Consider the following 64,080-nt stretch of genomic DNA (forward strand, 5'->3'; position numbering starts at 1 on the left):
TATTGTTATTAAACACACTCTGCTTTATTTGTGTTGCAGACTGAAAAGGGGGCATCGCCAGCTCTGGATGGCCCAAACTTCGTGGAAGGACAAGACGAGATGAGCGGGATTCCCCATCTACATTTCTCCTTCGCCATTCATTCTTTTATCCCACGTCGTTTCCTAGAAGTTCAATTCGCTATAAAGACAGCGACGGTATTCGGCTGTTTTGGGGAAGGCATGCGACTGCCGTCCATCGTCCACCAGAGAAATGATGGGATCTTCGTCAAAAAGAAGTTCTGCAAAGACCCGGATGTTTTGTTTTATCATACTAAGGATGTTGTACTGGGATTTCCCGGATCCATCGAACCAGACAATAGTAACTATGTGATATCGACGGAGAGCGTCCATATAGGTTACTGTCTACTCAAGGTCCTAGATAATGGCAATAATGTAGCACACTTAGACTTGCAAGTAAATAAGAAGGGAGTTACCTACCTCAGTAGTGCCAAGTCAAAGAAGAAGTTCGAGCAGAGACTAAAAGTAAATAAAAAAGCAATAGAATCTATGTTAGACATGCTGATGAATCAAGGAAGTAATAGACTTGACATGAAATTCAGTGACGTGTTTTCCGGCGTTCCGGAAAAATCGTTAGACCTAGGCAACCGTCCCCATACAACAATGGGACTGCGCGGGATGTTAGCCAGTACGAGACAGGACCGAGATAGTCAGAAAAAGGCAGAACAGGAGAGTGGCCTTATCAATGAGGTGGAGTCTGATGAGGTCGGGCACGAACTTGCATTTCCGTTTCCAGAATGGCCCCCGATGGCTGGAGAATTTGTTACCCGGAAACGTCCTAATAACTGGCCTTCAAAGGGCACGGTGGATAAAGTGCTTGCAATGGGAATCCATATTGTTCCCATGGCCAACGGAGCCTCTACTGATGCCGACATCGAGTGGCGAATGTCGTTCATAGCGGCAGAAAAGAAACTTATTCTGGAGGAGTTGGACGATTCGCAAAGACAGTGCTATCTACTCACGTATCTTCTTTGTCTACACACATTCTCGGAGGGACTCATCCTGCCGTGTCACTTGAAGGCTGCATTTCTCTACACGTGCGAAGAAATCGACCCCCGGATGTGGCACAGAAATCCTGCGCACAGTTGCTTTCTCGTCTTTGATAGGATTATTGAGGGTGTACGGCAGAAAAATCTTCCTTGCTATTTCATCAAAAAGAATAATATGATCGACCACCTAACTGATCTTCAGTTTTCTCAATTAGAACGCCGATTAATGACCATACGCAAGAAACCAGTTGTTGAGCTACTGTCATTGGCGGATAACTACACGCTCCTTGATGTGTTTCCCTATAACCTTGACGTAAAGCGCGTATTTGCTCCGGTCATGGGGGACGCCAAGAAGTACGAGGGCAAGTCACAAGCACTGGAAGCGGTAGAAGTGTTCATTAAGACCTCAAACACGATAAGTAATGGATTCTACCATGAGTTTGGATATGATCACTGTGCATCCATTCTAGACGATGTAGTTGACTACATTGTCGAACCCGTGCTTGGACATAAAGAGGCGGAAAAACAACGCGAGTACATTCCTCACCTCCTCAACCAGAGGAACATCGAATTTAGCAACGACATTTCTCCCAGCGAGATATGGAAACCCATTACCTTCAGTCGATACCTGATCCGTAGGTACGTGGAGGGAGATACCGGTTCGGGGCTATTCGAACATCTTGCATGCTTGTATCATGCCGCTGCTAACATATTTAAAGAAAACAGAGTCCCGCTTCTTCGCGAAGCTGATGAAATGTTTCAACAAGCACTTAATCGCAAAGGTGAAGGTCACGGGCCTGGAATGTTTGTTGAATATGCACAGTTTCTGTGTTCTTCTGGGCGACACGAGGAAGCCGTTCCTCATCTGATGACAGTATTATCGAGTGAGTGCGAAAACCCAACGTGCGCGAATTACTATGGACAGATGGAAATATACGTCGTAGACGACTTTGTCAGGAAGGAGATTGAGGTCAGAGGCTACGTGGAGGTACTTTCAATCGTGTACGCCTACTATCTGCTCGTCGACTGCTTTGTTCAGTTGAAGAAGCAGAAAGGCATGTCCGGTTTAGTCAATGACTTTGAACAACTTTGTGAGCGACTGAAGGACTCCATGGCATTTTCCTTATTTGGGTATGCTATGAAGAAGGCGGGTGACAACAGTCGTGCAGGGAAGGCCTTCAGGAAAGCGGTTGATCTGGAGCCCTCAAACAAACTGGCCAAAGTTCAGATCTCAGAAAAACCGGAAGCAACAGGAAGTGACGTCGTTAAGAAAACTGGAAACGGTGTAAAATTAGTTAAAGCCAGTGCAAACGGCGGAGACAAAACAGAAAGCGGTAGCGGAGGTAGTTCTAAAAAGAGTTCAGGAAGTGACGAAGGCAAATCAAAAGCTGGCTCATTGAAAAAAGGAGGAAGTCGAAAAGGCAAACAAAAATGACGTAATTAATGAGAGTTGAGGTCCTGTTCTAACGTGATAAATGTTAGAATTGTTCCCTGCCTGCAGTTTAGATAAAACGCCAATACTCTCCTATACCTCATACAGTCCAATGTTTTATTTGTAGCTACAAATGAAATACAATTTTTCGTATAGGACAACAATTGAATTTTAGAATTTTGACTGTAAGTGTCATTAAATAAAATAAAAAAGCACAACTTTTGAATGGCACAGTAAAACGTTGGCCATTAAAACGTTGTGCCAAAAATAAATATTTAATGAACTTTTTTAGTCCTAAAGTCTGTTAAAATAACTGGAGGTGTGAGAGTGTATAAAAGGACTGATGTGGTTATTTGAATGTTTGATTTTGCCAAAGGAAAATGCTGATTTGCTGAAAGTTGGAAAAGAAGAACATCAAAGTGAAAGAATATGTAATTCCAAAAATCGATTAGCTGTGATGAATTCAATGGTCATATACGCCAAAGTAGCACGCGTAAAAACTGCGTCACGAAAGAAACCAATGACTTCTCAATAAGAGGAACTTTCTGTTTGGAAGCAATGCTCTCATAGACATGGGCGATAAACATGTACTTCGGCTGAGTCTGTGGCGTTGTCGTTGTGACATCTCGGGAGATAGTATTACATGGTTATGTACTAACATTAACAGGAAGAAATGATGTATTTGTACATAATATTTCTCTAAACCGCCTGTACTTACAACGGCTATTTTGTTTATAAACAATCCGTGATTACGTCACGTGGTGAACTAAAACATGGTAAGAGAAAGGCTTGCAGTTAGGTTATAGTGGTATAGATTTTATAACACATGTATTATAACCCATTAGGTCAGGGTGAATTTATCGCTTGTAAGCTTAGGTATTTATTGACACTGTTGATCATATGAGACGTGTTATCCTCCCTGATTCCAGGATACCTGTCCCACTGCAGGTAAAACACTACGGTTCTACTGTGGTTTTACGCATTAACAGTTACCTCCCCTTAGATTCGTATTGGCAAAGGCTGTACCGTAATTTGGCAAAGGCACATCTGTTGAACATGTATCTTAGTTGCTTACAGTGACAGTATAGCACTTTGTGGTCCAGGGTTCGAAACCCTCTGCATTTTTACACTCAGAACACTGTTATGGATTTTCTTCTGTCTGTTTCATCTTAAACAGGATTTTCTTCATAAAAGTCCCCGTAACGTATAGATGTCTGTCCAGAATTGAATTATTAAAAACGTAAAGTTACAGTTATTGGCAGTGATGCTGGTATACTATACGGTATACCCCTTTTCACATTAAGTATTTCAGTTCGTCAGTCTAAATTGAAAACGAAGTTATGTACATTGCATTTATATTAACATATATATAATATTATAACATATAGCAATGTCATTATGCAAAATGTGTTAATTATTATTAACAAGTGCAATGCTCATATATCCTTAATACGTTGTAGTTTCATATCACGTGACGAATTGAAGAGGACCATTGTCTACATTGACCTTGCTCATACAGAAATCAATTTAAACTTCCTATGTAAGGCTACACTGAAAATATGGAGGGAAAGTGTATTGTCAAGATTATAATCGTCATTTTTTTTTCTCCCCGGACAGAAGACTTTAATGTTTAACTTGATTTCCATAATAAAAAAAAATGCTTAAAATTAGCAAAAAGGGAAAAATCCTGTATGATTTTATACAAACTATCCTGTCGATTTATCATGCCACTTAACCTTGGAACAACTGTTAAATTCTTAGTCGAGACCTACGTTTCCTAAAGTTTAACACATGATTAACAATTACTGAGTTTTATGATAAATAATTGAATTAACGCAAATCCTTTCAATAAAAAATCTAAGTATCTGGATGGGTATTATTTTCTTGCTAAAAAACATCACATGCAAACCAATCTGTTAAAACCATCTAATACAAGGCTTTCTGTACTACGCACCATGCTTGTTACGTAGTTAACAAAGCCAGGATGATTTTAATCAGATTTCATGCAAATTATCATGTTTTGACAATAATTGCCAGATTGTAATAGTTTTGTTGCAATTCATTTTTATATTTTATGCGTGTGTTTTGCGTGAGCTGGAAGTTGCGTTCGCTTTTTTGTTAATATTTAATTTATTCTGAGATGTTTCATCCACATTAAAATTTTCAAATATCGAAGCTGACTTTTTGTCTATTTTGTAATTTCAGCCTGTATGTTAACATAACTAAATATCATCAACCTCTTTTGAAACAATTCACTGTTTTCAATTAGTATTTCATATTAGATCGTACCTCATGTCCTCCTGATACTGCATTTATTAAACCATATTTTTGAAAAACAAATAATCAATAAATAAACTCTAATTCTAGTCTAACACTAGAAATCCTTCTTGCATCTAACTTATATGGAGCTACACCTTGAAGAACTATACATACACTAATACAGCAAATATAAGTCAAGGTGACTTCCAGTTTTCGCTTCGTCCAATTTGGTGACATTTTACTTAAACATATTTTGTAAAAGGAAGTTTGAATTCCATTGCCACTAAATCAGAGCCAGTACAATGTACAGTCGGGACAGGAATTAATGCGCCTTTGTGATCAACGTTGAACGATTAAAACATTATTCGCATAAAAAATCAATAGTCTATAAAGATTATAAAGATCTTGAGGTACGGTAGTCTAATGGTAGGACGCCGGGCTCGTGACCCAAGGGTTACGGGTTCGAGTCACGGTACGGCACTGTGTTGTATCTTTGAGCAAGATACTTTACTCAGCTTGTTCCAGTCAACTCAGATGTAAATGAGTACGTGGTTGCAGCTCTTAGACAACTTTATATCCCAAATTATTATTATGTCAACCCAACTTATATCAAAATGAAAGGAATGTTCTCAATATGTAACACGGTACTTTTAACAAATGTAAGTAAATTTATACAAAGAAGCTACTTAATATCTAAAATAAGTTAGCTAAAAGAATTATTGAAATGGGTTGTTGTTGTATAAATTGTATCATGTGTCATATTATGTGTGTACTATGTCCATCAATGTATACTATGTAATATGTGACCTCTTGTTACGCACGTATACGTGTTGCGTGAATGCGAAAATAGAACTTGAAAAAAACTTGCTAGAATTGTTGAATGCTAGCTGTGAGCGCCGAAATGGCAGCTCCGGCTTTAAGCTCCCAAGGGAGTTGAAAAAGATATTGGCTAGTTGCAAAGGCCCTATAACCACGGATAATAATTTGTGAACCGCTTTGGGACGACCTACGAACTAGGTTGTGATAAAGCGGTATATAAGAACCTCGAATTATTATTATTATTATTATAACCTAAATGGGGATTTCAAGGGAGGTAAGTCATTTGCCCCCGCATCTTTGATTTTAAAGTGTTTGCTTTTGAATCACTGAATCACTGGTTGACATCGAGTTAAGAACTCTATGACGCTAGGGGTTTATTGACCAACATGCATATAACATTAATTACGTTTATCAGAAGAAGGAGAAAGTGGAAATTGGTTCAGTTTAAATATATATTTTTTTCATAAATTAAAACTCGATTTGGCAAACCTTTATAAAACCCTATCCAGGTCCATTCCTTATCCATGTACATGTAACAACACACAACATATATAGAAACTGATGAACTGGTATTATTTATATCGGAAAGGACGAGCTGGGGAGAATAGAACAATCCGGCCGACGAGTGAATAGAACATAACGGGAAAAGCATGTTAAAGAACTATTATCAAAGAGACAAACCTTGGCTTCAGGTAGAGTTAAAATAGCATCTGTAAACAAATTTTTTAACTAATTTTCATAAAAACTGCATCATTCAACCGCAACTTTAGCTTTGTTCATCACAAACGAAGATTAAACCATGATAATCGACTAATTATGTGTGCTTCCTAAATGTACGTACATGTATGCAATACGGTTACCACATGATCAAACACAGACTTAATCATCAGTTACCGCAAATGTGATAATCCGCCATCGTCATCTTGGTCAAATGTACTGACAGGAACAGAGTTTTAGCACATTTCCTAAAAGCTTGTGTCTTTCCAAAAAACTTTTTTTTTATTCTATTGCATCACATTAAATATACGTCATAAAAAATATTGATTATTTTGTGAGCTACACATTCGAAAAAAACCGCTGTCGGAATCAGACGGTAGAAGTGGTATATACAGTATTATTACAGACAAAACCCTAACCAAGAATAAAGAAAAAATATGTTTGCCCTGGCAAGGGGATGTATGGTAAACACTAAACATATATATAGCTATGTCGATAACGAACTTCGTTATGTATTATATCTCTACGGGGTTGTTATAGCCTTGGTCAGAATTAAACTTTTGTTTGACTCGTCGGGATAAAATTGTTAAAGAATAAAACAAACGCAATACCCAATCCCATGTTTTATTCGTAGTGTTTATACAGCAATATAAGCTAGACGTTTGATAGAGGATATGACATTAAGCAGGAATGTTCCACTTGTCTCCTCGTGTATCTGAAAAAACACTCAACAACTTTTTTTCCTTGTAAAATGTAAGAAGTAAGATGGTCAATCACAATTTTGAGAGAAAAAGATTTTTCTCTCTTCGGGTCAAAGTTGCCATGTTTTTTTACAATAAACATCAGACAGAGCAATGTCACTTTAAAACGTATTCCTTAATCATTTACGATTGACATGTTCACATAAAAAGTGTTTGTTTCCAAACCTATTGACACAGGATCTACAAGAATTTTTTCGTCATTTATAAAGCACCGAAACAGTTTGGTTTCTTGCAGTTATGTGAGTTTTCTCGACACGACACGAGAACAATAAACCTTTGCAATACATTTTGATGTAATGAACGATGTAGCTCCTTTGTCTAACATTTTGTCGATGAAATTGTTCATTGACAGGTCAGACAGCAGTAAGCCTTTACGTATGGGTTAGAACACATGGACCCTCCATTGACGTTGTTCTTGATGTAGTAAGCCTTAATGTCCACACAGGGCACACTGAATACACCTCTGTCCAGACAATCTTCGAAAACGGGTACCTCCTCATCTGTCTGCTCAAAGTTTTCGACTACAAAACAGAAAGAATAATATTTTACTATGACAGTAAAAGGTGTTGAAAGCAATATAATTAATTTTATTAATAAATCAATAACGATTCAAGCATCATTCGATCAACGACTACAAGGACGGTGATCGAGACGTATGAAGTGGGATCCGAGAATAAGGTTCAATAAGGAGATAATCTATAAAAAGAAACTGTCCAATATTTTGTTAAGTTAAGATTAAGGATTATCAACCAGTTACCCCTGTGTGATGTTGACAGAAAGAACCGTTCATTCAAACATATTTTATTTACACAAAATAGTGAAAGGGATTGGGCACACTTTCTTACAACTTACTAGACCTTCTCCTAAGAAAAACCCTTCACCCACGTGTACAACATTTGGAGGTTTAGCACTACACTTCTCCTGTGGGTTTTAATTTCTCTATTGACACACAGGAGTGCTTGTTTAGTTCTTCAGCACCTATCTATCGTTATAAATACTCCAAGTTGTAATAGTAAACCCGTGGTACAGCGCAATCATCAATAGCGCATGAAATATGTAACAGAATTGATGATGCAATTTTATTGTGATTTATTTAAAACTATAAAAGATGTGGTGAAATTTCATGATAAAAATCACTTGTCAGTGGTCTTTCGCTATGTACGTACATGTAAGATACATAATACAAGGGAGTCCACATCACATCAAATAAGTTGATAAAATTTGAAAACAAGATCATGCTATTAAAATCGTCCATAAAGTGTAAAGTACTTGGCCTAAATTCGCATTAAGAATTTATCTCAAATTCACAATTTACGCAAAACCTTAATCTAAGACTAGCAAAACACATTTTTGAAACATTTTTGACGAAAAAACCCATTTGAGTACATATCTTATAATGAGCAGTAAGTAAAAAAGAATATTGAAATCCGGCTCTATATGCATTATTTGAACAAATAGACGATCCTTGCCCTTACATTGGTATCATTATCAGATAAAGTATTGTATCTAGTGCGATTCGATTTCAATATTACCCATAAGACAACAAAGTGTGCTAAGTCAAAAGGATGGGTAAAATTTTGTACTTATTCCATTTTGCCAACATCCAAAGCAGAGGCTTCCATAATAATATTAAAGGAATATTGATAGAGTAAAGAAAAAGCCTCAACTTAACTACAACATTTTGTTCCAATAGGTATAACGGAAAATCAAAACAAAGAACGTACACTTTTGAGATCACTATACTTTTGTTTAGTTCGTGATGAAAGGATAGGTCAATGGAAAGTAAATACTGCTGTAATCTCGAAAAACGTTTCGTGAATATGGATACTTATTCATTAAACGACGCATTAAAGAGAATGCTGAAGAGTTAGTTTCAGAACAATCAAGTAAATACCACAAGTTTATTGTAGAAAGAATGAATTGCGTTTTTAATAATCTCATTTTTATCTATTTACAATGCACTATATATCGATGATATTCTTTGCGTTTACGATACGTAAATTATAAAATTGTAAGACTTACTTTGATAGGACATACTGATGACGGACACCGCTATCAGGACGAGGAGGAGGGTAGCACGGACAGTGGCCATTTTGCTGTCGTGGACTGGCTAGCCTGTACGTTACTGGGACTCACTATAAATCACCTTTGTTTATTGAACTGTTGGTCAGTTCTAAATGACGTATAATGATTTACACAGCTAACTGAAAATACAATCAACTAAAAATCTATATTTGAAGTACTTAGTATTTAGATATCTAACTAAAATTAATTTGCAAAAATGACATAATAATTGTTCTAATACTTTGATTCTGGCTGCAAACGTAGAAAATATTTTTGTAGTTAAAGGAAATTTGTTAAATGTATTTTTGATATCATAAGTAAAGCATCGTTAAGCTTACATAGCCTTGAGGAGTCTTGTCATAGGAATTACCGATTAGTATACGTACAGACCATGAGCTGTTTAGTCTTAAACTAAGGGCGATTACCGTTAGTGTTTAAGCCTTCCAATGTGGACAATGGTCAACTCAAGATTAATTGATTGACTGTGGTATGTAGAAACATACAAACAGTTAGTTTTTTCTTGTCTCTGTCGTTAATACGAAGCAGTGTAATTACCTACAGGCAAACGGATAGATTCTACACTGTACAGGGTAAATATTCTCAGCTAAGCCTTACTATAACACGCCTATGTATAAATGTTTCTTATTGTACCGGGTACACGTGTTTACGCGTACGTTTGTTCTCAGCTAAGCACCCATGTATAAATGTTTCTTATTGTACCGGGTACACGTGTTTACGCGTTCGTTTGTTCTCAGCTATATTTTCAATTGTACCTTTTATGAGATCACATTTCACAGATGATTCTAAATAAACGTTAGATTTAAAGGTTTAAAATAATTAAAAAAAGAGAAGGAACAGGTTTCAAAATTGTGTGGGTATTTTTCATTACAATTGATACATTTTGTTCTCAAACTGACGAGAGATGAAACGAGTTTTGTGTCCAAAATTGCAACTTCCTTTGACTGGGATTCCGTATATATTTTGTGTATAATCGCCATAGACTATTGGAATATAATAGAACATTCATTGAGTATTTCTATCATTTTTTTCCTAGATTACCATTTGTATTATTTTATGTGCGAATTACCAATCAGAATAATTATGTCATACAGGTCAGCAAAGAAGTAAAATAAAATGTTAACGGACGTTGTGTCAAGTTATTCCAGTATTTTGAAGTCACATTTATAGAAATGCCTACACATATGCTTAAATAGAACAACACGTATTTATAGTCCCTAGTCCACAAAATGAAACTAGACACTTGACAAATATCAGAACGCTTTTACGTGTGGGGAACCTGTTCATGTAATGAACATCATACATTTTCTATGCCGGCAGAGAAATAACGTCTTCATTAGTGGATGCTTTCAGAGTTGCAGTCTTTGAGCCTTGGTTTACAATAGCAGCGGTCCTCACACAATAGATTCCACTAACCACATTCAATTCATGTTAAGATTATTTTTTAGAGAAACGATACATATACCGCTAGCATGTTTCTCTTTCTAACGGTATACTGCGTCAAATTTGAACCAAGACAAAAAGCTATAACATACATGTAAATCTCTGTATCACATATATTTTGTATCTCCAACGATACTAGTACCATGGTGCGGCATGATGCGGCATGAAGGCTTTGTTGTTGTTTTTCGGCAACATTAATGCGTATGTTGGGAGAACCACTCGTTTAAAAGAAGAATCAGTCGATTCTACGCAAAATGCACGAAGGTTTTGTTAGTTTTTCGACAATTTCGTGAAAGAAGACTCTAAAAACCTTGCAAAATGTAGCACGCAGCTTGGCTAAACGAAAAATCATCCGATTCTAAGAGAAATTGTAGTCATAGCAGACAGGTCGAGTTATCTCCCATGTGGCGTACGTCATAGATATCGCCACATATATATATATTCGGTTCCTGATTCGATGATTTATTATATATCATATGTTGTATATTGATAAGTTGTTGAAGGTAGCCTCGCGATCGGTTTCAGAATAAAGGCATACTTATTGAACATATATCGTTGAGTCTGCTTATGACGCAGGTTTCAAGAAAGCCATAGATCTTGTAAAACATTTAAGTAAGTGTCAGAAAGATGGAAAATAAGACATCTTACTTAATGAACATTACTGCTGATGACGATTTTGTTTATTTGTTTAATTTTGTTTAACGTCCTATTAACAGCTAAGGTCATTTAAGGACGGCCTCCCCAGTGTGCAAGATGCATGCGTGTAGTGTATGTGTGTGTATTTTGGGAGGCTGCGATATGTTCGTGTTGTCTCCTTGTGATAGCGCGGGACTGATGCCGACTTTATAGTGCTACCTCACTGAAACATATACTGCCGAAGACACCCAGCAGGACGCTCCACCCGGTCACATTATACTGACGAAGGGTGAACCAATCGTCCCACTCCTAATCTGCTGAGCGTCAAGCAGGAGTAGAAACTACCATTTTTAAAGACTTTGGTATGTCTCGGCCAGGGGACAGAACCCAAAGCCTTCCTCACATGGGCGAACGCTCAAAATATGGCCGAAAGTGAGGCATTGTCAAGGCAGACATTAAGAAGAAGAAAGTTATTTAGAAAGGAGACAAGAGATAAGGTCCCAAATTTAGTCGCCTCTTACGATCATGCAATTGGGGGCAGCAGGTACAATTTTTACGCCCTACCTGCAGGGAAATCCTGATGACGAACACATAGTGACAAGTCATTTTCTAGCATGTACAGATGAGGTCATGGATGCCCTTTGAAATGTTCATATAGGAGCACGGGTAATAACCGGACATGTGTGAAATATATGCTAAAGATGTATATAATAATATACAATAAGAAATGGATGATTTTTGTTTTTGTCCACAGAAAAAGAAGATGATTTATTTTAAAAAGCACAACGAGAAAATCTTTAACAAAATTTTAATCATATTTAAACAAACAAAAAAGAAAACACCAAAGTGTCAATAAAGTTTACCAGAAATAAATAAATAAAATAAATAAATAAATATACAACATTTGATATAGCGCCCTATCTAGCTAACATAAGCCACTCTAAAGCGCTTTACAGTACATACATATACAATTTAATACAATGAATACAATTATCATGTACATTAGTCAATAAAATTTTGAGGAAATGCGAGATATTGTTTACGTTATATCATTTAATTAATGTATTTTCCACACGCAAACGTACAATGCGTGCTTGTAGCAGGTAATAAAGTGTTCCATTGAGTTAAATTAGGAGTGGTGCACACCTTAGGGCGTAAACTCCTATGACTGCAGCAAACCTATTGAACAAATTCTGTATACGTCTGCACTACACGTTTTTGAGTTGTAGGTCTTATCTAAGAAAGGATTACTAATGTAAGAAAAAACACGGATTTTTGAAAAAATAAACGAACTGACATGTGTTGTGGTGTTAATGGTTGGACGTGTCCACCCATGTTCACCCATTAAAAGCTACAGAGATGTAAACAAAAAGCTATTTTAAAAGATTATGTCTTAATAAAACTAATTCCATAACTTGTTTCGTTAAGGTGAATATAAACCTCAATGTTGAACCGGTCTGAAGACAATTTCAGATGATTTTTTGAGAATTGTTAAAAATAATCAACTTAATAGTATTCAAACGAGTGCATTCTCTTAAAGGCAATAGAAAATAATAGAGAAAAACATCTGTGCTTTTAAAAGAGGACCATGCGTGGAAAAAAACCCGCAGATAATAGTATAGAGTGTATATGCTTTGGAAACTCGTAATGAAATTAAGAGAATATGAGGATCGATATTCGTACTGATAAATCAAACGGGCTATACCGTAAACGTTGTTCTGTTTATCAGGATGCATAATTACCTCATTTCGTATTAAAGAACAGATATACTGAAAACCTACGGAACCGGTGGAATTAGCAAGCATCAGTGGTACCTGATCTACAGTCTATCAGAGATCACAAGTTGATGCATACAATTTGTTTTCATTGATAGAAAAATAACTTAAGAATGAAGTTACATTAGGTAAAATCAGTTTTGGCTTTCGGTACGATGTCAATATTGTTCTATCGGTGGTGTGCAGACATACATTGTGTAATCTCACAGACTTTACAAAGTAAATGTATTGAATGTAATAAAAATTATGAAATGATAAGTCGTAGAACTTTTGTGTGTATTGCTTCATCATATGTACTCATGTGTATATCGGTTTAGTGTCTAAACTATACTGCATTAAAGCTAAGTATTACGCGTACACTTGTTATCAGCTAAGCCTTACTACATTTGTATAATACACATATGTATAAATGTTTCTTATTGTACCGGGTACACGTGTTTTCTGTGTCAGTCTGATTATAATGTTTGTGTAATTGTTGCTTGTCTATTTGTACCTAATGTTTTAGTGTTATAATGTATTCATATATAAATATAATATAAACTTTATTTATTTTACAACAATTATGAAACAAGTTATTTCAACTTATATTAATCACTCTTGTTGGCCCGGATGTTAGTGCGCTCGGGGTCATAGTTAGTGTGGGAGGAAACCGGAGTACCCGGAGAAACCCCATGTAGTCGGGCAGATTACACCAACCTTTTCACGTCCGATCGGGGAATCGAACCCCGGTCGCCTTGGTGAAAGGCAAGTGCGCTATCCACTGTACCACCCGACCACCAATTATTCATGACTTGTATTTTATTTTTAAGTATCACGTATTACATCTATATATGTTTTCTGTTCTATTTCTGTAATATTATATTCGACGTATGTTTGTTCCGTCTGCTATTGGATGTTTATGTACACTTTTATGGTAGTGTTAGTATTGTATACATTGATGTGATGTTCGTATCGTGTTACCTAATACCTGTTTTGTCTAAATGTTGATTCAAATTTGAGGAAAATAAAGTATTATCTTAAATTGTTTCCTGTTTATACCGTCAAATAATCGCTGAATTACAACAAGGATGTTTTGAGCACGTGACTTGAGTTTAAGCAATAGAACGATTTTTTTTTATTAATACGGATCTTGATGTCCAAAATGGACAGTACGTTAATTATTTTGTTATTGTGAACCGCAAAAAGTAAAAATAAAAAAAAGTGAGAAATAAAACTCAGGATTAGAAAGCTAAATTTACAAGAGGGGGGGGGGGGGGGGGGGGGGGGGCATAATACATTTATACCTTTAGGGGACCCCATTGGACATGATTTTTCAATGGCTTTAATGAGCAATCCAAGGGTAATTATAAGCAAAAACACGTAAATTGTGTTGTGTATGACTTTTCCTGAATAATGATTATTATTCCATGTATTATCAAATAAGTGAAAATGGCCCTTCTAAGCAACCGTATAATAGCGAGTTTTTTAAAAAATATAACCTCCACATTCAACAGAAGCGGATCCAAAGACCTTTCTGGGGGGATGGGGGGTTTGTTCCAAATTTCTAGGGGGGGTGGGGTGGGGGTTCCATGTGGAGGAAAATGGTGAAAATACATGATTTTTAAAGAAAACTTTCAGGGCGCGGGGGTGTCCTGAAGCCCCAAAAAAATCTAGATCCGCCACTGATTCTTATAATTGTGGAGGTAGTTATAACAAAAACTAACAACCTTTTACCTAGTTAATTACCTCCTTCCGATCTACAAAAAGCTTCACAGCAGAATCTGTTTACTGTGAAGAAACCTACATTGTATGCCCCTTCGTTAATTTTCCCCTCATCGTACCCGATTAGATTTTTCGTTTCGAGTTCTTTCTGTCGTTATGATTTTGTGGATCAGTGATTACCCTGTCGAGGTGCCTCCTTTTAGCCGGTCATGGTTAAGCCTCTCCAGCGCCATCGATTTCCGTATCGTTGTCGGTTTAGTTAAGCTCGGCTGTGTGCAGAGAGCTATTTTTAGACTCTCGATTACTAGATAAACCGCCGGTGTGGTTTAAACGTCCTGGGTTCAGACCATTATATGTCTGTGTTGTTGTACTACGTACACCAGGATATTGACTACTATTTACTCCCGTAGTATCAGCCAGAACAGACGACACTTGAACATTCAGCGCTAGACACGTCTACCTGTCTATGGCTGCGGGTTTAACTTCGATAGCTTCCGGATCAACACACCAACACATCGTCTCTAGATCGACATAAGTGAGTGTACACACACTGTTTTATGAATGTTTCCCGTGAAGACTGAATGTGTTTCTTTGTGATACGATATGTAGTGAAGTCCATCATTAGACGTCTTATATTGATCACGATAAATGCCTAAAGGCTACTTAATACGCCAATATACGGAGGCCTATATGTGTCTACCGATACGTAATTAATATACAGAGGCCTGAATGTGAACACTAACACGTCAACTCTGATTCATTACCCATATACGGAGATAAGTCGGTCAATAATGAGTACGTCATCAATTTACTGTTGATGAAAACTAATTGCACCACAAGGATATGTAATCACTATATGGAGGCCTGTACGTGAACACTGATATATAATCACTATACGGAGGCCTGAAGGTGAACACTGATATCTAATCACTATGCGGAGGACTGTACGTGAACACTGATATATAATCACTATACGGAGGCCTGTACGTAAACACTGATATCTAATCACTATACGGAGGCCTGTACGTGAACACTGATATATAATCACTATACGGAGGCCTAGGACTACGTGAACATTGATATTTATGAAAATTGATATAGTGCCAGTGTAGGGAGGCATATTATAAGTGAACTCTTCTTTATTCACCTTTTTTCGAGGGCTTGTCAGTTAAGGCTGATTACACCACCAATATATGGAAACCTATAGGCGAAGCTTTATACGACACCAGTTAAGCAAACGACTTTCATCGACAATGTATTCAGGCATAGGGAGTATAGGGGATTATCGACCAGCGACTAACAACGGAGTGCGCCAGACGAACATGCAACACGGACTAGGATACCAGATGCGCAAGTCTAGAGGCATCAACTGGACACACGAGGAAAAGGTTGACCTAATATTACATGTTTTCTGTTCTAGGTAATATGTGTATCGTGTGGCTTTTTATTAGTTATCTCTGGGTAAGGAGGGGTCTACGGGCTCATATACCCCGTCTGGTTTGTATAGACCACGAGCCAAAGGCGAGGGGTCTATAAAGACCAAAGGGGTCTATGAGCCAGTGGGATCCCTCCTAACCCAGAGATAACGAATTTGTCACCCTGACAATCTTTTATAACATTTTTTCCTTGCAAAATTATAAGTCACTTTGTGAGTTTGAGTTGTACTGACTGCTACCAAAATAGCCCCTAGGCATTGAATAGTTTTCGGCAATATTTCGGACAAAACACAATCATCTTTACAATTAGCACACTAGCGGTCCCCTCATTGTCTGTTTCGTCGAATTTGCTGTCGTTTTAGATTGTTTGTAAGCTGTTTCAACCTGTGAATGATTTGCAAACATTGAACGCCTGCGTGTGTCGAAAGCCTTTTTGTTGTTATGAAGAGAGATTTAAGTTTGAGTTATTTCCCCTCGCACGGGCTTTTATAGACCCCGGCAGAACGGGGTCTATAGAAATATAGACCCCGGCAAGATATCCAATCAGAAAGAGTGTTTCAAATTAGAAGGGTGACACAGTTTGTTGTGTGTTATTAATATGTCTTTAGACCACAGGCCAAATATATACTACAAACACGCTATCACATGACCCGATTTACGCGATCCTGGTCCTCCAGACTTGGGAAAACATCTAAAAGAGTACATTGAGGAAGCTTTATTATTTTACAAATGTCTGAGAAGGGATTTAAAATCTGATCTTAGTGTGATGATTTAGCAATAGTCTGTCGTAGTATGTATCTCTCTACAGGTACACATACCGGAGATTTAAAATAGACAATACGACTTCTTCTTTAGAACTATAATTGCTAGAGCTTTGCTATTTCCATGTTTAAGCATAATCTGAAATGTACATATCCGTTCTTTGAATTCGGGCAATAACGGTACATAAAAAAGGTTTAACATTATATGTAACTTCTATATCTTACAGAATGTTATGGCACGAACAAATATCCCTACAATAATAGAAAAAAATAGGTTGAAGACTAAAATTTTGATCTGGATGATTTTTGTTCTAGGTCTTCCTCGTAAGACTTTGTGCGGCCAAGGCTCGTATCATTGAGGAGAAGAAGTCGGACAGCAATACGTTGAGGATGAAAGCAGCATGTTGGAAGGTCATATATGACCAGTTCTCCGCCAGGTTTGGGCGGAAACGGACGCTGGTTAGGATCAAAGAACAATGGAAACGAATGAAACTCGCCACACGAGCTGAGCAGCGAGACAGGGAACAAGAGGTAATGGAGTCACCCGGAAACGAAAGTTCTAATACACAAGAAACTGTACCTACCAAATATTACGGAGAATCAGCTGAAATAATTGCTCAAGTGAAAAACATATTGGGTCAAGTTGCAAACTCTAGCTTTAATTTAGTTCCGGTTTCACGAACTGAAATGTGTACCGGAGAAACAGACGCTGTGGCAGACGCACTTGTAAGGTACCCGGATATTGTGACTGGAGAGTTACCATCTGACGGCAGACATTCTACTCCGGAGCCTGAGCCGATGGTGATTAAAATTGAAATTGACGACGAGGAGGACGATGTGTATAGTGATGATCACAGCCAGAACAGAAATCCTAACTCTACCCCAGAACCAGATATAGGTGTAATTGATTTCAACAGGTAGGCGCTCGAGATGTACAATTGTAAACGTATCTTTAAACCAGGTAAAACTATCTCCACGATATCTCCATCCTCGATATCCAGGGGATACGCTCACGTTCGCTCTCTACACCCCTGGAATATGTCATAGCAAAATTGAAGGCTCAGTGTGCGCCACCTTGTGGATGAGACGAGAAGACTAGGATGGTCCTTTGAGGTACATCAAAAGAATCTCGCTATCGCGTAACGGTAAAAATTGACAGGCTTTGAAGTCGGGCATCTCTCCTTTGTAATCTTCAAAGGACAAGTATCAGCCTAGTGATTGGTCAGGTTTCTTACCTGACACCAATCAAATAGCTGGCCTCGTGCCTTCAGTTTTGCTATGACATATTCCAGGGGTGTAGAGAACGAAAGTGAGCGTAACCTTTGGATATCGAGGATGCGATATCACATGTTTTAAACAACAATACTACGCAGTGCTCTACACAAAAAATAATGAGCTTAAACTTCCATCCAGTTAGAAATAGCAATCTCGTTTCTTTTTGAATTTTTGGTAGTAGGTGCCATTTCATTTTCTAAGGAAAAACAATCTCTCCAGTAACAACTCCTGGAATTTTTTCATATTCTCATAAATACTGACAGACATAATGAAACGTTTCAGTAATAGGCAATACTTTTAGCTTGTAACTCCAATATCACCACAATTAGAAATCAGAGAGTAGAAATGCTGAAACAAATAACTTTAGCAGGTCCTATTAGTATAAAACAAATGTTCATGTACAGTTGTATTGTAAAATTGATAGCATCTGATTTTTAACTGTAATAATTAACCACTATTTTTGTCATGGCAGTCTTGAAGAAATCGTCGGCCCTGAACGACACGGTAACAGTGAACCCAACCCTGGGCATGATCACACACAAGCTTCCGGTTATGATCTTTCAACTGATGATATCGCTCAAAAAAGGTTTTCCATTGACTTCGCATCAGATACAAGGAGATCAACGCCGGAAGTACACATGCCTTCATATGATCCGGGACAGTCGTCGGAGCAGTGGGGATTTTTCCGGAAATCAAAAACCAACTCGCATAAAAGTGACCTTCAAGAAGACGCAAATAATTCCAGATCTGTCGTGGACGACACGGTGTTAGAATATGCAAGAATAGAGCATGAAAAGAAAATGGAGTATTTGAAAAAGGAACATGAAATGAAACTTGACATTTTGAAATTAGAAAGAGAGACAGCTAGAGCAAAACTAAGAAAGGCCAACTTCAAATTGTCTCTATCTGGAGCAAATTTACCCTCGTGATATCGATCTAAAATGTCCATGTGATGGTGCAAAATTGTCAGACAAAGTTTTTTCAAAGTAAATAGTTATACTATTCCTGTTAATATCATGGTATTTGATTTTATTTATTAATAGTTTGATCAAAATGATACGTCACCCTGGTGAAATAGTACCTGCCTCCTACCGACTTGGTTAGGGAAAATTACTCTTTAGCTCATTCGGTAGAGCGTAAGCTTAAGACTAGTAAGCCAGAGGTCCCAGGTTCGACTCTTGGCGGAAGCATTGAAATAATAATGATCTCTGTTAAATATTGACAACATACTATCGATACTTGCAAAGGAATCGCTATGACCACTGGAAAACTTCGAACGAGTTATATCCTAGAGGGGTACACTGAAGCATGGCCTCTTGGTAAAAAAAACCTAGCCGATTCCTACCGACTCGACTAGGGAGAATTATTTACTCTTTAGCTCATTCGGTAGAGCGTAAGACTAGTAAGTTAGAGGTTTTGGGTTCGACTCTTGGCGGAAGCATTGAAATAATAATGATCTCTGTTAAAATATTGACAAAATACTATCCTTACCTGCAAAGGAATCGCTATGACCCTTAGAAAACTTTTGACGAGTTATTTCCTGGAGGGATTATGTCACCCTGGTAAAATACCGACTCGGCTAGAGAGAATTACTCTTTAACTTATTCGGTAGAGCGTTTAGACTAGTAAGTCGGAGGTTTCGGGTTCGACTCTTGGCGGAAGCAATGAAATGATAATGATCTCTGTTAAAATATTGACAAAATACTATCCTTACTTGCAAAGGAATCGCTATGACCCCCGGCAAATTTGGGACGAGTTATATCCTGGAGGGGTGGCATGTAACATCGGTAAATTAGATTACTAGCCGGTTCCTATCGACTCGGCTAATGATAATTTCTCTTCAGCTCTTTCGGTAGAGCGTACATGTGTAAGATCTCTTTTACAGATATATTGCATATTTTCGTCCTAAGCTTATTGAACTCTTGACTACGTATACATTAACGTATACGCAGTGAAAAAAAGTACGCAAATTGATACTTGTTTAAAATATCGCGCCGGACTACTTCAATGTTTACGTCACGGTTCAGAAGGAAATCGGACTGATGTCAGCCGTTGCTTGGTTTCTTCAACATTTGGAAACATGGAACATATACAACAACAGGGTACTGGCAATCTCCCTTTTCCGTGGATATGCATTCAAACCTTCTCGTCCGTAATGTAAACAATGGCAGCTTCGTTCTCGAACATTCGATCGCGTCACCACCGGAGTAATATGTCATTGCGCGTAAATAAGGTCCATTATAAATGAGAAAGGTGTTCGAAGTTTTACCAGATTTATTAATTGGAAACTTAAAAGATATGAAAAGGGAAAAAGAGTGTTGTCCACGGCTTATTTTCTAAGATTACTAGCACATCGATGTAGATTCAGTGGAGTTATATTATCATAGCAATCACGTTTCGTAGCAACTTGCTTCGACTATTTTTCCTTCGTGAAAAATTCAAACAATATTTCAGATGTTAATACTTGTATAAGGCCTTCCTTTGGACGGCGTATACGTTGGTATGAACACTATTGGCCAGCGATATATTCTTTGCAAACTGCGTTCATTCTACCGTATATGCCGTCCAAATGAAGGTAAATCCTTATTAAAGTACTACCCTGTAGATATTATAAAAAAAAAGACATTTTCAATTTTCAATTACAGTTGTCATGGTAACCAAGTTAATTTGCATAAATTTGTGAAATTAAAAAAATATCAGCCAATAATTTGTTCAAGGTTCCCCCAGCTTTTTATCTTAGCAAACATAGATAAAAACATCTCACCGCCTACACATTATCCTACGATATAAAGTATGTTGAGACATACGCTTTATGGTTTCAAGACCATTCATAGTCTTTTGGACAGCGGTTCTCTTGATTTGTCCATCCACCATCCACCATCCACCATCCAAGACTATTTTCTTTTTTATTCTTCCGTTATGAAATCATGATATTCAATATGAATTTCTCCCTCAATTCTTTGATCGTCACATGTTGTACACAAACTATGAGAGCGAGGAACTGTATGCACTTGCATTGAGAGTTTAGCTCATTTGATGCCCGGTTTCGGTATAGTATTCTTAATATATTTCTCTTACATATTGTAATTGATTAAAACATGCGTGGATGTACGTGTACAAATAAATAAATAAAACTAACCTATTGGCTGAATATATTAAAACAAAATTTAGAAAGAAAATATTTATAACACAAAATTTAGAAGAAAAAAAATGAAAAGATACAATATAATATGTTTTATTAAAGTGATATGTTCATACATCGAAGCTTTATACTTTTCAAAATGTTTATCTTTTTATAACAAATGTAGCAACCAACCCAAAGGGTCTTAGTCCATTTGAAAGACACTTGCCGGATTATACAAGTTGTCTCGCTTGAATCAGAAATTGAAGCCAGAGAAAGAAGTATAAGGGGAGACAAATCGCGCTGTCTTGGATATTTATTATTTTTCTAACAGTTGTCTCCCTTTACTCAGATTGTCATTCGATGCAATGTTACTAGGATACGGTATCGGCACAGAGTATTTGGCTTTTATTTGTTGTCCTCCCGACGAACAGCGAGAAGATAATGAGTATTAACAGTAATCGTTGATAGATGTGCAGTTAGCTTATTGGGTCCTGTGATTTACCTGCCGTGTGTGTAGTAGTTTCTGACGGCTATCAATATTTGGAAAAAGAAATTCAACAATACATTTTTTTGAAACTGTATCCCAGACATTTTTATATATATTTTTCATTATCAGACTTTGTCTAAACGCACCCCAGAATTTGTCATAGCAAAATTGAAGGCACACGGCTAGCAATTTTATTGGTGTCAGGTAAAAAAAAACCTGACCAATCACTAGGCTGATACTTGTCCCTTGAAGATTACAGAGGAGCGACACCCGACTTCAAAGCCAATAAGTTTACCGTTACGCGACTGCGGGATTCTTTTGATGTACACCAAAGGATCAAACTAGTCTTCTTGTCTCATCCACAAGGTGGTGCACACTGAGTCTTCAATTTTGCTATGACATATTCCAGGGGTGCAGAGATCGAAAGGGAGCGTTACCCCTGGAGTATTGAGGATGACGAATACCCGAAACATTGGCTTGCTGTGGTAAATATGTCAAAAAGCGGCAAAAGATTTTGACGATGTGCGCTGGCACATTGAATACAACAAATTTTAGACTGAAATTCAAGAAAGTGTCCAGTAGGCATCCTGCGCCCTGGCTATCGTTGATGACCTTTTGTATGTGAATACCTTATTGGTTGACAGGTGGTAGTAAAGGTGTTAAAAAGCGACAAACGATGTTTTTTTTAAAGATTTTCATAACAAACAAATCGAACATATAGCCAGTCCAATATTGAGCTTGCCACATATTGAATACACCTATGTTAGGTGTATTTCATTGTTTTATATTTAGAAATACAATAGGTTCTTCTCCTACAATATCTTAATGTCAATGTTCTGAGACAGAATGGCGTTTACTTTCTTTCTTCCACACCTTATTGCATTAATATGTGTGAAAATAATATTCACAATTATGTTTTACTGTCCGATATACTTTGTAAACGACATATTGTTCTTCTCGACATTTTCATGTCATCATCGTCTTTGGGCTGAATGACGTTACATTATAAATGGTTACCGCATAAAAATCGTTGGACTTGCTTCACCTCCTGTTTCATATCGTAATTATCTTTTCTTTCCGAGACCGACATTGCCAAAACCATGCGTGAAAACTGAAAAATACAAAAGCATATAAGACCGCTGAAAAAAGCATTTAAGACATTTGAAAAATCAAAAGCCTACAAGACGGCAAAAAAATCCTCTTCGTGCATCTTAAGGAATCAACAAAGCTTCAAAATATATAAAGGGGTTTAGCTATAATATCGAAATGAGATTATGAAATAAGTGTTATGTTGAAATTGCTGTTTTTTAACATAATTCCACGTAAAAGTCAGTAACGGAATCATGGAAGATATTTTGTGTAACTATATCCATAAAAGAAGAATACCATAATTAATATCTACACAATTGGTTATGTTTTGTGTCTTACACAATTTTTGTGTTATATGTCTACACAATTGGTTATGTTATATGTCTACATAATTGGTTATGTTATATGTCTACACAATTGGTTATGTAATATATCTACACAATTGGTTATGTTAAATGTCTACATAATTGGTTATGTTAAATGTCTACACAATTGGTTATGCTATATGTCTACACAATTGGTTACGTTATATGTCTATACAATTGGTTCTGTTATATGTCTACACATAGGTTATGTAATATATCTACATAATTGATTATGTTATATGTCTACACAATTGGTTGTGTTATATGTCTACACAATTGGTTATGTTATATGTCTACACAATTGGTTGTGTTATATGTCTACACAATTGGTTATGTTATATGTCTACATAATTGGTTATGTTATATGTCTACACATTTGGTTATGTTAAATGTCTTCACAATTGGTTATGTTATATGTCTACACAATTGGTTATGTTATATGTCTACACAATTGGTTCTGTTATGTCTACACGATTGGTTATGTTATATGTCTACAAATTTGGTTTTGTTATATATCTACACAATTGGTTTTGTTTTGTGTCTACATGATTGGTTATGTTTTGTGTCTACACAATTGGTTATGTTTTGTGATTACACAATTGGTAAAGTTATATGTCTACATAATTGGTTATGTTATATGTCTACACAATTGGTTCTGTTATATGTCTACACAATTGGTTATGTTATATATCTACACAATCGGTTAGGTTTTGTGTCTACACAATTGGTAAAGTTATATGGCTACGCAATTGGTTATGTTATATGTATACACAATTGGTTATATTATATATCTACACAAGTTTTATGTTATATGTCTACACAATTGGTTATGTTATATGTCTACACAATTTGTTATGTTTAGGTGATGAAAGCATTGTTTTTTCCTCGTTAATATATATACAGTATATTGGTCAAGTATATATAAGTAATAACAACAGTTTGGTCCAATAAGGGCACTGGATACGAACAAACATGTTGGTTGGATACGTACTACCTAAATTAACATATGGGCAAAGAAGTAATACTGAAGGTGCAGGTGCAGGCAAAGCAGTGTGTCAGGTTTTCAGGGCTATCTGACACTTTTTTCAACAAAGAAACATGAACACTTACATATCACAACATATACTAGAGATAAACAGTCACTATGAAACAATGAGACAACAAAAATACATGAAAAGTTACTTATACAAAATCGTTCGATCAATGAAGAGTTTTATTGATATTGTTATGGTACGAAATTTACTGTCTTTTTACTGTCAAAATCGCAGTGATCAAGATAAACAAATGTCATATTGATATGGTTTTCATGAGAAATAACTGTTAAATTAATTATTCATCCTTACCTGATGAGATACTTGTACATTGTGAATTCTTCAAGTTGAACCTCTGTCCTTTTCCACATATTGTTGATAATATAACGTTCAGGATAGATTTAGCGAGCGACTTTTTAATTCCGTTTGTTTGTTTATCTGTGTTTATTTCACTTGTAGTGACCTCATCAAGTCCTGTTGTCAAAGATGGCGTCTCTAATGTTGGGGCCATATCTGCAAATATAATATTTAAATTGTTGAAATCACCTAAATATTTTTGTTCGAACCATAATGAACAGACCTTCGGTTATACTTAAGTATCATGCCCAATGTTCTTTGTCGAATATCAATCCCATTAAATACGTTGTTTAATATGCAATTTCGAAGTTAAATGTTGATTCCTGATATTGATATACATGGATAGACATTATGCAGCACTTTGTATATATGCTCTCAAAACAGCGCTTGCATTTACATTTTTATCAATTATAGCATTTAATCTATTGCAGTGATGAAAATATTAAAAAAAATATATAAAAAAGTATTGGCATTGAGGAAGGACATCAACAATTAATAGTATTTGTTGAATCCTCTATTGACAATCAGTGAATAAATATAGGAAATATTTTGAAAGTGATCAATAAAACCTATAAGGTCCTTTATATTCGTTCATACATTATTATGTATAACAATGAGAGTTGAAGTAATATGTAGTCTGCTTTAAACACGCGTATTGACAATTTTCAAGGTACTTGGCGTATCATGGCATAGTGATACAGAAATATAAAATATGCATGAATACAGTGATTAAATATATTTAGCAGTTATCATAATTTGTCATTAAAAGTGCGAGACCGTTTCATAGCTTAAAGCACTTTTTGACAGTATCTTGTGCGACAAAAGGTATAATTATTACTCACGTGGTTGACTCCTAGCTTCGCAGACAATGAGAAAACAGACAATAGCCATAGCAAAGTACAGAGTAGCCATCTTTGTCATAGTGGACAAAGTGTGGTAGTGAGCACAGATAAGTGTACGATTGTGATGACTTTTTCCTTATGATGTCTCCTTTTATATTCACAAACAACTCTGTTTTTATATATTTCAATTGATAAATTCAGTTTGACGTCAAAGAATATAAAATTAAAATAACACACTTTGCTCCTTCGCCGTTAAAGCTATTACTGATGAGATTAACTTCTATTCACCTGTCCACACCCATTCAAGACATTACCATTAATCGGATTGAATTTATAACATATTAAGTATATTGTTCACCGAACCATATCATCTATTATTTAAATGTGTACTTACACATAGTGCATAAATGACCTGATATGGATTTTTTTCTGAAGTTAAATGACGTAGTACATTTGTAAAAGCGTAAATAATGAGTTACTATTGTCTTGATAAAATGTATTATTCGACACTGATAAACATGTTACATGTATTTCACAATAAGCCAACCAGGTGATAGATTATCAAAAGTAGCAGCGTATTATTGGAATTATTGTTTTTGCAGATTACATATCGTTGTTTATACAGTGTTTTATTTCTTAAATACGGATTAAGGTTAAGATCAGACCTAATTGCTCACAAATGGCCCTCCGTCTTTATCACACAGGTAACATACAATGGACGATAGTTATGAGCATATACAAAAATGAGCAAATGTGAAGTAAATTCATAAGACATAGTAAAACCAATAAATTACATGTCGGAAATAATGTGGCAGATTTTTTATTCACATTGCGGATTACGGTCGACTCCGCACTAAAGGAAATTTCCCTTCAGCTCAATCGGTGTAAAATGGCGGACTGGGAAGGTGGAGTTTGTGGGGTCAATCCCCGAGGCACACTAACCTCTTTCCTGTTACGTCACACACAAATGGTGTCCGTCGCCCTCCCTGTGGAAGTAGGGAGCTAGGACCCGGTACATTAAAAAGGGGGAAGTAGTGTGATATATTTTAGTTGTACATAGGGTTACGGTCACCTTCTAGGTTCGCGCTGGAGGAAATGTTCCTTTAGCTAAATTGGGAAAGCGGCGGACTGCGAAGCCGGAGATTGCGGGTTCGATATCCGGCGAAAATACATTACTCTCGTTGCTGTTATATATGCAATGCTGTTACATATGCAATTGAGAAATGTTGCAAGATAAATATCAAACTTGATTTTACAAATATATAACTAATAGGAAAACAGTTTAATCAGCTTATATTTAAGGTACCGTGCCGTTAACCTTCGCTCTTTTTTCTTTTCAGCAGGATACATTTGGCGTTTCTGATTTTTCTTACATAACAAACATTATTATTAACTTTCTGTTAATACCACATTCAGGAAGTGAAACGTGTCAAATATATAAAACGAAAATTGGATATTTTACAAATTATTTACCATGCGCCAACCGCCCCTGCAGGTCGGGGATCGAGAAATAATACACCAGCTGTATCCCAGGCGACAAATGCGGGAACCCCTGCAGAATTTTTGATTTGCTTTTATGCCTTCTACTTGGTGACACAAAAACGACCAAATAAATCTGCTGCACCCATTGCAACATTTCACCAGGTGAGGAAGGCAATGGGTTCTGTCCCCAGGCCGGGACATACCAAAGTCTTTAAATTGTAGTTGTTTTTTTCCTGCTGAACGATCAGCATTGAGGGTAACGGCAACAACTGGTTCACCCGTTGTCAGTATGATGTGACCGGGCAGAATGCTGTGCTTGGAGCCTTCAGCAGACATTTCAGTGAGATAGCACTATAAAGTCGGCATCAGATCCACGCTATCACAAGGAGGCAATTACACCATCATACCCGGTCTCAAGCATACACACACACATGCACGCTTACACAACACACATGGATGCACGTCCTTAAATGGCCTTAGCTGTTAATAGGACGTTGAACAAAATAATACCAAACCAAGCATACCCAAACACTTATGATAGATTGGTGATGTCAATTCTTAAACATGGTCGACGGAATTTGCGATCAACAGCACAATACAGTGAAAGTGGTCATCGAAGAAGCCTTCGAACAATTTGAATGAGCTCAAGGATGAAACGGGGTTGGTGCGCCTCTAAGAGTTGTGAGACTAGACAGATGATACCTAAATCGGCTAAGAGCAACACTCAACACGTGTATTGTATAAGCGTAACCTTTGATGCAGTCGGAGATATAGTCGTTGTGCGTTGGATTCTGCTCCCGTTACATCTCGTGAAATCGCGTATGCATAATAATGACATAAACGTGGCCTCTAACGTGATTCTGGTGAGATGAGTAGCAGTCGAAATAAGGCTTCAAACGCTTATACTTGACATCAATATAAGTAATTGAAATTGTAAATCTTTTCATTCCAATATACTTATAGTTTTCATCGAATTTTATGACTGTATGTTTAACCATAGTTTCCCGAGAGTAAGCGGCACCGTTAATTTAATCACTCATCTTGATATAACCTAACCTTTCTTACATGTATGTACAGGTTATATAAACCTTAGTTTAAAATATTCAAAATTCCACTTTACAACATTTAGAGGTTTATCATCACTTTCAATATTTCCAATAGATTAATAAATGAAAATTTGATTTCTAAGGGTTTGTGCATACAGATATATTATTAATTATGACATGAAAATGTGTTTCAAATTGAAGTCACACTTTGGTAGCGTCATACACAAACGTCAGAAAGTCTCACGGCCGAATTCAGAACGACTGTTGCACACAAACTTTGGATAGTGTCTTTTATAGCTGGTGACTGAACTGCGTCTCGGAATTAATATTGATATCGAATATAAACCAAAGATGTTCCCCCCATACGAAGTGTTCAATTTGCATTGAATTGACAGATTTGACGCCGCGAAGTTCGCAACGGAAGTAGTGGCTTTTGTCAACAATACCGTCATAAAACTAACAGAGATGAGTAGTGAAAATGTGGCAGGAGCAGAAAGGGTTTTAAACTGTTTGTTATGCTGGATATTACTTACAGGGCTGTAGTTTTTTATGCTCTAGTGATTACAATGCCCAGTGACCTGTGCGATCTTGTTTGCATCGATGCTGTTTTCATTGTGTTCGTCAACCATAAGTTAAACCACTGATCACCGCTATTTACAGTTATCTGTTTAGTGTGAGGGGTTACATTGAAGGAATCGCCATTTTTATCATCACAGTAAAAATGTAGTTCTCGTAGGAATAAGTTACCTGATGAATAAGATGTTTGAAGCGTAATGTGTAAAATATAGCATAACTCAACATACAATGTACTAGATACTGCTACATTGTACATCACAAATAGCAATGAATCTATGTTTTAAGACGAATGTAAGGCACACATATGCGATTGCATTTATAAGTTCTGGCACATGTAATAGATACAGTTTGCCTAACAAAATAATGACATTGCACCATACCGCTGTTTCGTCCTTGTAGGACTCATTGGTAATGCTAGGGGCCACTTAGTAAATGTTCTGACACACTAACTCGGATCTGAACAGGTAAGTAATGACGTTGTATAACCTACCTCTCCTGTATAATAATTGATGTAGCAAGTACGATTAAATATTACATTTGAACATCAAGAATATTCAAAATGTTCATGTCATTTTAGCTCAATTTAATGGGGGGGGGGGTGTATTCAAAAAACGTCCTATTTCCCTGTCATTTTATTCCTCTCTACGGATCACATTATACATTGTGATGTATGTTGTACAGAACTTACATTTACATTTTAAATTCACTTATTATTGACAAAATGACAAGGATGCCTATTATGTTATTTTTATCATCCGAATTTCCGTAAATTATTCATTATATGGTAGAATGTATATATTTATACGTTTCGCACATACATATAGATTATTCAAATGAGAACTACATATTTGTTATTTCTAATATCTGCTTCTGCTACATAATCATAACAGTTTTGTTAAATGATATTATTACGTGATATATAGCTAAATTTGATATAATGCCCATCTATTATATACTACAGTTTAAAAAGCTTTGATAACTGTCACACATTAATCGTCCTCGATATCCAGGGGTTACGCTCACTTTTGCTCTCTACATCCCTGGAATACGTCATAGCATAATTGACGGCTCGGTGTACGCCATCTAGCTCGCTCCTTTGATATACATCAAAAGAAGCTCACGGTCACGTAACGGTAAAAATGACAGGCTTTGAAGTCGGGCGTCTCTCCTTTGTAAGCTTCAAAGGACAGGTATCAGCCTAGCGATTGGTCAGGTTTTTTATACATGAAAACAATCAAACGGCTGTCTTTGTGCCTTCAATTTTGCTATGACATATTCCAGGGGTTTAGAGAGCGAAGGTGAACGTAACCCCTGGATATTGAGGATGCATATTATTATGCAGGTATTTCTCTCAATATAATGCCATTTGTTACTTCTTAATAACACTAAACCTTGATTTAAAGTCTTACTTTTATGCACAATAAAACATAAAGATAATGTCACTACTTTATATACAATATCCTCGTTTAAACACTGTAAAACTTCAACATTAAGCCCTTGATTAATATACACTTGAAATGTCGAAACAATGTCTTTCGGTTATTAAGTTAAACTTCGAAAGAATGCCAATGCCTCTCGTTAACATAAGGAAATGTTAGATATACATTTAATGTTTATTGTTGTATTTCCCTCGTCCTTTCTTTTTAATCAAAGTATTGCAAGGCTTCATTCACGTGTCTACCTTGCACTATCGTCCGATAATATGTCCATAAAACGGGGTTTTATTGAAGATGGTGGCATTGTACAAATGTATCATGGTATTCAATGATAATACTGAAATCATAACGTATCGATTGATAAGATCAATGTTTTAGGATGAACGCAAGGCGCACACACACACGTGATTGCGTTCATCAATTTTGTTCATGTGATATGTACTGTTTACCAACAGATAATTACACTGCCTCATACAGCTGTTTCGTCACAAATAAGGGCAAAAAAGGTAAAAATCAAAAACAATGTTAAAACTACTGTTGTACAATAGAAGGGGCGCTAGTGCGTGTGGGATGCATAAAACCCATTAATTATTAAAATTTCAAAAACTAATACTGTATATTACTAATATTTATCGCACACCTAATATCCCTGACTGACCTTACTGCACTTTATGTACTTATATATAAGTAAGGATCACTGTCAACTACAGGTAAAATAGTACAGTATATCCATCGAGTCCCTAGTCACGTCGGGGAAACAGTTTCAAATTAAAAATTTAAGTTTTCGGCAGTGGTACGAAAATCCTAAAGGGCACCAATACGCGTTTCATCCAGCGAGTATGCCGTAGGTTATGTTTAACAATTGTTTGCGTGATATTTAAATTATCAACCGACTTTTCATGTGCATTCACATAAAAATAAATCGCACGCAACCTATAGGCATTCACCAGTATAAGGCAAGGATGAAAATATTGAATCATATCCAATAAATGACTTGTGCAAATATATCTCGATTAAATATGATACCCCAAGTCAATACATAATACAAATAGCTGTATTGATTTTGTTATCTAAAATTTATCTAGAATGTACACAATTTATTATTAGTTCTATATATATATATTTGTACATTCTGTATTATTGATTTTAATGTTAATATCACAACCGAATTAGACTATCTGCAATAGTATATAACACAAGCAACGATATCGGGAGATTTTTTTCTGTCGCTACATTGAAATGTTAAACTTGTCAGAAGAGTAATGTGCATATACATTGTAAGCCCTGAGTAGCACGTACTTCGAAAAAAATACACACTAATACGTAAATCATTGTAATGTAAAATCCATTAGATTGAGCTTGCCTTATTTCGTATTTCAGATCACTACGTACGTTTTGTATTCTAATCGGCACCTTGGAAGATTCTCGATAGATGCTTGACACATTGTTGTCTTATCAACATCAAGATAAATGTGTTAAAAGTATTGACATCTTAACCTGAATTAAACGAAACTCGTTCACAGTGATATCTAAAACATTGCATTGAAACCACGATTGAACATATTTTGGAATGTTTTAAAATGTCTAGTTCTTATATATATTGTTGACGTTGTATCTATTTCAAAGGTTGACCTATATATGCGCCATACATAATCAGTAGCACAAAGAAAAGGTTTTAAGCCTAACACTGTACGGTTCTTTAAGCTGGTGATTCTGCATATGATATAAATGCACTCGCTTTAACTTATTGCATCTCCTACCATTACTAGTCGTTCATAGTATCGTTAATCACATAGACCTCCGCCACTGTAAGTGTTAGGAACGCTAGTATTGTGAGTCTAAATCCTGCTACAATAACGACCTTTTGTGGTGATCAATTGATGAAATCAAAAGTCTATCAGTGCGTAGAATTTATAACCTGACCTGGCCTTCATCAATACTATTTACATTTGTCCATTTCACATACGAGTTGATACCTGGTCGGTGTCCCTTTGATAACGGCTATCCATAAATGGCCAGGATTAATATCGAACTAGCCATACTTAGTAACTACTCTTGACACACTGACTTCAGATCTGAACAGGTAAGCAACACTTTTGTAAAACTCATCTCTCCTTGATAATGAATGATATAGCATCGACGATTAAATATTTAATTTAAAAATCAAAAATATCCTAAAAATTTAAATCATTTTAATTCCATTTCATGTAAGTTTTAAAAAATTCAAAAAACGGCCTATTTACCTACCATTTGTATTCCTCTCAACGGATTGTATTTCATTGTAAGTATTAAATCTACAATTTTCACGTACTTATGAATTAGTCAAATGACAAAGACAACTTAACGTTAATTGGATCGTCCGGATTTCCTTAAATTATGCATTACATGGTAGAATGTTTGTATTGCCTAATTAAAGCTTAGTATATACATTTATGTTATTCGAATGACAAATTCATATATTTTTTATGGCGATTTTCGCAAACACTGCAGAAGCATTTGGTCCAATTATCAACAGTGTTAAAGTCTGCAGCCTACTTGAGTTGAGTTTGAGATTAAGTTTCTGAAGTAAGTATGGTTAAAGTAAACAGAGCTCAAACTTGGCATGATAGGCTCAGAGTGATTGTAATATTAGGATATATACCGGTTCATCTAACTTCCCGGATGACTTTTGTTTTTACATTTAAACTTATTCATTTATCTGTCTACTCGTCTGTAACAAGAAGAGTATTGATTTAAAAGTAATATCGCTACTACATCTTCCATTAAACTCCCCGTCCATGCGTCTGTATAATTTTACAAATTTCACCGTTCTTTCCATGCGTTCGTATATTTTTTCAATTTTCATTCTTATTGTCATGAATTTTCATGAAATTGTTTGTCATTTTATTTGGACCTATATGGCTTAACATGTTCAATTCAAGCTGTATATGAACCCGTATAATTCGACAGTCTGTCAAATCTGACCTACGAATAGTATAACTTTTCTCATAAAACCTCTGTAATCAGAAACCTTAAATAATCCATCAAATGTGTTGGTTCTTACAGGTGTCGGATTAAATACGATTGACTGTGTCTATAACCGAATGTACTGAAGACATTCCAAGAATGTGTACATTTTGATATTCAAATAATAAGCACAGAAAGAAAAATATAATCATTTCATTAAAAAAAGAGCAGGCACTTTGACCTCATAGAGAGTAAATAAAACGTATCTCGAATATTCAAAAACTTATGTATAAGTTTTTTCCATACTCGTACAACTTCAAAAACCATGGTCGTAGTATCCGATACATTCTGTTACTTATTTGAGAATATATAATATATTACTAAGCTTTTTTACCTTTGATATCTGCTTAATCCTGAGTATTTATAAATGACTTTATATATTTACTTATACGTACTTTAATCAAATGATAATACAATTATGTCACATGTGTTGAAATTATTAAATTGATGAAACAGAATCATTTTCATAGATCAGAAAAAAGTTAATATCAAGACTAAAATAATTAATAAAAGTAAAATTGTTCAACACTTGCAATATGTTATCAGAAATATCATTAATAGATTAAAATGATTAATATTCAAAATCTGAGGTACATATTTGTAAATATTTTTTTGGTAACAAGAAAAAACACTTGGCGTGATGTTTCATACAATTTGGGTAGGGGCGTAAATGTTATAAAACTCTGACAATCTAGGTTATCCCCACTGACGGCTATTTAATACTTGTATTTGCAGTGAGTTCTAACGCGTCAATTTAATATTGAAAGAAAGTGGCAATATTTGAGAAAGGCTTACTTCCATTTGAACCTTAATCACACTGAAAATCACTGAATCCTGAGTAATGCGAATACATTTACATATATTTGAAAGGAATATTTCCTCTTTATTTATATATACATCGATACTCGGCTTTACCCGCACAAATTATTTCAGAAAAGGAAACATGTGTATATAATATACGATTTCTTATGTTAATATCTGTTATTGAGTTTAGTTTTCCATTTCAGTTGAGAACCACTCTATTGCACCGCAGGGAGCATGGAAACAGGGGGTAGATATAATACATATAACGCATATATTTGATTTTGAAACATGTAAGGATCTAAAAGTGTGAAATAGTGTTATTGAATATATTCACTGTTTACAAAAATGATACGAAGTCAAAATGATTGATTCGGGGAAAGTAGAATAGACCGAGAGGTAAGTTAATTTTGCGCTCTTCAAATGTCAAATCTTTTATGAAAACAACATGAAAGAGTCGTCAAATCTAGACGTTCTTAATAGACATTATGGAAATAAGGAGGCGAAAAACTGTAGAAGATTGCTTCACTCGGCTCCAGTGAGACGGAATGGAGGAAACCGACAATTGGATAAAGTTACTATCAACAATTCTTTACTTTTGGACGATTTAAGAGATAGACCAGAATGGATAAACCATCAAGGTGAACATGGAATTCAGATAACCATGGCAACAGGTCGTCATAATTTAAAACGAGAAATGACGAGTATTACTTGTCACGAATCTTGCATCCCTTTGTGTTATTCAAGGGACCACACGAACGTTTCGGGAATCTCGTCACGAAATACCGTCACACCGTTCCTGATAACACAACGACAGAAAACAAAGAACTGCTGGGCCAGTGAACGCGGGAGAAGGGACATCAATTCCGCAGTAATAAGGGAACGTTTAAAATCTGAAAGATCACGACGGCGATCAGCGAAATCCGCCGAAGGTCAGGAAAGAGCACGTCGTCAAAGTACAGTGTCAACTGATGACGGGGACAAAGAAAGGCAACCAAATGTACAGGTAAGCGTTTTGAACGGATTTATGTCTTTTGAACGCAAGTTATGTATTCTTCATATAGTGTATTATATAACCGTATAAGGATCCGTATTAATGATATTATAACAATTTTCTAAGCGTGTGTACTGGTTAATTTAGCACAACCAGTTAAATGTTTATGAGTGACGTGTTATGAATAGCACGATACATACGTTATTATCTTCGTAAGAAACAATGGTTTTGTCTGATGAAGGTTACAAAGTACGCACGTGCATGTATCGTGACAGTCATTGAAAGTCAATACATAAATAGTTTACTGGCTATAGTAACGTGCTAACAATCTTACCAACCTGAAAAATATGTTTTAAGATGTTGCTAAGCCTAGACCGATCGAACTTTATCTATATCTATATATGCCAATGCGTCATCTGTATTACCATTCTTCAAATTCAAGTTCAAATCGTCACCAACCATCCAATCTATGTAGAAATTTAATTCCACAGTGCAATTAAAACATACGTATCGACATCACTCTACGAGAGTTATGAGAGACTGTCAGTGAGAAAGTATTATTTGCACGTAACATTAGCTGATATTTTCAATCTAGAATGGCATTAAAGCGGTACTATACAATATACAATTGATTACCAAGTTTGCTAAGAATCTCAGTTGATTATATCAGGAATGAGGTTTATCCGTTTGGTATGGATAATAACAACTAAGTTTGTTTTGAACAAAAGCAGTAATTGCGAGATTTCGAAAACGTCTGTTTCCTTTGTCAAGCAAAGACCATCCATTGCACCACAAGTAGGGGTGGGTTTACCAAAGTCCATGTAAAAGCTGTAACTTAACAAACATTCGGGAAACTAGCCAGAAATTCAGGACACGACTACAAGAACATCAGAAAGACTTGAAGCAGTAAGTCTACACTAGAAATACAAGGAGGACAACGGAGAAACAATACATTGAATCAGTTCTTATAGAACATGCTTAAACACACAAGCTCATCATAGACTGGCATAAGTGTTTGAAAGGGTAGAAAACTGGAAAGTGAGGAAAATCAAATAATCCATCGGGGATTGGAGGGAAGGGAAAGCGATGTAGTGAACGGGGGAGGCCACCAGCTGAGTCATTTTTATAACCCGAATTTAATATCCAATAAGGGGCGGAATGGGTTACCATATTACATATGCGTACTCGTCCCTCTGCCTGTAGAGTGCTATTTGGCGAAACCTCTTCATAATTTCTGACAGCTTAATTTACTGACTCGACACATTGTAGCTTAGTGGGTTGTTTTTTCAGCAGTTTTGAGTCGAAACACCGGTCAATTGCACTCTTTACTTGACAAATGAAACAGATGTTTTCGAAAGCTCAGAAAAAAGTGTTCAGTTACTTTTTCTGTTCAAAACAAACTTATCAGTGATTTTACTATACATTTTGTTTTGTAATATTTTGTATTTGCCCTTTTGTACTTTTGAATATACTTGCGCTGGATCAACGACATACTCGACTCGAGGTACGGGTATTCGATACATACCAGTTCGTAATACAAATGCCGACTATATGACAATGCTACAAATCAATGATTATAAAACTAAGTAAGAATTGTGCAATACGTTAAATGTGCTAAAGTAAACAAAACAAAAACAAGAAAAACAACTAAATAACAAATTAGAAAATACTTTTTAAAATACATATTGTAATATCTACTTATTGAGATAATTTAGTTATTCTCTTTTCTCCTATTAAAACATGTAAAATAATATAAAGCATAAAGAAAGTGTAGTTTATAGTTCTGTGCAACTTTGTATGAAAATAACGGTTAACAAAATAAAACTAGTTGAGTTTTTCTAAACAAAGAATGTTACCCCTAAACATTTACAGTAACCTTCGTTCGACATTTAAATGGCTAGCTACAAATGTGGTTATGACAAAGTTCAACACCCTACCTATGGTATACAAGTATTAACATTAACATCGTCAGTAAATATCGAACATGTTTAAAGTGAATGTCACCGAGCCTAACACATTGTACGCATGAGTGATCTTTCTTCAGAATCCATTTCACATATTCAAATCATAATATGAACTTGTACAGAAAAGCAGGTATAAGGACTCCATATCACCATGTTTTATTATCATACTTTGTATTTATATTTGTGGTCATATTCAGTTCACGTTTAATGCGGTTTGTATTGAAATTAATATCAGTGAGGTGAATTTATTCAGCAAAAAATATGATAGTAATAATATAGATATTTATTTGTTTACAGGGCTTTTCAATTCATTCCGTAAATGTTTCGATAGTTATCTAACATTTCTGCTTTACAATAGACTTACGTCTGACTAATGAGCATGCGGATTTAATCTCTCCTTCAGACGATTGGCGAATAAAAAACACGAAGGTCACTTAAAAACAACAAAATGTTGACGTGTCAAGATAACAAAGCAGAACCAAGCAGATGGAAAAATCGGTCAAATTTATATCAAAACAAAACGTCACGTGTTGTTTGTTCAGAGATTGGAATACGTGCGGGCTTATTATTACGTTATGAATTACATGGAGTGCTTTTAAATACCGTAAATGCACGATATACTGTCCCTTGTTTATGTACCATGTTTATCCACCTTGCTTCTCATCCTTCGATCTACCCTTTCCCGTGTGTCTTTACGATGCCTTCATATGTCTCCCTCGAAACCAAAGTAATTTATAAAGCAATAATTTCGCGGGATAAATAATTGCAGTATTATAAGATTTAGATTTTATTAATCCATTTCTCATTAAGACACATTTATTGAATAACAATTAAAGCAAATTACAAATAAGTTCTCACAATTTGCTATTGAAACTAACGCATGTATTTGTTGTTTTATGAGATTTATAGTTTGATTCAAGGATTTGTTTGATTTTGATTTTGAAATAACATTGTCAACACCTGTAAAAGATTAACAAGTAATCTACTGTCAGTGTATTTGTTTAACTGCATATTGGAAGTGCTAGAAGCTGCTACATGTAAAAGATGTTTGATGAAGCAGGGAAGCATGTAATTGACTCATAGTGTAGCATTTCAAAATACTCAATACAATAATACGATTAACGTCACGTTTACCACAATTGGTACACTTTTGACAGTTTTTTAGTGATCTTTAAAAATTCAGATCTTGTATCTGGAATGTTTCTTGATTTTTGACAAAGACTACCTATGGTGGTTCATTTTCAGGAAAAGTTTTATATCTAAGTAATTTGTTTTTGAAAATAGAACTCTAGACTCGAAGTGAGTATTCGTCCGTTTTTCGGCCGTAAATAGTACCCAAATTGGTACACCATATCACAGGCTATGTAATTTGTTTTTAGTTCTACAAGTTGATGTGCCGATTACAACACAATATATTGCTTTTAAAGATACCATACTGAACTATAATTGTGTATATCCACTTTTTTATTGTCCGATTATCAGGACCAGAAATCAACATTTAAACATGCTTATATTTAACCCCTTGAACATCCTCCAAAATTTCATCGACGTACGTCGTTTTTACTGGTTTTCTGATATATTTACTTTGAAGTCATCGTGTACTCTTATAATGTTCCTGAAAACAAAACTATTCGGCAGAAATGCTGATAAATATCGCTTTTGTTATACTGTCAAAGGAAAGTGCTCAAATTTCGTTGTAAAGTACAATTCGAACAATTTTCTGACCGTGTACCAATTTGGGTAGTGCACCAATTGTGGTAGCGTGACGTTATCTTTTTTTTCCACATATCCTTTCTCCAGAATGTTAGAATTTGAAATAAAAATACTTTATTTTTCCTTGACATCAAAGATAACCTAAACTATTTCAAAAGAGAAGACAAGGACTATGTCAAATGTATTTCTTAAAATAGTCCTCATAAAGCTTCACTACAAACTAAACTTGTGGTATATCTATACTCATTGTTATCTTGATGGACACTTTGGTATTATTAATAATTTATTTATTTTACGCTTTTCTATGTGTTTTATAGTTCTGTGTAACTAATTAACAATATTTACACGATACAAGGGATGATTGAGTCTTGCAAAAGTAGAATTTAGAGAAATGGGTGAAAATATTAGATAATTTAAGATGTATATTTTCCATTGATTAGGCAATCAGTCGTTTCCGAGTGGCTATCCTATGTGTACGGATACTTGTCCGATGGCTGCGGATTATCATCAACATCAGTAACCGTATGACATCACGGACCGCAACGGAGGAACAGTGGTACACTTTGTACAATAGTAACGAGGCCCGGGCTCTTGCCTTCAACAAAGCCATGTTTGCAAGGGAGAGGGTAAGTAGTTCTACATTCTTGGTTATCATGATTATCATTTATTGTCTGTTATTAAGATCATATTGCATATAAAATACTTCTAGCTGTGAACATAAACCATAATGGCTTGCGCGCTCTTGTTTTTGCTAAATATATATTTGCTTTGAGCTCTCTGTACATGAATGTGCTTGGCTCGCTCCATAGATAAATCTGCCTTGCTCTCTCTAAACATGTTTCTGCCTGGCTCTCTACTAAGTACCTACTTGGCTCGGACCATACATGTATCGGCTTGGATCGCCCCATACATATATATGTTTTTCTCGCTTCATACATGTACAGTTATGTATCTGCTTGGCACGCTCCATACATGTACTGTATCTACTTGCCTCGCTCCATACAAGTATCTGTTTGCCATGCTCCATACAAGTATCTTTTGGCTCGCTCCATACATGTTTTGGCTTCGCTCGGACCATACTTATATATGTTTTGCCCGCTCCATACAAGTATCTTTTGGCTCGCTCCATACATGTAAATGACTGGCTAGCTCCATTCTTATATATGTTTTGGTCGCTCCATACAAGTATTCACTTGGCCCGCTACATATATGTATCTGCTTGGCTTGCTCCATACAGGTATCTGCTTGGCTCGCTCCATACAAGTACATTGTATCTGTTTGACCCGCTCCATACAAGTATCTTTTGGCTCGCATCATACATGTATATGCTTTTCTCGCTCAATACATGTTTTTGCTTCGCTCGGACCATACTGCGCTTGGCTCGTTCCGCACATGTATCTACTTGCCTCGTACCAAAGAAGTATCTTTTGGCTCGCTCCATATATGTATCTACTTGGCTTGTTCCAAAAAAGTATCTGCCTTGCTCGCTCCATACAAGTACATGGCATATGTTTGACCCGCTCCAAACATGTATCCACTTGCCTCCCTCCATACCAGTATTTGCTGGGCTCGCTCCTTACATATATACGTTTTGCTCGTTCCATACTTATATATGTTTTGCTCGCTCCATAAAAGTATCTTTTGGCTCGCTCCACACTTGTATATGTTTGGCTCGCTTCATACTGATATATGTTTTGCTCGCTCAATACACGTATCCTTTGGCTCGCTCCATACATGTATAAGTTTTGCTCGCTCCATACACGTATCCTTTGGCTCGCTCCATACATGTATAAGTTTTGCTCGCTCCATACACGTATCCTTTGGCTCGCTCCATACATGTATATGTTTAACTCGCTCCATACACGTATCCTTTGGCTCGCTCCATACATGTATATGTTTAACTCGCTCCATACACGTATCCTTTGGCTCGCTCCATACATGTATAAGTTTTGCTCGCTCCATACACGTATCCTTTGGCTCGCTCCATACATGTATATGTTTTACTCGCTCCATACACGTATCCTTTGGCTCGCTCCATGCATGTATATGTTCAACTCGCTCCATACACGTATCCTATGGCTCGCTCCATACATGTATATGTTTAACTCGCTCCATACACGTATCCTTTGGCTCGCTCCATACATGTATATGTTTGGCTCGCTCCATACTTTTATATCTTTTGCTCGCTCCATACACGTATCCTTTGGCTCGCTCTATACATGTATATGTTTTGCTCGCTCCATACACGTATCATTTGGCTTGCTCCTTACCTGTATATGTTTGGCCCGCTCCATACTTATATATGTTTTGCTCGCTCTAATAAGAATCTTTTGGCTCGTTCCATACTTGAATATGTTTGGCTCGCTCCATACTTGTATATGTTTGGCTCGCTCCATTCTTATATATATATTGCTCACTCCATACAAGTATTTACTTAGCTCCATACATGTATCTACTTGCCTCGCTCCATACAAGTACACTGTATCTGCTGGGCTTGCGTCTTACAAGTTTCTGCTTGGCTTGCTCCATACTTATATATGTTTTGCTCGCTCCATACAAGTATCCTTGGCTCGCTCCATACATGTATATGTTTGTCTCGTTCCATACTTTTATATGTTTTGCTCGCTCCATTTATTTACTTGGCTCGCTACATACATGTTTCAGCTTTGCTTGCTCCATACAAGTATCTGGCTTGGTATGCACAGTATTTGTTCTATTTACTTAAGGTTCAACAACTGTGTTTTGAAAAGACTTATTAGTAATAATTGAATTAGAATAATATAAGTTTGATGTATTTGATAAATTATTATTAATAATTCTGACGTTGACTAAAACCTTTTTTTATTTGTATAGACATTTGCGAAAGTACCAAACTGGGCTAAAGAGATTTTAGGCCAGGAACCAGAGGCCAGGACAGAGACTGACTGCCGAAGGCTTCACGCCCTCCTAAGGGGGCTTAAAAGCTTTGACAAGTTTACTGAGAAAATTCAACTGTCTATGTGTAGGGCTTTCCGTTATATATGGTAGGTATATGTAGGTACATGTACATCCAAGATTCACTGTTTTTCATTTTCAAAAATATCCTAACATTTCGGATGAAACCATCGCAACTGTTTCAAAAATGAACAATACGGTTAAATATTTTAATAAGTGTCGTTTGTTTGTTTGATTGTATGCTTGTTTGTTTGTTATTTGACGTCCTGGCAACAGCTGAGGATGTATTTAGACAGGTAGCGAGGGCGACAACAACGCAAAGAAAAGACTTGGTTAGATAGAAAAATGAAAAGTTATGTAATGGGGGCAGCGAATCAATTTCAGTATATTCAATGTCGTCTTAGTATACGATAATCGACTGTTACTTTGATATTATGAAGTGTTTATCTGTAAATGGTTCTAGACAAGGGATACAACGGCTGTAGCAGCCGATTTGTCGGCGTTCCTATCTCTAGTTTGTAACAAATCAAGTTTCCCTATACTATATCAATAGCATAATCTTTGTTCTCTCCCATAACAAACATTTTAAAGCAATCTGTTTGAGAGCTTTGAACCTGTTGACTTCTGACGTCACATACCGACTTTTGAGAAGACATTACAAATTCGATAAAATTTTGAATGACGATCATTCTGTATGATCAACAATAGATTGCAATCAATTAAATTATGCCTCTGAACAAAAGGAATGTTTTTAAGTATTGGACTTTATCCGTAAGGATTACAATTGGTGATTTGGGGTGTAAAACGAAACCAGCACTGCTTTGCTAAAACACCACATGCCTTATTTTAAATGTCTTGGATATTATTTCAGATATGTATGTATACCGTGGTTTATTAAATTACAGCAATATTGCTAAATGCGGTTGCCATAATCCTAACGACATTAGTTTCTTCTGCTGAAATAAGCCGTTATCTACCTTATGATATTTATGTTTATCAGAGTCGATGTTGGTTACATAGAATTTTTATACTAATCAGCAAGATATTTTTTATATCAAGTTTAATTATCCGTTCAAATGAATAATCGGAAATAGTGAAATCGAATTATGCTGCGTTCTGGGCCATGTCGGGATAAGTGGTAACGAAACATGTGATTGTACTGCATAATACATAAAATCATACAATTCTATCAACTGATTTTAAATAGATGTTTAAATCGGTTGACCTCAACAATGAAATGCATGTAATGAAGATAAAGTAAAAGTAAAAGATGCGGTTTTAAAATGATGACATGGGCGAAATGAGAAGTGCGTTATAGACCATCGAATGACTTTGATGCTTCACATAAATACATACAAATTGTTTTTGATCAAAGAAATGAACCCATTTTCGTCAGTACAGCCGAAGTTTGATTAAACCTTTTTTAAGTGACGTTTTACAGCATTTTGCTTTGTTTCTTAAACAAAAGAAAACATTTTGTAGATTAAGTGTGACCGTAGAAGCCTCCCCTAGTGGCATACCCACTCTCCTGGCCAGTTGCAAGTATATTCCTTTCCTGAACCTGCACAGTAAGCGTATGGTTTCAAGATGCACTGAGACCGCAAGATGCAGTAAAGCTGCAAGTAACTTAATTGTTTACTTTGGTGTATCCCTGACATTGCTTTATAAGTCTACTCTCTGTTTCAGTGTGGAAAACGGTCGAGTGATTCTAAGACGAGGACATGTTGGTTTTAATTTCTACTTTATGTACTCTGGATCTGTATTTGTGAATCTGGAAGATAGGAACATTGATGGAGATAAGTTTGAGAAAACTGAGACAGTCCTAGTCCGAGGTGATGCTTTTGGCGTAAGTTACCATAGAGATTTCTTGACAGAAAATGATCATCGAAAATAATTCACTGTCATTTCCCTCACCTCTCAGACTAGGGGAAAGGCAATACTATTTAGGATAATATACATTTATGATAGAAATAGAGAGCAGAAAAGTGTTGCTTTCATCTTACGTATTAAGAACAGAGAAAATATTTCCCCTTTAATGTATATATCTAATATACGTCTTACAATAAAAATGGATTGATTTTAAATATTAGTATAACCTCCGGTATCTGTCGCCAAATTTCGACAGTATTCATTACATGTACATGTACATGTATATTTAAAATTGCACGGGTTATACAATGATCGATATGTTATTATGTTTATCACGCTGTAATGGTATTAGATATTGCGTAAGAGGGATTTGTATCCCCGAACTGAACAGGAATAGCTATACAATACTCAGTTGTCATGAACGAATTCATATTTACTAAGTAGTTCTCTGTCTACTATCACCGTGAATTCACGAAATTATTATATTGCCACTTTTGAATGTTTTCCAAAATAGACACTTCATCAGTTATAAATAACAATTGTAAAACCGTCTTACACACAGGAGTTGGCTCTCCTACAGGACATTCGCCGGACAGCATCCATCACGTGCCGAGAGACATGTGAAATGCTAGTGGTGGATAAGGACACGTTTGCCAAAGTATGTCCTAAAATCTTTGAAGAGGAACTGGAGGAAAAAGAACGTTTTCTGTGGTTTGTATTGTATTGTGTTGTATAGTGCGTACATCGTGCACGTATGGTGCACACAACTGTGCGATTTAACAATCGTTTGCCCCGTTGTGCGCTTTTCTCCGCACGAATGTGCGAAATATTTGGTAGAATTGGTTGATCAATATTACGGAATGAAAAAAATCCGGAGCCATCGTATGGAATAAGGAAAACCGTATATCAATTTGATCATGATTTTGTTTAATTTTACAATGCGTGTTACACAGCGTTACAATGATCCTTAGACTGTCAAGCATACGAATTAGCTCCCAGGTAACAGAACAGGTAAATAAGATTTTGAAGATTGACCGGAGTGTTACCTGGCCTGTGCCTGACAAAGACAGTTGATATGTGATGCCATATGACCGTAATGAAAACACAACTGGACGTTAAGTATTTGTTATTTGCATTTGTTTCGGTCTATGGCACCATTTCGTCCGCACAAATATGCGCAAGCTAATAATCGTCCAGATTGTAATCGTTCGCACATCGTGCACACATCGTGCGAACATCGCGCGCACATCGCACATCGTGTAACGTTGTGCTTTCCCACAACTGTATATACTTGTTTCATTAGGGGATAACCCTTGCGGCGGTAAATCGTAAATATACTAATGAACTTGTATGTCACTCTTTTCCAAGCTTTCGGGCTTAGTCCTTCGTCAGGGATTAAATGTTACTGGACCTCTATGTCACATCCATCTTGACAACACAATGGCGTCATCAAACCATGACCTCACAAATTGTGACGTCATCATCATCATTTGGTATTGATACCATTGGAGAAAGCAGTGTTGAGTTTGTTAACCCAAAATTCCTCAATCACAAGCCTTTCTACTTTGGATTCCTCCTTAACCCTTTCCAGTACGCACACCCGCAAGTCCGATGTAGAATGACCTCTTCCAAGAAAGTGATGTGCCACCGGGTTATCTCTATTCAGCCGGATGTCCGCCACATGTTCCTTTATCCTTTCCTTCAGTGTACGCTCCGTCTCTCCCACATATACAGATATGTCACATTTCAAACATGATAAACAATATATAACATTACGGCTTTGACAGGACTGCCCATCTAGTGCCCTATATGTAGACTGGTAAGATGTATCAGTAGTTGTTTCTATGAGTCTATCACACACATCACAGTCGGGCGTACACGTATCCTTTGTTATCCGGAAACAGCGCTTCAACTTTACATGAGTTTCAATTTCATATGTGTTTTATGAACGAGTTTTATTTTGTTTTTCAACTTAGCGAGCCTCTGGTGAACTAAAGTGAAAAAATCCTGACGGGTTTCATAAATTTCATATGAAATGAAAACGAGTGAAAGATCCTTTTTATCACATAGTAAAGATTTGTTGTATTTATTCTTGTAAAACGACAGTTTTCATGCAACCTTAAAATGTAAAAAGCCGCAATTATGACTGAAGTACATAAGTCTGTGACGTCACGTATTTGTCTTAGGCGTGACGTCACAATTGAAACTTACAATTAACCACAGGGCTGCTAGGTCATATTACATAGGTTTATACGTCAATCTATGATATACGTAATTTTATATCAAGTGTTTTTTTCGATATTACCATTGGTTTATCTTTAAGCAGAGTAATGGGAATCCCGTTTAAAGTTGATTTTATTAATTTTATTTTTAATCAACAAATAAAGATTATCTAAACTTATATTTCCTGTCTTGTATACTTCAACCCTAATATTTCTAGGTCTAAAATAATTATTATTTATTTCCAGCCATTTACCGTTATTCAATAGCCGAGTATGGACTAAAGAAATGATAAAACGCATCTGTACCGAAGCTCAAATTCAGGAGGTAAGATGACTTCTGTGTGTTACACTTGGTGCCTTAATATTTCAAAGAATTAGTCTCCACATAAAAACCCTCTGCGCGCTTTCATTTGGGTCAACACGAGTGATAAGTTAGACAACTTGTTTACAAAGGTTGAAAATCAACAGGGTTGATATATTCATATAACACCAACTTATGTTGTTGTCCGATATGTATTAGATGTAATGAATACCTTAAGATAAGCTAGATAATTCTAACTAAACAACTTTTTATATGGTCCTTAAAATACTGGCACTAACGACGAGATAGTGACTGCTTAATGACGCTAGACTATATATGAGTTTATAGTTCATTGAGCCCTACGTTATTTGACAAAGACTTTAATTGGTGAGAGTAAAACACACTCAGGTTTACGTATGTCGGGACCTAATTATTATTTGATGTTTGATATTTGACTCCACCTTGTTCGAGTTTGCTGAATTCTACTACATCTTATACAATATGTATTTTTGCGGTAGTTTCTATATAACTGAGAACGAAAGAATGATATACGTATAATTTTTGTTACAAGATAACCTTGTTTTATTGATAATATTCTTCCAGACACATTCTGACGGTAGAAGGGGGTTCGAGAAAAACTTGATAGGGGAGAGCCTTGACATATATTAGTTTCATTTATTTCCACAATAGTTTTGTATATGCTGCATCAAATAAAAAAATTGTTTAAAAATGGAAAAAGTTTTCGGTTGTTTTTGACAATGTGACCAAAACCTGTAATTGTGAGTACAATCTCCAAGATTCTAACAGTAAATTAGATGGGATACTCTTTATTTACTTAGTTAGCCTTTATAGTTATCGACCAAAACAAAAAGGAAAGATTCTTTTGATGGTGTTTGCATATTTTTCAGTACAAGACTAACAAGGTTATCGTAGTTGACAGTGATGAAGAATGGATCTACGTCTGCATGGAGGTAAGGAAGACAACTTTATGTAAGGGAGATCACTTTATGTAAGGGAGATAACTTTATGTAAGGCAGATATCCAAATGCAAGGAAGATGGTTGAGGGAATAGGATACAATACTGTTTATCATTTATACAAATTGTTGTCATAAGATGAGAACACATATCTGCGCATTCAAACTGTGTCTGTTGTGTATAAAACAAAGGTATGATAATCCGAAACTGGCAATTCTTAGAGGTATTTTATATTTAAAGTGATGGAAACCGTGCTTGTTATTTTACCATGTCTTGTTCTTAGTTTATAACAACTGTAATGATAACTGTATGAACTCTCTTATAGTGGTCTATGTCTGTTTAAGAGTAGATTTAAACAAAGGTTAAACAGTGTAAAATGTCAGTATTGAGGTAAGGGAGATAACACTGAAATAAAATGTCTCTCGTAACATAATGTTATGTTAGGTGTTAATCGAAATGATGATAAAGTTCCGTTTAAATGTTTTCTGCGATGCACGGTACCATCGTTATTGTGTGTGTGTGTGATACGAAGGTCGATGTTTATGATAATGCTCGTAAGTGTGCATAGATGTGTTATTGCCATTACCTCGATTCCCGCTATGAGTCAATGTAATTGCTTGGATTCGAACTTGAATTACCTGTGTGTCGTCGATAAATCAACCGAAACTTATCCTCCTCCGGAACACTTGCTCTTATTTTCATTGCGTTTTTCAACGGTCTCTTTGTAAATTCTTCTTTAGTTTTATCGGTTTAGCCCTAACCCTAACCCTAACCCTAAACAGATACAAAATAATGATATTGTTGAAAGTTCTAATTCACTTAAAGAATAACTGACTATATCATATCATATACAAAATACATTATATGTTTGTAGGATATAGTTTGATTTTGTTTTGTGCTTTTAAATGTTTTGGACAGACGGTTTCTATAATCTTGAATTATCAATATATGACGTCACAATATGTCATTTATGAGATCATACACATAACAACAAAATCAAGTGCTAAAATAGGTTATGGTACATGATAATTATGTCGTTTAACAATCTGAATCTGCACATCTTATTAATACCAATTAAAGTTTCTTGAAAGATTTAAACAAAACATTTCCAAGATTTCATATGAGCATGCGTATGCTAAGAATTTTCCCCAGTGAACATGTGGCACCTTTTATTTATTTATTTTTTTTGCAAGAAAAATATATGGATACGTTATTTGATATTGTTATTATTTTATTTGTCATGATAACTAAAATATATGTCATTACAAAAACAACATAGACCGTCAAAGTGCTATCTTTCTAAGAATGTCCTCTTCCTGATATTTCTTATACAGGGGAAATGTCAGATCATAAGGAGAGTGGCATTAGACTTGAAGTCTAGTCATAAGAAGAAATCATCACTTGCGAAACGGCCGTCTACCCCAATGTTATCTGACGAGGTCCTGGATATCCTTGGCAAGCTTAAAACAATACAGGACAACAAAAGTATGCCTTATTTTTATCTGGTTATCTTTTATGTATTTGTTGCATAAACTCCAATGAATATTGATTTTCAAAATAAATTAGAAATAATAAATCTATTGCAGGCGAAATTTGTAAATTTGTGCGTTAAAGTGCACCTTTCTCTTTGTCTGTATTTCTTATATGTTCTGGAAGACTGAATGCATATATTTTTATTATGTTGTAAATTAAGTTACCACTTAAAGAGTCTACATTAGCTTTATATTTGGCTTTTGACTTCATATTTCTGGTACTTATTTCACATAGGGTAAAACCGTTGATTGACGTATAATGAAATGGTAGTTATACAATGTATTCGCTTTTTGTCCTGATGAATGGATTACGTAGTAGAATTATTTTTATCTTATTTATAGAATGCTACGGTCGTTGCCAAGACGCCATTTCAACATCCCGGATTAAAGTATTTGATATGAGTCAAGCCATACTTTGTCTTGGGTAGTTACAAATGTAGTAGTAACCATGGTTACCTAATAAATATGTCTGATACTTCATTACATATTTCAAAGTTAAGATTCTCAGGTATGTTACATTATGTCAGCAGTGTTTGCATCACATGTGGTATCATATTAAAATGGGACTTTCTGTTGTTGCTTTTCTGTTATAGGGACGGATATTAAAGCCATACATATGTACGGTACTTAGAATAATGTCTTTATGCATAGTATTATGTTATCTATGATTATCAGATAAGCAAGAAGCAGAATCAGATGATTCGGATGATGAAATCGGCAAAGAAAGAATGCTGGATTCTATGTCCCTGGAATACCGAAGAGACGGCAGGGTAACTGGATTTATAAAACTCCATATATATGTATATATACATAAACAAGATTTTGCTTCAAAGACATATTCCACAGTTCTCTATTGATCTTAATATTTTACTGGAAAATGACAATTTCAGCTATTGTTTTATTTTCGGCTTTTGCACTCTTGAATTCAAAATGAAGCAAAATATCATAAAAGTGTGTAAAATTAGCAAAACCTCTACATATGCGTTATCGAAGTCAACACCAGTTTTTTGTACTACTACGTGCAAAAAGTTGACTGGTCGATTTTATAACTGTTTCGTTAATGAGAATAAGACACAACATCACGATTGAACCATAATTAGGTGGATGAAGTATGAGGTCTATGATGCCTTAAGTAGAAGTAATTGAATGTCTTACTCAGAGCTACAGAATATGTCTTTTTCTAAATATCATCATCATATATAGCAATGCATATTACTATATAATCGAGCATGATGCAAAACAATATTATACAGTACTGTAACATTTAGTAGTGCTTCCTATATTTTGTATACAACATATATAAATAACCCATATTTCCAGAATTGTCTTACTTTGGTATATCGGCTAACTTTCGGATAGATTTATTACATAGTATGTAGATCGAAATCGGGCAGCCATTTATATAAACACATGCACTTGGATCACTTTTATTTTGCGATTTTCTTCCAATAAAAGACTACCGGTGATTTATACCCATGAACGTAAACGAAAACAATAATATTTTCATTACTCAATTGTTTTTATGTGACCATCTGTTGAAATACTTTAAATCGTAGTCGGGTTTTTTACGGAATCAATGCGAATTTGTCGATCTTGCAAAATAAAAGTGATTTAAAGTTTTAAAAAATCCCTATAAGCGTATCAAATAACAATGTATGTATTTATACATATATCTAAATGATGCATAACTTCTTTTACAAACCAGACAAAGGACTACATTAGCTCTCTATTGGAACAGGTATGACATCTTGGCACACCCCTCCCCCGACCTGTTATCTCCTTATTATATTTTCTTCCCATAGATAAAAAGCCTGGTCAGTTTTCAGTTTTCTTAAAATATAACTATCAGAACAGCCAAGCCAAGCTTATTATAATGTAGACTCGAATTAACCGGAGCTGCAAGTGATGAAATGTTGATGTATTACTCGCAAAAATTCTTTTTTTTCTGTCTGATATCCCTTTTTACGATGCTGTGCGATCGATTGCAAATAAAATCAATTGTGTATTCTGTGAATACAATATCAATAGCATATGTTTTAGTAAAACTCGATCTTTCTACAAATGTCGAACTCCCCACGAAGTCATTTATAGCTTTATTGTCAACCTAATGTATCTGAAGTAAAATGACGAACTTGAAAAACGCAAAAACTATCATCAAACAAAAAATCATAAATGATGTTGTCAGTCGTTAGCTTACCAGGCTTTTGGCCAGCAGTCCCCACGTTCACCACAAAGTAGTAACGAAATTGCTCAACAATTACATTCGCTCTTTCTTTTCTTCTTTGTAATGGTGAAGCACATTGCACGTTTTTCTTTTCTACTTTTCCTGTGTTATTATACAGATGTAGATGGTCCAATCTGTGTGTTTCTAATGTCTTGTGCATGAATTTCTTCCTGAAAATTTGTTTTCAGTGCACATGTGTGAATAGTACAGACAATAAAAGTACAGTCCATACGTGTATCTGTGCTAGTTACAGTTGAAAAGTAAATGATTTTGAGCTTATTGGCTTTATAAGCCGCCAGTTATTGTTGCTAAATTGTAGATGCAGCGACTGAAGGTGTGTTTTATGTTTCTTTGTTGTCAAATTATTTATAGTTCCTGGATAGTAACATTGATTATTTGTATGATAAACAGTAGATAGATCCAGTATTCAATCCATACATTTGTTCGTTTTTTGATATTTTGTTTTCAGGTGTTCAATTTTGGAACATTTATAATTCTAAAAAATGCACTGCAAGATTGATATGTATATTGAATAGTTCTTATTACAAACGTTTTAATATAAAGAAAAAACTTCTCTTTGTGATAATAGATATTGTATTGAATTTTCAAAAAATAAATCGTTCCGTTCAAATTAACAATTACGATGATAATGAGATATTTTAACGTGGAAGTTACACATCCACATTCTATATATGAATATATGTGTGGTCTGATAATAGTTGCAATACAAATTGATGGGTGGATTGGTGAGGTGGCACTATAAATTATACTGTTGGTTGGAAACGCGTATCCACTACAAACAAAACACAATACATCTCAAACACACACGCAGGCATACACACATAGGGAGATATTAGCCAGGTGACATAGGAATAGTAGTTAGCGCCTGGTAAGGCAGCTCCTACGAATTCCTCAAAATGGTATTAATTAATATATATGCTAATTGTATTGATTGTATGAATTGTAAATCTATGTACTGTAAAGCGCTTTTGAGTGGCTTATTCTAGCAAGATAGGGCGCTATATCAAATGCATAAAAATATTATCATGTATAACATGGACATTTTGATAACTGCCATTCAAAATGAAAACTAATGCAATAAAGCATCAAAGACTTTGTCTTTTTAAAGACTTTTCTTTAATATCTTGTTGAGCAAGCAGCTTAAAATAATGGCAACTGTTTGAAATCAGTATTATTTGTATGATGAATAAATGATACCCTAAATAAATCAGAAATAAAGATATATATATTACTGATATTATTTACAGCGTCGCCGGTTAATGAAGAATCCGGACAAAGACGCTGTCATAGAGAAAAAGGAAGTTATGGCAATTAAAGGGACGATAACCCTCACATCACTTATGGCACAGAACAAGAAAAGTCCTGACGGGAAAGACTACGTTTATTTGAATATCGGCGAGTTACATAGCAAAGACGTTTTCGTAAGGATTTTTCTTTTTCAGTTAAGTAGTATGGTCAATAGAGAAATATATCAATTATTGCAATGTGCATGATAACTCTTTTACATATAATCCAAAGGTTTGAGTAAAGTGGATTTTATTTATCATCTGTTTATTTACATTTACCTTCATAATATCATTACGATACATACGTGTTGTGATACCATCACATCATTTGGTCATTTGACCACTATCATGACGTCACTAATCTGATTGCAACATCACTGAATTTTTCTGTTTCAAGAACCTTACGAATTGACGTTGGGAGTGCGAAATAACAAAATAAATCATAAATTTTGTATCTGATCTCATCATAAACAATTCATATTTTTACAATCGGCATTAAGGTCCCATATCACACATTGACAATTTTGTCAAGTCCCTTATCAAATTTATCAGTTATAGAAATACGTGGTATAGCACCATATCACTATATGATAAGAGATTAATTGCTTAAGTAATGAAAGCATATATATCACAGAGTTATGTTTGTGTAAGGAATGATCGTACGTGTCGACTATATTGAACAGTGGCCTCTTGCTGAGTGTAAAACCAAACACCTAACATGTTTTTGCATCGCCCATCCTTTCTTCCGTTGTTCTGCTTTGGATTCTCCTAAAATACTGTGTCATTAACTTTTTTTCTACCAATTGGCATATGGGTCATATAACCTAAGTTCCGATGAATAGTTTCAACGTTAATGCATAATTAATAGAATAATTAATTAATTCTGTATCTGATTATATATTGGAATTAAATAATAAGAAATGTATTTCTTACTAAAGCACTACTAAAGTGCGCTTAATTTTAAATATGCATTGTAAAGGAATTTAAGAAAATAATCTTTTTTTAAAAACACAACAATATACCAACTTCATGCTGTTTTTAGAGATTGAAAAAACAGGGGTTTTATAGATCACTTTTAAAACAAATGTGCACATATTGTTCTGCACAAATTAACCATATATCTCCTTGAATATTAATCCGTCTTCAAATTTAACAGTATGGTGCAACTTATACATATATCTACATTCTGTATGCTTAGACCCATTGACAAAAAATACATTCATAAATGCATAACACAGGTGTTCATAGAATCTCAGCACGTGGGAACTGATAGTAACCTGATCACACTGCGTAGTAATACACTACAAAAACTACTCACTCGGAACGACCGACCTAGATGCTTAATTCTTACATCTTAAAATATTATTGAACTGTGCTTTGTGAAATATCCACGTATTCACGTGTCCTGTGCTACAAATAAACATTGAATATGGAACTACATTTTGTTGTGTTATTGTTGTTGACGGTTGCTAAGATCTCTCACGATAGTGTCACATTTCCCCGCGAAAAAACACTGTTCTCGCCACTGCGTTGCACCCGTGTATAAGCAGGAACAAACCCTGTTTATTTGTTTTATTCGTTGTTATATCGATCCACTGAAAGGATTCGTCAATGTAAATATAAGGAATGATATTTATTTTTTCAACATTTATGAGGTCATAACAACAATGGGTTTTTGGACATATTTTACATGAATCGCTAACGCGATTCATTCAATAGGTCCATAAACCCATTGTTGTTATGACCTCATAAATGTTGAAAAAATAAAAATCATTCCTTAAGTGTAATATCAGAAATGAGATATCTTATTGAATATCATATGGATGCAAACATCTTTCTTTTATAGAAGTGCGGAACAATTGTCAATTAACATTGTAGGGTTTCGAATTAAAAAACAAATTTTCATTTTACAGGACTTGTTCTGCATCATGTATCCGTCCCGGCGTCCTGCCAACAGCACTTTGATATTAGTCAGTCTTGGTTCCCGGATGATGAGAATCAAGCGGAAGAACTTCTTCAACACGACAAGCCACGATGCTCTACTGCATGCTAAACGATTAGCCAAAAAAGAAAGGTAAATACTGTACGGCCAGTTTCACTTTCACGTTTACTGCTTCCAAGTCAGTTGATTAAGGATCGTAAAAACCCTTTGTCGTTTGTTCCAGTAAATCAGCTGCTTAACTAACAAGTCACTTAATGATAACTTGTTTTTTTTCTATGGATGCACCCATACAATGTATATTATCTTAGAGTACAACAGTTACAACTAGCAAAAGTTAAAAAAAAATATGAATACCAAGCATATATTATGATAGCAAAAGTGTCATCGTTGTTCTTACTTTAGCGAAGTTGCCATTATCTAGTCCTCGTCAGTACCAGCTCAAGATTGAAAGGGATCTATCTTGAGCATTTCTATCCTATAATTATAGTTTAAGAATCAGACCAAATCAAAGACTCTAAATTTGTATATTTGGTCGAAAAAATTAGATGCAGTAGTCCTCTATTATATAATATACGGTATATGATTATTTTAATAGTTTTCATTTCATATGACTGATGAAAAGAGTCCTCAACATCATATGATTTGAGTCGGGTTCAAGCTGTTTATGTTATATTACTTGTACAAAGAATGTATTTTCATTTTCTGAAAATTGACGTCATGTCTTTGTTTCTTATATTTTACGTCATAATTGAAGTAAAAAGAAAACAAACAAAAAACAAATACAAAACAAACAAATCACATAACTTGTCAAACATGTAGGTGATTTTGGTAGCCTGATTAAAACATTTATGCCTAATATTTATATTTGGTTATTATTATGCTGTTTAGATACCCAAGTGAAGAAATGCTCTTAAGATCGTACCGAGAAAAGACAATGTGGGATAACTACAAATCACATGTGGTCACAGAAATTGTTGGACCACACTTGAAGAAAAATGGCAGATTCTCCAACATTTCCAAAGATCAACTCAACATCATGAAAGAACGGAACGAACAGAAGGAAATTTTGTTATCAACTTTAAAACGAAACATGGTCATTTCCAAGGCGACGAAGACAGAAGACGATGAAAATGATGGCAGCAGTGATGAAAAATACAATTATGGCGATACCATTCCACAGCAAGTTTTTGTATTACCTCATCAGCTGAAGATACACGTGTCTGTCGAACCGATCCCATCAAACCTTGCAGTTGGCAGGAGAACTTCCGTTTTAACAAAGCCGGGTTTCATTCGGGAATCTCAAGGAATTGAAAGATCGAAAACAGATTTAAAGACAGTAAATTGTTCTTAAGCTGTTGATATACTATCTACAATCTGATATGACACTGACAGCAAGATCACCAATATCAACGTATTTAGTAACATATTTTCTATTCATTTTTTGACACGTGTACATCAAATGATAACTAAAAGGATTGAATAATAGACAAGACTTTCAATCAAGATTCAAGTATCGAAACTTACATCTTTAAGAGGGTATATGTTGTTATTGTCTTAGTGCTTAATCTTAAGCAGTAAGTCAAGTACACTGCTAAAATAAGACTTTGTTATTATAAGCAATCGTACATGTATATAGTACATACACATTTCATTCGGTGCTTTATTGTCGATTTTGGTTGTGGTTTTATTTTGCTTCTTTAAATTAAAAATAGGCAGAATAATGATTAATGTTATTTCCGATGTACCAATCTCTTGCCTGTTGCGATAGTGATACTTCACATTGTAAAAAAAACAATAGAATTATATATTCTGTCACTAAAACTTATTAAACAGTTGGTGAATCATATACATAAGCAGTGTACTGTACAATCCGTGAAATTGTACGAAATCAGAAAAAAGTTTTTTCCAATTTAAAAAACTCATTGCAACTGTAAAATTACTCAAAAAGTCTGCTATCGCAACATCAAAAGCAATTGTAATTGCAATTGTCATTTTGTAATTCCGTTGTGGATATCTTGAATATCTTTAGTTTGTTGCTTTTATATAGGTAAAGTGCATATAAATCCGGTCTCTGGCAAAAAAAAAGTTTTTTTTGTTTTATTTACCATAGAACTTACATGGAATAGATAGTTTATTTATTATTCCGGCAAACTGGTCAATGTAGTTCTTTTTCATATGTCTGGTTATTGGTTATTGTGCTTAATACAACAGATACGGATTTCACTGAGACAGGATTCTTGTTCAAATCGATTCGTGGCACTGTCAGAAAAAAAAAAAAGAAAAAAAAATCTTTGTTACATCAAAAAATTAATTAAGTTCTTTCTACTTTTGAATACCCGTCCTTTCAATGTTAAGGAAAGAACATTTTGGTATGGTATGGTATTCCAAGTATTATTGAGTGCTTTGACGGGTTTTCTTAAAGCAATGTACAATATTTTTAAAGTAAGTCTTTATATCAGTCATGCTTTAAATAGCCTTCAATATGTTGAAGTTGCTTTTCCACTACTCCCAATTTCGTACTTATGAATAGCTGGAAACTTCAAGACCTCTTCTACATCATCTGCTTTCCTTCTGGATATTTCTTAACAAAAATTGGATTAATTGGGAATTCTCGCTATTGAAAGACGGCACATTGCAGAAACATATAAAGGTTCTTTGTTACCATTCTTGATAAGCTATTTGATACAGTTAGCCTGACATGAAGCGGAAACAATGCTGGTAAAGGAGATATACAGGTTGTTCCCATATGAATGTCAACAGTCTGCTGGAAAATCTTGCAATCAAACTCAAAAAAGATATTGTCAAGCAGATAGAATTAGTCACACTCGGAATCCTCAGAATATTTCATTTGATGACAGTGGGTTGATTTACGTACTGTGTAAATGTAATATGATTTAAAACATTCACAACTTTCTTCTTTCGAAACAATGTTTGCCTTTTGCTGAAAAGAACCCTTACATAGTAAGAGAATGAAGGCATTCCTTCCGTTTCATATGAGGTATGGAACACGCAATGTTCATGGTAGACATGTAGAATGTTCTGATTTACAAAGAAAAACAGTTTTTAGGTAAGAATAATTCGACTTAATCAAAACTTTACTTTCGAATCCCTCAAATCCGCATACCATTAATTCCAGTTCTGTAGTATAGCATGTCATAATTCGACGGACATTATGTAACCCTGATTTAAATGGATTAAGAATGATATTGCATTGTCGAACGCTATATTTTATCACAGAAGGATATTGATATCCTTTTGAATGTAAGAATTTGTCCTATAATTTGTGTATAATAAGTTGTCATAATTTGCAAGAAATTGCTAATTCATTGGTGTTTTAAATATATGGTTTTCACTGTTAAAAACTTAACAAGTGTGTTAGAGTAATTTACTCACCATGGCTTGAAGCCTGAGCCGTTAAAACACTGTACTGCTATTAATTTAGTAGAATTAATTGACAACACATATTGTTAATTAACATTGCAATAAACAACTTGTTAATGAAACAACACATGTTTTAATGTATCTGTGCTTTTAGTTAGACACCCGTGCATGTATGTTAAATAATTAAATATTGGCTGAACTTGATTAAGTCGGATAAATATATTCTTAGGTCAGTATATGAAACGTAATCACATAAACTTAACTTCGCGTTGCCAAATCAAAACTTTGATATTGACAGTAATATATCTATCTGGTTTTGGTGATGCATAGTTTTATATCACTACGAGGAAAATGAAAATGTATGCTTGCAACGTTTTGGGCAGCGTTTAGTGGATAATTGTATGCAAAAACGGAACTTATTTGTCAAAAACACGTCAAAGGAATTTTTGTATATTTTTTCATACAAAGTTTTAGGTTGGAGTATTATTTGGTTAAGTATATTCCGGATGTTTACCTTGCATTTGCTTCAAAATTCGATAGTGGTGTCATCAGTAATGTATTGAAGCAGGAACATATTGTATCACCCAAAGAGTGAATATGTATTAAGTACATAATCATATGGTCTACATTCGTTTCCTGGTACATAGGATAATTCTTATCCTCCATTTTATAAATATATTTGAGTTGTACAATGTACAGAGGACCTTTAAATACAAACATACTGTCTATCTTCCATTGTCGTACATGTATATGTCTCGTAACGAGAATGCTTAAACATAATTACGGTCAGTATGGGCTTCTTTTGATACATCATGTAAAGGATAATAATAATAATAATAATAATAATAATAATAATAATAATAATATACAGCATTTATATAGTGCGCTATATAATTTGTAAAATTACTCTAAGGCGCTTTACAACATATGGATAATTGTAATGGTTATAATTGTGAAAACAAACAACAAAGGCTTGCAATCACTTTCATACATATAACAAGCAATGTGCACATAATTGAACAAATAAAAGGGTGGTATTTACATGACGTCTTTGCAAAGATTCTAAAATGCAGACGTGAAGAGGTGAGTTTTTATGTCCCTCTTGGACTTGGCCAGGGTATTTGACTTCCTTATAGCAGATGGTAAGCTATTCCACAACGTAGCCGAAACCCTCCTAAAGCATCTGTTTCCGTAGGTCGCAGTACGGGATTTTGGGACACACAACAAAGATTCTGACTCCGACCGCAGTGATCTTGACGGCTGATACATGCAGGGTAACAAGTTCCTGTAGGTACTGAGGAGCTGTTCCATTCAGTGCTTTGTATGTGTATACCAGAATTTTGTACTGCGACCTGTATCGTACAGGTAACCAGTGCAACGAATAAAGCGCAGGTGTGATGTGCTCTCTCTTTCGAGTACGAGTAACTAGCCGTGCTGCAGTGTTCTGAACCCTGAAGGAGGTTATGTCCATGTCATTGTATAGGGTCTTACCTATGTCATAGTTATCATTATGTATATATTGTAATAATATGTCTATGAGCTGCAAGACTTAACACTTATAAATAATACAATACCGTATAAACCGATAAATGTGAGTGATATATACTTGACTCTCGGGCCACTGTTTCATTTTATAGTGGGTAGGCATCAGGTCACGTGTTACATTTTGATGTGGATGGGCCTGAGCTTTTAGAGTCGGGTATTTCGAATTATTTGAGTTTAAAAAATCATAATGCAAACCACTCGTGACACAGTCGTATATAATATTTATTCTTTTTTTTGTTCAAGATCTGTTGATATATATCAAAACGTATCTTTTTTTCTAAAATTGATCATTAAAACATACATCTGATTCATTATGTTAGACTTGTTCACATGTATGTGCCTAACATACGCTTAATTTTATTTGACGGAACGTTCACCAGAAAAATAACAGATATTTACTAATGTTACAATATGATGGATTATTTTACTTTCATAACTGTTTCTGTTAGTTCTATACCTCTCCCACAGTAAACAGTCATCCCAAAGTTCAAGTTAATTGATCCCATAATACCGCTTAAATTGAAATATAAGCAACCATCGAACCACCATCCCAAGCCACGAGTGGAACAGTTTTGTGTATCCGGTCTGTCAGGAGTGGCACACCTGTAACCGTTATTATACAGTAGTCTTTCTCCGTCTGTACAATTCACAGTCGTATCACCGGAAACTGACAGCTCGTATGACGTACTGGCGTTCTTCACCTGAAACTGATCGTAGCTGTATTGTAATAATTCTCCTGACGTTGACCCCCCGCGACGTCAGCACGTGAATGTATTCCAATCCGAGCCAGAAATCACCACGTAGATCACCGAAACCAGTGACGTAATCAGTCCAGCTTCGATTGAAGCTGACTGAACCATTAAGCCGGTGTTGAAGAACAGTCCAACCTCCTCCATCTGTCATGTCGCAGACGACGTCCAGGGGTTGGTGAACCGGCCGGGTCTATGGTATAAACACATGAGGTACGCTCTCTGTTGTTGTACAACTCGTCACAACCTTCACCAAGTAAAATGTACATGTAACGAATATATGTTATGTCCAAGCATCACTCACGGAGAAAGGGTTACGGAAAACAAGAAAACCTGATTCCCATATTAATTTATTTATATCAAATTATCAATTTGGAGTTTGGAGCGAGTGTTGATGGGATGGATCAACTTGGTAACGCCAAACCTGCATTAAATTTCTGTAAACAACTATTAGATTGACATTGTTTGATAAGATTACAAAACATTGTTTTAGGTTGAAAACAAATATCTTTATTTAGAATCCAAGTGGCTTTTTGCCTGAATATGTAACTGAATATCAATACGCTATTCGCGTGTTCCTGTTTGCAAACAATATGCTTCGTCTTATTCTTGGACAGGAACAACAGGGTAAGAGAAAAATAGTCATTCACCCCCTCGGGGATGAGATAGGGGGATCTCAACCCTCGGGGGGAAAGATTCTTAAGTTGCCAAACACTCGGCAAAGCCTCGTGTTTAGCAAATTAAGAATCTTCCCCCCTCGGGTTGAGATCCCCCTATCTCACCCCCAAGGGGATGAAAGATTTTATTAATCTATACCCTCCAGGAGGCCTTCTTGTAACCATTCCTGTCAGGAAATTAGTTCAGGCATGTATCTTTTTTTTACCAATGTTTACCTTAGAATCATCTCGAATGAGTGAATAAAAAATGCTGAAACTTATGAAGTCCTGTCATATGTTTTTTTTATTCAAACAGGCTAAAATGGTATTTAATTATATAAGATAATGATGTCTTGTGAGGCTAAGTTATGTTGAATTGCACAGAAACATTTTTCATTTCTTTTGTCTACTTTTACTCTCAAAGTGTCTTACTGACCAAACCAGCATATGACCCCAACGACATGATTACAGAGAGAAAATGGACAAATTCTTCACGAAACAATATAAACGTACGTCTAATCGGAAATAATAGCAATTAATAAAGGCCTTTATTATTCATACAAAGTTCATGTTGAACGTTTCTTTGTTAAAATTGTGATAAATTGATGTTATTAGTGTTCAATACTGTACAGAAAATATCATGTGACAAGCATATTAATTGAAACTCATAATATTTGACTAAAAGCGGTTTATATCAGCGCTCTCGGGTTTTGCGCTCCATGTACACATATGGCAATACATATATGTCAGAACAAAATTAATATATTTTGTTTTAGCGCTTATCGGTTTTGTTTACAGGGCAGGGGACGCTACTGGTGCCGAAAAATAATTCCGTTTTAGCCGGAGTTGTCCTTCTTTATTTAACATCACGCATCCGTGGATGAAATTCTTCTCGTCTGCTGATGTTGTTCCCACGTGTGGCCGGGTCTGCGTTGAATTGACAAAACCACCACCCTCACCTTCATCCTTTGTTATACTGATTTGATTATCATGTATGGATGTAGTTTGTTTTATTTTTTTTATGTAGTAGATGGGCGTGTTTTTATCCCCATCTTTGTAGTCCTGGGTATATTATAATGTAATCTCTGATTGGATAATATCATGTAACAGTTGATGTGTTATACTGTTACATAAAAGAATACTGTGTAATCGTAATATTATATGTCGACATTTCTTATTTAAATAAATGGCAACTTCAGTCAATGTATGCTATTCTATGATATGTACGTTAACCCAGGTTACAAACGTAGCACATCCTTCGACCGATGCAGCGCTAAAACATATTAGTGCAATTCTGAAATAAATCGTCGACTCGATCTTCAGGCAAAATTCTTCAATGATAGCGCTGTGTAAAAAACACACAAAAGACGTTCAAATAAAAAACACATATTTTAACATGTACATCAACAGTATTAAATATATCGCCATTAATTTTAGGACTATCATTGGATAATTTCATGGGTTATATTTTGTATTGTGTTGTCTTCCAGACTCCGTTCCTTACCTCCGGGCTACTATCATTGACTCGGAGAAATATTACTCCATGAAGCCGTGTCCTACGCGCACTTTTCCTCCATGAAGCCGTGACCCGCGGGCACTATTCCCCCAAGGGAACTTTTTGCGCAAGTTTTAATGTTTGAAATGAGACATAATGCACTAAATCTATTATGGTCCATTCCCTCGAAAACAGTTCTCTTAAGGCGTTGTCTGGGCAAGAATAGTGCCCTCACGTGACTACTCGGGCATCGTAACTCTACAGACATCAACACTGGAGAACAGCTCTTCGGGAAAGGACCTTAAAAGAATTATAAATTTCGACGGGAAATTCACATTACTATGTATTTGATTGTGTGTTTCTCTTTACTAATATAACACCGTACACTGTAATAGTATTAAACACCGTTATTTCTGAGCTTATACGAACATAGATCGAGATTATAATTATACTTACTCCTTTTCGTCGGCATCCGCTTGAGAACTGATGTCCAAATGAAACTGTTCCATCAATAGTGCAAACCTAGGAAAGGTAATATACTGTAAAACTGACATGCTAACGGAATAAGGACTGGCAGCCCTAGTGACTTTATCACTTATGATCTACTGTGTATTACTTTTTTTAAATCACGGTTGTTCTTTTCAATATTGAACGAAGATGTTAATAAAACAAATCTGTGATGGCGGATTGATATGGGGTCAAATGTCAGGGGTGATTCTGTCCCACTTCACCGGTTTAGCTTGTAAACCTCCGGTTGTCAAATGCAGACGCCTGTAGCGCTCTTAAATGCATCTAAACTCACCAACAGATGCCTTTTGAAGCCTTTGTCAGGTTTGTATCTGTGAATCTAGACAGTTGGCACTAGTGTTGAACTTCAAATATTAACGCTTATAGCTCAAAGGTCTATTTATATATATGGTAATCTTCTTTCAAGATAACCTTTACAATACCGTCCTTGATATTTGTATTTTATAAGAACGTGAAAATAACTAATTTCATTAAATTTTTTTACAGATCCTGAAATCAATATTCCACGCACGATCCCTAACTTAAAATAATTCCTGATTTTTTTATCAGCCGGAAAGTGTTATTTGAGGCAAGGAAAAACTTCCAGTTATCGACGGAAGAACTTTTTCTGAACTTCAACAATGCTTTCCGAATGGAAGGTTTGTAAGAATGCCATGAATCAAAGATGAAACTATGTAACGAGATGTTATTCATCACGATGTCGAAAACATTATCTTAGATTGCTGCGATTTATTAAAATACCGAAAACTCTTACACGAAACACAAGCTGCTTAAACAAAATGTACATGATTTATTTTTTTAAATGAGATAATATATCACTGCTGATCTAAAATGTTAGGCATGCTATTATCGTATCTAGCGTTGATCTAATTAAATCATGTCAATCATATTGTCACCTGTAATACAGGAAATGTTTGTAGAAACTATCATATACTATCATACCTTTGAGTAATTCAATATTTGGATTATAGCGTATCTAACTGCCACCAGATGATAACACTTATTTCTGTTTCCCTGTTAAGATTCAATTAAGTACGAACCCGTATCCCTACAGCCCTGGTTGTTACACATGTCTCCGTCACAACACTCTACACAAGTCACCTGTCCGTACGGTGATAGAGCACCAAACGATCCATGGAAATTCATATCTAGAGAGCAGCTCTGTAACAAAAACGTCATCAATGCATTGATAGATTTATACATTTGCATATCGACGCCATAATCAATCATGAAAGAAGTCATGCATCTTTATGAAGTAAGCAATGTATAATCATATGAAACACAATGTGCATACGTGACTTACCATATATAATATAAGACTCGAAATACATACCGTAATAACTCATTATACAGAGGAAATACGAAACCATGGCTAGATACTCGTGACGTGCATAATTAACAATATACAATTTCTTTTAATCAATGGCTCGAAATATTGTGACCAACCATACAGTCTGTTTAGGAAACAATAGCTTAGCAATACGTAACGCACAAAACACAAAGTACACAAAAATAATTACAAGATATACATTACAAAACAACATATACGAAACAGTGGCTATATTTTCGTAGCTTACACATGTACATGGTACTTATTGACTCACCCATACATGTACAGGTCGTGGCCACTGTGTGTACGTATTTTCCGTACAAAACACTTCTGGATAAAATTAAAAGATTTAGTAGAATTAAAGTATATTATCTTTCAACAAAATAGTTAAAAATCAAGGATCTTTAATATGTGCATGGTATGGTCATCATGAAGTGGATTTTGATTGAAAACTTTAGTCAACGGTTTGCAATAATAACATTTTAGAATTCCCACACAATAGATGATAATTTGATTTTTTTATCAGGATCTGTTTCTGTTTGTTGTAATATAGTTCAAAATCATTGAAACAAATAAGGTAAAACCGGAGCTTAAGGAGACAACACCGAAAATATACAGTAGGTATGAAAGAGG

General features: G+C 35.4%; 4 protein-coding genes across 5 annotated transcripts in view; 3 read left to right on the forward strand and 1 right to left on the reverse strand.

Moving 5' to 3' along the window:
* Positions 1-4,648, forward strand: part of LOC110464365 — a 14,298-nt gene extending 9,650 nt beyond the window's left edge. Inside the window, exon 3 of the mRNA XM_021519552.1 lies at positions 40-4,648. Within this exon, the coding sequence (XP_021375227.1) occupies positions 40-2,481 (2,442 nt within the window). The 3' untranslated portion in view covers positions 2,482-4,648. The remainder of the gene's footprint in view (positions 1-39) is intronic.
* A 10,269-nt stretch (positions 4,649-14,917) lies between these two features.
* On the forward strand, positions 14,918-19,145 carry LOC110464352. The gene is made up of 3 exons (XM_021519534.1): positions 14,918-16,059; positions 17,184-17,785; positions 18,616-19,145. The coding sequence occupies exons 1-3, from the start codon at positions 15,865-15,867 to the stop codon at positions 19,070-19,072; spliced, it is 1,254 nt and encodes a 417-aa protein (XP_021375209.1). The 5' UTR covers positions 14,918-15,864; the 3' UTR covers positions 19,073-19,145.
* Positions 19,146-22,448: 3,303 nt separating this feature from the next.
* LOC110464383 lies at positions 22,449-25,729 on the reverse strand. The gene is made up of 3 exons (XM_021519578.1): positions 25,439-25,729; positions 24,552-24,752; positions 22,449-22,865 (listed from the first exon to the last, which is right to left on the reverse strand). Exons 1-3 carry the CDS (start codon positions 25,515-25,517, stop codon positions 22,819-22,821), a joined length of 327 nt encoding a protein of 108 aa, XP_021375253.1. The 5' UTR covers positions 25,518-25,729; the 3' UTR covers positions 22,449-22,818.
* Positions 25,730-34,042: 8,313 nt separating this feature from the next.
* LOC110464311 (cyclic nucleotide-binding domain-containing protein 2-like) lies at positions 34,043-57,254 on the forward strand. Of its 2 annotated transcripts, XM_021519459.1 has the most exons (13): positions 34,043-34,791; positions 38,897-39,082; positions 41,310-41,479; positions 43,077-43,236; positions 43,822-43,970; positions 45,728-45,806; positions 46,691-46,753; positions 48,093-48,243; positions 48,966-49,060; positions 49,996-50,028; positions 51,783-51,956; positions 53,735-53,895; positions 54,652-57,254. In XM_021519459.1, exons 1-13 carry the CDS (start codon positions 34,234-34,236, stop codon positions 55,112-55,114), a joined length of 2,442 nt encoding a protein of 813 aa, XP_021375134.1. In that variant the 5' UTR covers positions 34,043-34,233; the 3' UTR covers positions 55,115-57,254. The 2 variants fall into 2 exon arrangements, with proteins under 2 accessions (XP_021375134.1, XP_021375135.1); XM_021519460.1 differs by lacking the exon at positions 49,996-50,028.
* Positions 57,255-64,080: the final 6,826 nt, after the last annotated feature.

This window comes from Mizuhopecten yessoensis, unplaced genomic scaffold (genome assembly GCF_002113885.1).
Source record: "Mizuhopecten yessoensis strain PY_sf001 unplaced genomic scaffold, ASM211388v2 scaffold10985, whole genome shotgun sequence".
Classification (NCBI taxonomy): Eukaryota; Metazoa; Mollusca; class Bivalvia; order Pectinida; family Pectinidae; genus Mizuhopecten; species Mizuhopecten yessoensis.

Bases quoted from the DNA above. Each gene is read 5' to 3' on its own strand.
- LOC110464352 (XM_021519534.1), top strand. From the start codon at position 15,865: ATGGAAACCTATAGGCGAAGCTTTATACGACACCAGTTAAGCAAACGA. The intron at 16,060-17,183 runs GTTGACCTAATA...TTTTTGTTCTAG, and splicing joins ACTGGACACACGAGGAAAAG to GTCTTCCTCGTAAGACTTTG. The intron at 17,786-18,615 runs GTAGGCGCTCGA...TTGTCATGGCAG, and splicing joins GGTGTAATTGATTTCAACAG to TCTTGAAGAAATCGTCGGCC.
- LOC110464383 (XM_021519578.1), bottom strand. From the start codon at position 25,517: ATGACAAAGATGGCTACTCTGTACTTTGCTATGGCTATTGTCTGTTTT. The intron at 24,753-25,438 runs GTGAGTAATAAT...TTATATTTGCAG, and splicing joins CGAAGCTAGGAGTCAACCAC to ATATGGCCCCAACATTAGAG. The intron at 22,866-24,551 runs GTAAGGATGAAT...TGTATTTTTCAG, and splicing joins ATGTACAAGTATCTCATCAG to TTTTCACGCATGGTTTTGGC.
- LOC110464311 (XM_021519459.1), top strand. From the start codon at position 34,234: ATGAAAGAGTCGTCAAATCTAGACGTTCTTAATAGACATTATGGAAAT. The intron at 41,480-43,076 runs GTAGGTATATGT...TCTCTGTTTCAG, and splicing joins AGGGCTTTCCGTTATATATG to TGTGGAAAACGGTCGAGTGA. The intron at 50,029-51,782 runs GTATGACATCTT...TATTATTTACAG, and splicing joins TTAGCTCTCTATTGGAACAG to CGTCGCCGGTTAATGAAGAA.